Here is a 72089-nt window from a genome sequence, read left to right as displayed (position 1 = left end):
AGATTTCTTAAGCTGACATACAAGGCTGGAGTCTGTTTTTATAAATCCAGGAGGATGTTCCATATACATTTCTTCATGCAAGTCCCCATGCAAAAAGGCGGATTTAACATCCATCTGATGGACTTCCCATTTGAAAGAGACAGCAAGGGAAAGAACAAGGCGGATGGAGTTCATTTTGGAAACAAGGGAGAAGGTTTTAGTATAGTCAATGCCTTCAACCCTTGAAAATCCCTTAGCAACAAGATGAGCTTTATGTTTATCAACTTTTCCATCTGGTCCAAACTTGGTTCTGCAAACCCATTTGCATCTAACAAGTTTTTGTCCCTTTGGAAGAGGAACAAGCTCCCATGTATCATTTGCCAATAATGAACGATATTCTTCATTCATAGTTTTGTCCCAATCTGGATGGATTGAAACTTCTGCAAAGGTGTCAGGATCATAATTCGTTGAAGCTTGAGCCAGTAAAGAAGAGGCTCTATCAAACTGAGAACGTGTACGACGTTGATCTGTAGGATCACCTACAAGAGCACCTGCTACATCCTGAGTAGCGCAGATCGATTTTTGAAGCTGAGGAGCTGAAGGAGGATCTCGAGAAGGTGGAGGAGGATTTTCATCCTCGCTGTCATCATTTGAAGAAGGAATATTTTCAAAAGTAGAAGGGATAGAGAGAGGTGTCACATCCGTTGAACTAGGCTCGTAGACCAATATATTTTCAGCAAACTTTACATCTCTTCTAATGATAACATTTTTGGATTTAGGTTGAAAAAGTCTATATCCTTTGACATCTTCAGAATATCCAACAAAAATACATTTTTCACTCTTAGGTTCTAAGGCTTTATGTTACTCATCTAGGATATGGGCCCATGCTTCACTTCCAAAAACACGAAAATGACTTACGTCTGGTTTAATTGAGCTCCATGCTTCTTTTGGAGTGATATTCTTTAAAACCTTAGTAGGAGTGTGATTTACTATGTAATTGGCACAGTTAATTGCTTTTGCCCAAAAATTAAGACTAAGTCCTTTAGATTGAAGCATACAATTAGTCATTTCCTTTAAGGTGTGATTCTTCCTTTCAGTTACACCATTTTGTTGTGGAGTATATGGAACAGTATGTTGCAATTGAATTCCATGCTCAGTGCAATGATGAATTTGTTGTTAACATATTCTTCACCATTATCAAATCTTAGCTTAAGAATTTGATGTCCAAATTGTTTCTCAACGAAGGCCTTAAAGGCTAAGAACATGTTAAAGACTTCACACTTGATTTTTAAGAAGTATACCCAAGTGCATCTCGAGAAATCATCAATGAAAATTAAGAAATACTTGTAGATAGAGAAAGAAATGATTGGAAGTGGACCACATAAATCACTATGCACAAGCTGTAAAGGGGCTAAGGCATGCCAAGATGCACATTTTTCAAAACTATCCCGATGATTTTTTCGAGTACACATCCAGAAAAAACACCATCTCTGCAAGATACCATAGGAAGACCTGTTGCCATATTTTCTTTACATAGATTTTGAAGGGAGTGATAGTTTAAGTGACCAAATCGTGCATGCCAAAGTTTGTTCACTTCATCATTATGAGCAACAAATAATGAGGGAAGAGTTGATGACCCAAATTTGTTAAACTTATACAACCTTATAGAATCATCAACAATGTCAGTAGCTAAAATCTGTCTAGGATCTCTTAGGTCCTTAATTACAGCATCATGAGGTGAAAATTCAATGGTTTTACCTTCATCTGAATGAGTTATCTGATATAAAGATATAAGGTTGCAGGATAAGGTAGGAATACATAATACATCATTAAATTGACCATTGTCTAGATGAATAGTTCCAATCCCTACAACACTAAGAGATCTATCATCACCAACATATATATTTTTGGTGTTACAATCATTTAAAGAAGAAAACATGACTTTTTTTTTCCATGTGATAAGAAGCTCCAGAATCAATGAGTCACTCATGAGAATGAGAAGAAGAAGATACATTTAGTGCATAACTAGACCAAGATTATTGACAACCACATGCAAAAAGTGTTATTCCTCAAGATGAAGTTGAAGTTGAAGAGTGCTCCAAATGGATGTTATACTTCTTCATTGTTGCTTCCAAGGATTCCATCTTCTTAAAACATTTGGATTCTAAGTGGTCATCACGATTACAAAAGTTGCAATGTCTATCAGTCTTCTTCCCTTTGTTTTTAGTTTCCTTATCATTTTGTTGAGTTGATTTTTCACTGTAAGACTGAAATTACGTAGGACCCTTGTTTGGTTTAATACCATTCTTTTTAGGATGTTGCTTCTTAGGACTCCTTGAACTTGGTTGTTGTTGGGCTACTAAGGTTTTCTTAGAAGAGTTTACAGTATTAAGAAGACCAAGATGTAAGAGTTTGTCTTGCTCTATTATTAAAGAATCACAAAATGCATCAAAAGAGAGGGACTTGTACTCTTTTCCTTGAGAAATAAAGTCTTCTCTGGTAGAATGGAAGGTGGAAACAAACACAGAGTAGGTTGGTCTTAACTTAATAAGAATGGAATAGATAAGACTATTATCTTTTTCTTAACCTTAACACCTTCCAAGAGAAGTCTAAGGGTCTTGATCTTGGACAAAAAATCTTCAATGGAAGAAAAATTATTGGGGTCCAACTTAAGCAACTCATTTTCAAGTTGATGGGCTCTAATTTCATTTTTAATTCCAAAAACTTTATTGAGTTGTTTCATTGTTTCATCGGAGGTATCAATTTCTACAATATGGAATCTAAGATCTGGAGAAATAAACATCCCTATCAACCCATGTGCTTGATCTTGCTTATTTTCCCATTTGGCCTACTTATCTTCATCTTTAGGTTTAGACTCTTGGTCTGAAGCTATTCTATAAAGACCTTTACTTCTGAGTAAATCCACAATGTAGAATAGTCATTGGAAGTAGTTGGTGCTATCAAGAATAACTAGGCATGGACTTTTCATTTTAAAAGAAACTGAAGCTATAGATGTTGAAACTAAGTGCTCCAATGGAAAGATCTCTAAAAATTAGGTTGATTAAAAAAAAGGGCTCTGAAAACGGCTTCTGAATGAAGAAGTTATGATCTTTTGAAGAAAAGTTGTTGAAGACGCAGACAAACCACGTGAATGTTGGGAAGTGAATGATAATATTATATTAAAAAGAAATCCCCCCATTTCCAAACTTAATCTAATTAGCTCACTTTTAAAAAAATATTACTTTATGTGACCCACTTTTATAAATAAGTGAAAGTCACTTTTACAATGGTACTTCATGAACTACCCACTAAATTGTAACTTAAATAAAAGATAAAGTGACTTTAGAATTATAAGTGACTCACTTTTTATAATGGGTAAGAACACTTTAATATAAAGAAACTTTAAAACATAAGGTACATGTGCTTTTTGAAAAAATAACTCAACGAAAAGAAAGACTTGAACCCAAGACCTCTATTCTCATAAAGTAACTTTGGATCAAGTGAGTTAGTTTAAAAGGTTAGTATTTTTTGGAAAAGAGGAGGGGTTTTTCTTTTTCTTTTTCTTTTCTTTTTTCATTGAAGCTTTGGAGTGTGTGCTTACTTGAAAACCCCTTTTTGCCTACAAAACAAAAAAAACCACACAACCCAAAACAAACATGCAAAAATAATCCAAGTCTTGCGACTTAAAGTTAGATTTCGTCAGAAACTAAATATTTTCCTCAATCATACAGATTTTCTGGGATCATAATAAGGCGCAACGAAAAAGAACATACACATGAGAAAAATCTTTTCTTTCTTTTCTCATTAGGGGATTTTTGAGGTCAAAAATGGGCCTCTAAAGAAATTATAAAATAATAATGGAAATGATAAAATAATATTAGATGACATCATCAAATTTTAGAGGGAAAAAAAGAAAAAATTATTTTTTAACTCGTATTTTCAACTTATCTCCCTATGAGTTTACTCAAATTTCGAGCGGAAATACTCATTGGATGCAAAATTTGATTCCTCATCCAAGGAATACCCATGTTGCATACTTTCTATAGACCCTACTAAACGCAAAATGAGAAATACATGAAAAATGTGATTGCAATAACGTGTTTCATGTATTTCTCATTTTTTTGTAGCAGGATCCATCGAAAGTAAGCAACATGGGTACTATTTGGATGAGGAATTAAATTTTGTATCCAATGAGTACTTCCACTTAAAATTTGAGTAAAACCTCAGGAAGATAAGTTGAAAATACAAGTTGAAAAAATAGTTTTATTATTTTATTATTTTCTAATTTTTTACTTTTTTACTCCAACAATGGTGAATCATCCCCCATGGTTGACATCACCATATTGAATCCTATTGGTTCTTTTAAAGTTTAATTTGGTTGTACATTTTTCTTAGGAAACCCATTTTAGACTTCAAAATTCTCCTAATGTGGTTTGTCGAGATCGCACAGAGTCGCGGGGCAAAAAGCATACGCATAAATGAAAGGTATATATCCGGTAATAAATAAAATATAAATGACTATAAACTGAAATAAACATAGAGATAAATAATTATAATTGCAAATAAACATTGTATACCTCTAAATCTTAAAAATGACGTAGTTAGGGTTACCGGGAACCTTTTCGCGTGAAATGAAAGGGTTTCCTCACTGGAACAAATGCTCCTAACACAATAGAGCAGTCCTCTCGTCCCGAAAGCAATCAGAAATAGTAGATATAGGAAACAACAGTCGGATGCACTTGTACCAACTTCAAATTTGGATCACCAATAGATACGACCCTTGAGTAGCTCTAATACCATGTAAGAATTTACAAGGTAAGTTCCTTAGATAGAACATCGAAGGATACAGCTCACAAATAGATTACATATCCATACACCAGTGTTCTTGGCGTGGTTAAAACCCTCAAAGAGAGAAACAGTCCACGGCTTGAGCCAATGCGACCACTTTAGACAAATTATTAATGTAAAAGAAAAAATTTACATAAGCTTCTCTCATGAACAGTCACCTAACAAATGACCCTCCATGCTCTTTAAATAGATATCATAGACCAATTGGGTGTTAAGCCACAGATCAAGTGTCGGTAATACCGAGGAGAGAATGAACTATCGAATCACTTCATGTCTAGAACATATCATGACCATCAAATTGTAAGTTACAAAAAGTACATATTAAAGAAACACACTTTACCTAACAATACACTATACCAAGTTATACTTAATTATTTCCTATGTGTCAGAATATCCTAACAGACACAAAGCTCACAAAGTCCACAGCTTTCCATCCCCAAACTGATGGCCAGACAAAGGTCGTCAACAAGATGATCATATACATTCTGCTCCTGTACAACTCAAAGCATCCACGCACATGGGATGAGAGTCCCCCCTATGTCCAACACAGCTATAACCGGGCTCTCCCAGCTCAACTGGCCACAACCCTTTTCAAGTGGGCTTGTGATTCTAGCCACTATGTCCCATTGATGTGGCCATACCATTTGCAGCTACTCAGGCAGATTCGGCTCATGTCCAATCCAAAGTCGACAAGGAAAACAGCTTCATTGAGCACATATAACACATCCGCCAGCAGGCCCATGACACTCTAGAGAAATCAAATGCCAAGTACAAGCAGCGACATGATCAACATCAGGTGCCACACAAGTTTCAGGTGGGTGACAAAATATGCCTGCATTTGCAGAAGGAACGCCTTACCGGAGCCTATCGGAAACTCTGACCACTCCGATACAGTCCCTACACCATTACTAAGGATGTGGGATACAATGCATTTGAGCTCAACATTCCCCCATTCTTTGGCATGCACTCAGTGTTCAATGTGAACCGCCTTCGACCATACTTCTCACCATTGTTGGACACATCAGACATTGCAAAACGGTTCACACGTATAGAGTTAAATCTAGACTAAATGGAACAAGCCACAATTGATCAGATCATGGACACACAGATCAAGAACACTTGACAACAAAGGATCCAACTAAATTGAGTTGTCAAAGCAAACCAACTCCTTCACCAAGATAAGTGGCTCACCAGGGACCAAGTTCAGCAGAAGTTTCCTCATCTCATGGAGGAACTCAACGCAATGAGGACCATTGCTTCCTAAGGGGGGAGGAATAATCCATGTGGATATTGGTGGCCACCCACCTGTTCCACTTAAACCCCCACCATTGTTTCTTTCAATTTTTCAATTTCCTTATTTGTAGCACAATTTACTATTTTTTGTAGTGTTTCGGGTCTTGAACTTCCGAAGCCATTTTGAGGCCCTTAACGACATTTTTTTGGGAAAATCGGGCCCAACATGGGTTAGCTCATGTGTTGCCACTTGAAAGTTGTAGTCCTCAAATAGATCTTTCTAACGAGATATTGTGTGCATCAAACGGAGATCGTATGCCAAAGTTACAACCCCGAGAAGTTGATGTACCAATTTACCCAAACGGGGCCCATGGTTTTGCGCTTCATCTCCTAGGGTTGGGTTTTTGGATGTTTAGAGTTTTCCATTGTTTCTCAATAATAAATAGGCCTTTGAGCCTCATTGTAACACAATTCATAGGCATGTAGCTGCCACATTTCTTCTCAAAGATAAGCTACCATCGTCCGAGTTAGTCTTATTTCCATTTTGTTTGTAAGCATACTTCAACATTTGATATTAATAAAATGAAGTGCTATTTATGTTGCATCTTTGTGTTTATGGTTATACTTGTAATTTGTTGTGTTCCTATTTAAATTTGGATCAGACCCAACAAATTCTTTTGGAACTTTGACCAACAATTTCTTTTGGAACTTCGATCCAGTGGTTATCCAGCACTTCACTTGCCTAGCAACTGTAGAAACCCTAAGACAAGAGAGAGAGAGAGAGAGAGGGGCACAAAACTTTGATCTTGCTCTTCTTCTTTTTCGTCATTTTCTGGCTTCTATCTTGAAGAGATCAAACTTGCTAAAGAGTATTTCCAAATAAGGTCGAGTTCCTTCTTATATATAGGCTTTTGAGGGGTATGAATTTCTATCTTTAGGCCAACTTGTTGCTAATTGTTTGATAAGGTCTTGGAGGGTCTTTGACTCTATTTTTTACTCTAACAAATTTTCTTTACAATATGTAACATGCCTAAAAGGGTCTTCCATACATGACAATGACTCAATTGACTTGTAGACTCAATAACAAGCCCTAGAAGCACTCAATGGGTGTTTGACCTAAAAACTAATTTCCCTTGAACATGAAACCCATGCCTCAATAATGACTAATAAAATTATTTTTCTCTTTACATCAAATACAAAAATCATGATTACATATGTCATTATGAAGACCGAACCTAGTTACATATTTCAACAACCATGATATTCAATTTTTGGAAGTCCTCAATGTGTTTCGCCATTGAAACCTTTTGTTTGAGATTTATCAATTCACTAAAGAATGTGTTGCTCTTTGTATCCTCATAATGTGTAACTTATCATTTCTTCCATAAGAATTGACCAAGTGAAAAGTGGTTTACAAAAACAAAGTCATCGATACCATACAAATTGGTTGGGTTCTAAATATAAAGATGCAATGTGTACAATTTGTGTGTGTTGCACATCATGGAGATCAAACAATTGCTCCATCTATAGTATCCAAGTTATCGAATCTTTGTCATCAAACTTCCTCATATCGATGTTTAGAATGTTGTGGGTCTTAAACCCACTATTGGAGTCTCTAAAATCATAATTCACATTCCTTTTGTCCTCATCATGATTTTCATATATTACTTTGTCACCACTAGGAAGTCTTTCTTGCAACAACTTTGTCAACCCTTCCTTCAACCCTTCCATCTTGACATTCATCATTGCGTCCTCGTCTACTTTTAAACCATCCTTCAAACCTTTTATTTCTGCTTTTAAACCATCCATGTCCCATTTTAGTTAATATTTGATTTCTCTTTGATATATCATGTTGCAATTCTTCATCTTCATGCATCATAGTAAAGCTTTCTGAGGGTTTACGGTGTAGAATTATTTTGTTTGGAAGGCATTTTAGAACCAAATACTGATATATATGCTTCAATATGCCCTTGGAATCACTTCAATGGATTTTTCAAACAAAAAACATGCAATTTAAAAAAAAAATACACACATTTTTCTTACTTTTAGGAGTTCAATCTTGAAACAGTTGTAACTCTGTAATTTCGACTCTCCAAGGTCTAAATTTTTTTCTTGTGGTATCCCTCTGAGTCTTTTTTCCAGTGCCATAAGTCAAATTGAGATTGGATTCTTCAAAATTATCACTAATCTTCCACAATGACTTGGTTATGGATTGGTTCAGTAGAGCGAAATTGTACGAAATGCCACATGTCATTGTTTCAACATTTGGCCCTGAAAATGATACACAAAAACTACAATTTGTGCATTTTCAGTCGCTCTTTACAAAATTCAAACATGATGTTCATAGAGAAAATTATGACAATTTTCCCTAGGTCACTTGTCTGAGATTAAATTCTGGAGCATGCAAAAAACCCTAACTTCTTTGGCCATATCTCAAAAATATAGCACACAAAAATCTAAAATTTCTACACGAAATTCACCAAGATTTCGGCTCCACATGGTAGAAATTTCAGCGTCTAAATCTTCATAGAAAAAACGTTATAGCAAAAATGTCAAAATGACATGTTTGAAACAACAAAACCCTAGAATTCAAAGCTTTGATACCAAATGTTATGCAACCAGCTCACAAAAGAAAAGAAAAGATAGATTGACAACTTATAAATTATCCTCTTGAGGGGGAAACATCATTTACATTACATAAATGAACAATTCTTGGATGATATAAATTATAAGACCTCCTTGGTATATATAGGAGTCTAAGGGGTCACAATATAATCAGAACCTGCATAATAATAATGATGTAAAGGCACAACAATAACAATAGTGAGCTTCTATGGGGCACAACAATAACAATAGGGGGCTACATTAACAATAACAATAAAGAGGTTAGACTAGTATTATAAAGACTTAACAATCAATTAAACGATTGCATTCTAGTTGAATCAATCCATTTTATGAATGTGAGGTATCCTTAAATAACATAAAAAATATAAAACATAAAAGCATAATATGACAAAGTCATAATGACTATTGATTCTTATCTAATATCTAATTGACCATTATCACTCTTAACATTTACTTCAATGACAAGCAATTGCAACATGTAGGAGGGATGTAATTTTTTTGAGGTGTGACAAAAAGTAATTGGAAGGGGATACCATGCCCTATATGATATATTCACATAAGTGTAAGACAAAAGTCTCCTTGATTTTAGTGGCATAAGGTGGTCAAGCAAAAGATGTCGATATACTAAAAACAAAAGCATCTAAAGGCTATCAAAGTAGCAATAACATATCACACAACTATGTTGCACAAGTACCTTTTTATTGAGCTAAGAAGCATTCCACCAAAAAGATTCATACACCATGAGATTGAACTCATAAGCATCACCAAATATTGAACCTCTTTGGTTGAAAAAAAGGAAATAAAGAGATTGCAACAGCTCCATGAACAAGCAATTCAAGCCAACACCCATTCAAGTAAAGGTGCACTTAACAAGAAGCCAACAACTTGGAAGAGAGGATGTCTATTGTTAGTCAAATTAGGAAATTAGATGTTGTGAAATCATGAAAGCTTGTATAAGTGAAAGACAAACAAAAACAAATGTTCATGAGATATAATGTGGGAAGTTGTGGACCCCACAAGGATCGTGTTGCAAACAACATTGGCATCGTGGAATGGATTTATGAAAGGCCAACAAAACACAACTGCAATAATGCATATTGAAACCCAGAAGGCCCACAAGGGATTAGAATGCAATGTAGAGAATTTTGCAACTTGAAGGATGTTGTGGAGCAAGGGAAGCTTTCATCATCCTTGTGTTTGAATACAAGAGCTAAATAGCGAAGGGATTACAAAGCCAACCATAAAAGCCAAACAATCATTATGGCTGAGGTAAGTGGCATTCTAACTTTTATATCCATTAAGATTTTGATCCAAGAGCAAATATTTTACTTAGTTGGATACCAAGAGTGAAGTTTTAGTGGGGTCTACCTATTCAAGTCTAACTCATATTTCCCTAAAATGCAAAAGTGTAGAAGTGTTGAACTCATTTTTTCACAAACAATAAACTCAAAGAGAAGCTTGACCCAATAACCTAGGCAAAGGCTATCTCAACAATATTCAATATAATCAACAAATCCTGCATATAATAGAAACATGCCACCGAGATTCGAACCTAAGTCCCAACATTCATTCCATGTTGTTGCTAAACCACAGCACAACAAACGGAACAAGTGTAAAAGTTATCTTGCTTTTTTTTATTATATTTGAATTTAATTGGGCGCATCGTTGTCAACTAGAAATAACATATCAATTGTGCAAGAAAAAAACATAGGTCAAAGCACATTGATAAAAACCTAGAGCCACAAGAAAAAGTATTTGTAATAGTAAAGTTACGAGAGGTGCAAAAATATTATGCATGTGAAAAAATAGTCTTATAGCCACTTGGCCACAAGACATGCAATATGGATAAACTAGTGTAACAAAGCCATGGCACACAATTGAAGGCAATGTAGAATGCAAAATATCAAGGTTGCAATGGAAAAGCAACAGGACATACATTATATAATAGATTAGTTTGGTGTTTGAACTGTGGCAAACCCACAGGACTAGACACGTAAGATCATAGAACCAGAATCAAGTGATCAACTGTGCTTTGTGAGGCTACATCCAAATGGTATTAGCTGAGAACATGGTAACAGTAATTGAACATTTAGCAAAGGTTCCTTTACTAGGCATTTAAGATCTTAGAACCAGAATCAAGTGATCAACTGTGGTTTGGAAGGCTACATCCAAATGGGATTAATTGCAAGGCAACCCCTGGGAAAATATAAACAAACAAAATAGAGACATGTTGCATTAAGCATGAGACTTCACATGCTTTTCAATAATAAACTCCCAGAAGCAAGGTGATTCGCAGTGATTCAATATAATGCTGACCCATAAAATAGCATGGCAAGGCAAATCATACTTAATTAAAAATAAGGGTGTGCCAACTATGAAGCATGTGGACTTTGTAACGATTCTTATAAGATTCTTCAGCTCCCATTGGGTCTTTCGTAACCATCTTTAGTTCAAGTCTTTGGGTTTAATCTATTTTTTTTTTATTTTGAGAAGAAAAAAAAAAATACTTGGTTTTTACAGCAAGTTATACTTAGTGTGAATTGCATTATATGGCAGTAGGTCATGTACATTTTTGCGGGCAAGAGATAACTTTTTACTAGTTGATTTCTATCTTAAAATAATAGCACTTTCAATGGGAAAAGGCCCAGTGACCCAATGTGGCAGAGAACACATTAACCACAGTGACTAAGAGTGCTCATTACCAAACTATTTTCAGTAGCCCTCCCGAGAAATGGGCATTCGTTTCAAAAACGCTTGCATAATAATTCAGAATTGAGCAATTATTGTATATTTGACCAATATGCAGATCTATAATTTTCTGTCGCTGGAAAAACTAATACTATAGCTTTTACAAAGACAAAATGCCTTTGTATTCCAAAGTATTCTGTACAAAATGTGTTTGTTCAAGCATATTGCAAAAATAGAAGCATAATAATGTTATATATTCCCTAAGGGCCACTCTGCATTAGTAGAAAGAACAAGACAAGTTTACTGAAAATATGGAATCCACTAATTTGGCCTTCACATAGCACTATGTTGCAGACTTATGTTTAGGGATTCAAAAAAACAATAAATTGAACTAGATCAGCAGCCCTTAATGGATAAGAAGGCATTTTAAGAAAATTGTCAGGATTTACTTTATTTTGGAATCACACAATACTCTTAATTTGCTTGAATGTATTAGAATACAAAATTGCCAACGTCTGTGTGTATGTGTATCTATATCTGTATCTGTATCTAAAAGGCTATGTTTATGTGTATATGTCTAAATGGCACTACATAGGCAAAAAGGCCAAACGTACATGATAACTTTGACTTAAATGAAGCTATAAAGTAGGAAATATTTATATTTGATAACAAAAAGAACTGCAATTGAAATAACACATCATTCTTACTAACTTGAAGCTATTAAGTAACAATTTTTTAACGTTTATTGAAAAAAAGGAACTATAATTGACATAATGCAGTAACAAGGACCCATTATCTGAACAATGTCTATCAATAACAAAACTTCTGGAATCAACCAAAGAATCCTGACTGCCATATGCCTCCAAAAATGAATTGAGGAGAAGCAAAAGAATCACTACAAAAAAAGGTGGGAAGTAAATGTCAATCCTTCTCACATCCACTTCAATACAACAACAAAAGGTAGGATGTAAACATCAATCCTTCTTCCCACATCCACTTGGATATTGCAAAAGAGAGTAGGAAGTAAATGTTAATCCTTCTTCTCACGTCCACTTGAATGGGTTTTTCTTTTTATCCTGCTGAAAGGCCCAACAGTGTGATCCATAATATACATATAAATTACTTGTGACCATGATTTATAATAACTAAATCCTTCATAAAACTCAGGTGCTATCTTCTTCACTTTATGAAGCTTGCTACCAGGAATCCTTGGAAAGTCATGGTGTTCATTGTGGTATCCAACACTCCATGTTAACATGTTCAAAGGCCCGTAGTATGAGTAAGTCTCTTGTCCTTTTTGGAAGACATAATGCTCTGAAATGAAATGCCCAGCCATAGGATGCATTCCCCCACCCAGAAATGTTGCCAAAATAAGGTATGCAAAGGACTTCCAACCACAGAAGTATAAAAGAATTGCATCAAAGGTTAGTTGCACTAAAAAATTGCTTGCCTCCCAAAGGCCAGGAGGCTTGGGATTCAAAACCAATGGCCTAAAGGCATAGAAAAAAAGCTGAAGTAAAACCCACAACATTTTGCAAAATGTATTTGAAACCACGTGCCCCTCTGTGTAACTGGGAATGTCCATGTCAAGCCCATCAACTCCTTGGTACCTGTGGTGCTCTAGATGATACTTTTGAAAAGTAACGGACATGGGAACACCAATTGGAAGGTTAGCAAAAATACCTAACAGACGATTGTAGATAGGTGTTGAAAAAGCTAAATTGTGGCTAAGCTCATGTATTGCTAGAAACAGATTATGATTCAAAAATGACCCAAAGAAATATGCCACAACAGTAATCTGTAACAAGCTTGCGTCATTCAGCAATGTAGCAGCCCATATTTGAATGCCAACAGCTGCGACAATCTGCCAATAGTACAGTACAAGTCAGCTTCCAAAGTCCCAAGCCTCAAACATACCTCACGCAATCCCTTCAACTTACATGCCAAAAAAGAAATATTCTTTTGAAAGCCAATATTATAAATGAAAAAACAACTCTTAACAGTTTCTGCTTTGTGAATCGGATAAATTGTCTTTCTGATTTTACATGTACAAATCACCATACAGAATAATCTGCACTCAGTGAGCACCAGATAAAACCATTTCAATTAGAAATTTGACTTCACAGAGCAATTCAGCATCCATAAATCTAAGGCCAATGGAAATGGGATAGAATTTACATTTCAAAGGACAGAATGCCATATTAACTAGATATAACTTGAGAAAAATAAGACTAGTACTTTCATATAATACGTATGTTCAACTTAAATACTAGACCTATGCACTTCGAGATCTTACTCAATGGTCACAATTTAACTCCCATGGCTAGACTCGTTATGATGCCGTAAAGCATATCTTTGACAATCAATGTGGACAGGAATGAGCACGAGGCATCTGCAAGATGTTGTATCCTAAGTTAAGTTGAAGCTATATGTTATAGAAAAGTGCAATATACACACACTTTTAATATAACAGCAAACCAAGCTCATTTCTCTAGGGTTCATGCTTTTGCAGTTGTGTAGAGATCTCTGTCACTTTCCAATTGAAGGGCACACTAAACATAGATCCATCTTTATACCAGATGCACCTAGAGGAATTAAAAAACTTGAGGTGCAAACTAAAATATTTTTACACCCCAGATTTATTATTTAATGATATTGAAGTTTGTACCTTCCCCTTTTTTATTCCTCCTTATGCCTAATAGACCCAATGCTAATATGGATCTTTACTATTTTAGAGCTGCTGTTTAAATATGGAAAATAGGATAAATAATATGTCAACTTTTTGATGGTATGGTAATAATAAAAAAATAATGCATTGCCTTTTTTTAAATATTTTACTAGGATTACACACACAAACACGGGGCTGTAGAGCACCTCACTTCTCTCAACACAACTAATGAGTACTCACCTGGCCTTCATTTGCATCACCCTACACCTGAAAAATTGGCTTTGTTAAATTATATTTTAATAGCATTACACACACACACATAAACACAGGGCTGTAGAGCACCTCCCTTCTCAACACAATTAATTACTCACCTGGCCTTCAATTGTATCACCCTATACCTGAATACAAATGCCTGAAGACACCTTTTGACATCACGTAGTCACTCATTCTTAGTTCATAGTGTATAGTCCTAACTTGTGACAGTTATTGGTCTATTTAACCAAGTCCTCCTATTATCAAACCAGAATATAGCAGCATTGAGTGGAAGAGGGAGGTGGTGGGAGACATTAGGCCAAACACTTAAAATTCATTCGCTTTAAAGAAATTTAAAAACTAATCCCGCAAAAATCTGCCAGAGGGTTTTCTGAATGAAATGTCCATTAAATTTGAAGCTAACAAAACTAAATTATTTATGCAAACGTTAAGTATGTTTCGGCATTCACAAGAGCAATGCGTAATATCATTGCAAAGTCCAAACAAAATTCACAAATATCTACACCATAGTCATCCACATCATCTGAACATTCAGTTTCTCACTCACTATGCACTTTTTCATCATTGTCTCTTTTATACATCTAACACACTTGTCTAACTGCACCTCTATATGCTTTCCAGCACATTGACAATCGGCATACTCACCTAATGTATTCACTATCTGCACACTACTTGACCATCCTTTCAGTTTTCTCTAGAAATTCTTAAAACAAATTAATAAGTTCTATATAGGCTTCCTGGCCCATGCCAAAATAATAAACCTGCAATCTGTGCTCTCAATCAATGTTATCAAAACCAGACCAGTGATCAAACTGATTGACCAAAAACCAGAAACAAAAACCACTCAACCAAAAAATACAATATTCAAATTTTGATTAAAAAATATATTCATGTACCTTCATGTGAATCCAAACCATTAGACACAAATATGAAAATTTTTCTTATGTATATATCAAGGCCATTAGGTTTTATTTTATTTCTTTTAAGTTATTTTTTTGGGCCCAAGCACCTTAATATGCCAGTCCATACAGAACCTGTCAGTTTAGACCAAAAAAGCCAGTTCCAAATGAAACAGACCAGTTCCGTACAAAACTGACCATTTACAGTTGGAACCACCAATTCTGTATGCAAACCCTCCAAAATGAATCCACCCAGTCATTACCACCAGTTCCATGCCAGTTCTGATAACAATGCTCTCAGTGCATGGTATCTCATTGTCTCAAGTATCAAGACTAACTTCTCCATTAGTGTAGTATCTAAAATGCTCTAACACCATGTACTTCCTATAAACTTTTAGCGTTATGGCTGATTCTGAAATATGATGTGTTAAATCACTTATCAAATTCGGCTCTATGTTATGTCAAATCAGCATGCACAACCAACAATAGAATCTATTCCATCAAGAAGATAACAAAAGCTGAGCATCAACTCTGCAAGTACACAAAATTTGGACAGATCAAACACTATATATATATATATATATATGAGGGATGAAGTACATGGACATACCAACAGCATCACAAGCTAGTATAAGTCAAACTCTCCAAGTCAAAATCCTAGCTCGAGAAACTAGGAATGACTTCTAACCAAAGTTGGTCACTCCACCAAATATCCTCAACAAACTAGCATACACACCAACAAGCCCTCCTTAGCACCTACACTTGCATCCCATAAGTGTACAAGACCATCTCCCCTTCTCCAACATAGGCACACCAAGTAGCACTAGGGTTTCCAAATGCAACAAAAACCCTAGTTTTCTTCTCTCACAAACGCTACAAGATCAAATGCTTCCTTTGCTCCTCCAAGGTTTATCCCAAACCCCAATCTTCTTTGTTTCCCTAGGGAAGAACCCTAACCCTAGTCCTCCCTTGAAATTTTTATGAAAACCCTATTACTCAAGACAAAGAGAGCAAATACAAATGAAGAAGAGCACAAGTAGACAAGTTCACCTTAACTCCCACATTTCTAACAAGTATATAATTGTAAGAGTGAACAAGTGATGAAAGACTCTTTCTTCCCTTTATTTATTTGAAAGGTTAGGGAGACCAACAATACAAAAAGTGGACCTAGTCCACTATAAGCAACCTATCTCTATGTAAGATAGGCCCACAAATGGATTTTCTCCAAACTTACTCTAGAATGCTAACTAAACAAAATTTGGAGACTAAGATCCAAACAACAAACATGATTATTTCAACTAAATAGTGTTTGGAAACATATGCTTGAGCCAAAGAAGTCTTTTGGAGCCTTGTGGTGGGTGTTCTCCTTGTGGAAAAAAAACTTACCTAGGAGTACAGAATCTAGGATGCCCACAATATGAGAGTGCAAAAACTCAAACATCTCTTCTAGTTTTACCCTTTTCAATCTATCTACGTTTGGGTGGGGGTAATATGCCAACAATATTACTGCTTCTTTGAATTGGAGGGTTGCCTTGCTAAGTTCCTATCTACCTACCTATGCTTGAGCCAAAGAAGTCTTTTGGAGCCTTGTGGTGGGTGTTCTCCTTGTGGAAAAAAAACTTACCTAGGAGTACAAAATCTAGGATGCCCACAATATCAGAGTGCAAAAACTCAAACATCTCTTCTAGTTTTACCCTTTTGCTCAATCTATCTAGTTTTAGGTGGGGGTAATATGCCAACAATATTACTGCTTCTTTGAATTGGAGGGTTGCGTTGCTAAGTTCCTATCTACCTTAGGCCATTGAATTTTAAGTTGTTCAAATGTTATTTAGAACGAAAGTGATTTTTTTGACATGGAAATAAAAAAATGTTGCTTTGTTTAATGTTGATGCTTCACTTCATTTCTCTTGGTTTAATGTTGCTCTAATGTGTGCTAGCTTGTTCCTGCAAGTCATTATCCAAACACACAAGGTACAACTAGAGATGGAACATCTCCAATAGATTCTTAAATATTGGCAAGAAAAGTACCTCCAACACTTCCAATCCATTTGGCCTACCTAGATTGCATTGACCTCTGTCCCAACCTGGATCAACTAAAGTCCCACCACAGTACACCTACTAAGCACATTCACAACATGGCACATCATAGGGCTAGCTGACAAGTTCAAGATGATGAGGGCACACATGCAATCTATCTGATGTTCCCCCTTGCCATGACAACAACTTTCTTACAGTTGCACTTGCTATCTTAGAGGGGCCCAAGTCCCCAAAGCCACATATTAATGGGTGAAACTCAATTGACAATGGTCACCTATACCTAGCTATGGCAAGGCCCTCAATGACCATGACTAGCCCCCTCTTGTGGGCGAAGGTGGTCAATCATGTGGTTGGTTAGCTCTCTATTTTTGGTGTTGGCCCTTTGCTATTATGTTTTGTATTGTTAATATTTGACTGCGACTTGAGGATTCATAAGAAGGGATGTTTTGGCTTCAAGCAGCCCAAGTTTTGAGTTTTTCAATTTGCTAGTAGAGGTTATGATGGTGGCCCTCCCTTTCGTATTAAAGGATGTAAATGTGTTTTCCTATTAAAAGAAGCTTTAATAAAAAATAAACAAGAAGAAAAAAATCAAGCATGGGATCAGTATGATGAAGTTCAAAACCCTCCATTTGATAATTCTTACAATTAATGCATTTACAATTTTGAAAGCATAATCAACGCCCTAAAAATTTAAAGCCTGGTCGTGCCCTGTGGATTTTCCATAGTTAGATGGCCACGAACTCGGGAGGTTTTGCGCCCCCACCTCCTCTGCCTGCTCTAGACATTGAAGCATTTGATAATCTGATGACTGATGGGCCAAAATTTCAAAAGGAAAATCCCTCTCACTTTGTCAAGAGGATTAAAGAGATCCCTAAGGTTGAGATATATGCCTCCCAATCGTGTGCTCGCACTTTGTAGTTAGTTGAGTGTAGCTTGGTAGACCAGTTCATTGAGCTCTGGCCATCCCTGCATACAGTAAGGTTGAGGGTAGAGAAACACTGGGAACCCTTGATAAGGGGGTCAGTCTCATCTTCCTTTTGTGGGAAGGGGTTTTTCACCTTCTTTTTTGAGAAAAGGCATATTGGGACTTCATCTTTGAAAACAGGCCTTGTTTTATGGGGGACCAAGAGCTATATTTGGATTGATGGAGTACTAATTTCAACCCTGAAAGTGATGTTCCTTTGGCTATCCCAATATGGGTGAAATTTCGATTCCTTCCCCTTCACTTTTGGAATGAAGTAACCTTCAGAAGTATTGGAAATTCCCTGAGTAAATATATTGATCGGACTGAACCACAAGAGGGTATGCATGCTTGTGCAATAATTTGCATGGAAGTAGATCAGGATAAAGGGCTTGCGATAGTCATCAATATGAATCTGGACAACTAGTCCCATATCCAAGAAGTGGACTACGATAAGGTTCCTTTCAAGTGCAAAATCTGCCATGAAAATGGCCATTTTGCTATAAGTTGTAAGAGGAAACAACAGTAGCAGCAAAAGCAAGAAAAAGTGGGAGAACAATAGTCGCAACCAAAAAGAAGAAGAGGCCCACAAAGACAAGCTAATAATGATCTAAGAGTTCCTGATCTAAATGGGAATAAAGGGAAAGGCCCAACTTTCCCTAAAATATTTAATCCAGCAAAAGGAAAAGGATCCAACTAGACAAATGGGGAAAAAGGCACCCATAATAGATATGATGCATTGAATCAAATTAATGAGAAGGGAGAAATACAACTGAATAATCCTCTTGCATCCCCAGCAAAGGAACCTATCCCAGCGTCAGAGTCGAAGGTTGATCCAACCACTGAGAACATGTCGTTGTTGGAAGATGTTCCCGCCCCTGCATAGCTGGTTGAAGACTCTTCCTCAAAAGAAGAAGAATACCACTCACCTCGGGACATCAGAACAAGGTTGACCTTTGCGAGCTCTGCGAATGAGAAATTGAAAGTCGAGAAGGAAAAGGAATGATAACGACTCCACTACAAAGTTGGTAGGAAAACAAATCGAGAAATAAGAATGTAAAAGACAGAGAAATACAAAGAAATGGGCACTCAATCAATATTGGATACAAGATTCATCCAAGGAGGCCAAACCACAAGAAAAGGATGGAATTCAATCCCTCCTCACAATAAATGATGAATATTATCTCCTAGAATTGCAGGGGGTTAGGGTTCAAGAAAATTATGACAGAGGTAAAATCACTAGTAAAAAGATAAGCACCTTATCCTTTTGTTCCACGAGACAAAGGTGGGGGATAAAAAGATACTTCAGAACCAGTATTAATGTTTACATGGTAGTGGTATTTTATCTATGAAATCAAGAGTGTCAGGCGGCCTTTGTACCCTTTGGAATATGTTCACACAATCTTTTGGATCACCGTGCTTCTACACATTGGCCAGCAACAAAAATTGTTCATTTACCCTCCCAAAAGGTATGTATTTTTGTTAATATATATGTTTGTTCATTTCAAGGAAAAGACTGAGTGCTAGTCATCACTCATGGCTTTAGGAGATTCAAATTTTGGGCACGACAGTGTATTTGGGGGTGATTTCAATACAACCCTTTATGCTTGGGAAAAAAAGGAGATAAAGTTAGAGACTAGTTTCAAGAAAATATGGAGGACCTAATTGGGAAGCTAAATCTGCTAGATATCAAGCCCTCCACTAACAAGTTCACATGGAGAAACCGGACATCGAGCCCTAGCCACATTGTTGCCCGCCTCAATCAGTCTCTCTTTGTTGATTTCTTGGAGCAGGACCCCTAGTTCTCCTCCAAGATCCTCCCTTAGAGTAGTTCGGATCACCGGCCCATCTCATTAGAAATTATGGACAAAAAGGATTACGGCCCTCTCCCGTTCCAATTCTATCCAATTTGGATCTTAAAGGGATTTTATGATCTGGTAAAACATGCTTGGAGGAAATGGGTTACAGGAAGCCCAATTTACATTTGGGAGAAAAAAATCAAAAAGCTTAAAGAGGCCATGACGATTTGGGCAAGAGGACAAAGGGAAATTGCCCAAGCTTCAATCATCCAACTTCAAAATAAATTGGAAGCTACTGAAAGAAAGTTACAACAAGAGCCTATCACTCAAGAAATTTTAATGGCAAAAAAGAAGGAATTTGAAGCCTACCATTCTGCTTTAAAAGAAGAAGAATTACGAAGGCTAAATTATCGCAACCTCTAGCCCGAAGCAAGGGATAGAAATTCTAAATACTTTCATAACCAAGCCCAAAATTGAACTTGAAAGAATAATATCAGAGAGATCACAATTAGAGGGTCTAAAAATTATTTTGGGTTGATCTAAGTGGAAAAAATTCAGCACTTTCGCGAGCCGCATGTACAAACCCAGAGGAGATTATGTTGGAGCATGTACCAAAACTAGTTTCCCAGGAAGACAATAATTCCTTATTGATGGAGATCAAAGACGAAGAGAATAAGAAAATAATATTTCATTCATCCAAAACATAGCTCCAAGTCCGAATGGCTTCTCAACCCATTTTTACCAATATTTCTAGAATGTGATCAAGTTTGATTTTTGTAGAATGGTGGATTACTCCTTTAAGCACAATTGTATAAGAGGAGGTATAAACTCACCAATTTTGGCATTAGTTTCCAAAAAGGCTAATTTGTCGCCATTTTCTTGGTTCAAGCCAATTTCACTCTGCAATGTTTCTTATAAAGTCATTTCTAAGATCTTGATTGCAAGGCTTAAGCTTCTCAAAGGCAAATCTTGACAACATTATTTTGGTTAAAGAAGCTATACATTTCAGCCAAACAAGGGGCGATAAAGGCATGGTTATCAAGTTGGATATGGCGAATGCCTTTGACAGAGTGTGCCACCGATTTCTTTTCAAGGTAATGTCCATTTTTTGTTTTGACAGTGAATTTATCCATTGGATTTCTTTGTGTATTTCAGGCCCTTGGATCTCGCCTCTGGTTAATGGAAGATCCCCTGGCTTCTTCCAAGTGTCGAGGGGCCTCCATGAAGGTTTCTCTCTCTCCCCTTTCTTTATATTTGAATGATAGATACGCTTAGCAGGGGATTGGAGTTTGAGAGAAGAAGCAAAAATCTCTAAGGATCCAATTTGCTGTTGGGAATACTGAGGAGGGGGGGTGAACCAGTATTTCTTATTATTTTTTAATTGTTCTAGTGATTGCCAAAAGCATATATAGATATGTATATGTATACACAAAACACAGAGATCAACAGCTGGAATTAATGCTTTTATTAAAACTCAAGACAGTGCAATGAAATAAATACAATATAAGTATAAATCTGATTGTGATTAGTTGCCAAGCTCCAACTTGGACTTCAGTGAGGCTCCAACCTCCAGAGCACCAACTCTGTTTTGCAGTGGTTCTGCACTTAGGAGCACCTACCCCTAATGACTTCAGTCCTGTTCAGTTCTGAGGCTTCAACCTCTTGGGCTCCAACCCAATCTTGGTATACACTAGTATGTTGTTGCACTCTATTCAGCTGATGTTCACTCACTCCTACTCTCCTGCTTCTGCTGCCTCTACAGCCTCCGCTGCTTTTTCTGCCTCTTTTGCCTCTGCTGCTTCTACTACCTCACCCTCTGGTTCTTCACCACAATAACAGCTACTCTCGTTCTCTGTTTTTACTGTTTTATTTATATCCATACCTCTGTCCATTTGTTTCTTCTTACACTGCCTCTTAGGCTTCCTCCTTAGTCGCTGCGGCTTCCTCTGCGCTGTGCAAGTTCGCTGAGACGTTATGTTCCAATCGCAATCATGACGTTATGCTCCAATCGTAAGTTCACTGAGACGTTATGCTCCAATCGCAAGTTCACTGTGCAAGTTTTCCAGTTTAACGTAGACGTTATGCTCCAATCGCAATCTCCATCGCCCTGATACACCCCATGTAACTGACGCTCAACCTTCTAATTCATTAGAACAGTTATCATAGGCCTTTTGGCCCAAAAACCCTGCGCAACCCAAAAAAAAAACTCGATTACACAGGAAATATGTGTGAAACAGTTGAAAAGACTGAAGGGGCGGACTTCAGGAAATATTACACCCGCATTTAAACCTGTATCGGGTCCGTGCTTAAATTGCAATATGTGATTCGTGACTCCTGGGGTCCTTTATATATCGAACCCATGACTCTGCCGATGGCCGACGGTCGATCCTCCCCTGCTCTGATGAACCGATGCGACGTAGCATTTAACCATGTTATAATGTCACATCGGGTCCGCAACGTTCATCGCTATCGGCGATCGCAAAGGAGCCGCTTACCACCCTCCCGAAGTCCCGATGCGATATTGTGTGCCGGACGGATGCGATAACATATTAACGTATATTGCAATGTTGCGGCGGGTCCGCATACGATTACCTGTCACATCAGTCAAAAACACGTGAAGTTAATCCTGGCCGTCCGATCATTCATCAGGCGATCCGACGACGTTCGCTCCTCCTGATCCCGCGAACTGCCCGCGCGTTAACTCGCGATAAAGCGATTTTTTGACCTGTCCCATCTGCCACGCGTCGCCCGGTGATTGTGATCGCTCGTCTACGTACGATTACCGCGCACCCTCCAAAGGCGGTGCGAACAATACCGTTTACCATCGTTCCCGCTCGTTATCTCCCGTGCATCTTTGTCGCGCGGTAGCTGTCAGATCTTTTCGCTGGAAATCTAACGGTGCATGTTTGTTCGCTGTTAAAACACGTCCACTGCTCCTCCAATAGTGTTAAACACATATATGCATGGTTTTTGCCGCCGATAGTGTTATGGACTCCCGATAGTGTTTTTGCCGCCGATAGTGTTATGGACTCATACACGTGATTTCTGCTCCGATAGCTGTAATGTGCCATAGATGCCCGCCGATAGTATCAAAGCATTCATATATATGTCTGCGCTCCGATAGTTCTGTTAAATGCATGCGTATAAGCTCTCCGATGACTTATTTGCATGCCTCCATTTGCTTTGTCTGCTCTTTGCACTGTTTGCTCCTCTGGTCGCTCTGTCTCCTCCTCTTTGGCTGTGTCTGCTCCTCTCGGCTCCGTCTGCTCCTCTTGGCTCCGTCTGCTCTTCTTGGCTCCTCTTGGCTCCATCTGCTCCTCGAATATTTCCATATTGACATCAATGACAATCTGTGTCCAATAATCTCCCCCTTTGTTATTGATGGCAATATTCTTCTGCTCTCTCCCCCGTTGGCATCAATGGCAAAGGAATGCATACGGATTCCCCCTGTCCTGCTACATCTTTGTGAATGAACTTGAGTGATGATAAAGAAATAACACCCATCTTTTGATGCAGATGTTCGAATGCTTCTCGAGGAAGAGGTTTTGTGAAAATATCAGCTATCTACTCCTTAGTACTTATATATTCCAGGACAATGTTTTGTTCAGCTACTTGCTCATGGAGGAAATGATACTTGATTGGTATGTGTTTGGTTCTTGAGTGCATCACTGGATTTTTGCTGACACTGATAGCACTTGTGTTGTCACAATAAACAGTAATTGGTTGATCTGTACATATGTCGAGATCTTTTAGAGCTTCCTTCATCCATAGTATCTGAGTACAACAGTCTGCTGCAGCAATATACTCGGCTTCGGCTGTGGATAATGATATGGTTCACTGTTTTTTGCTGAGCCAGGATACCAAACAGTCTCTTAGGAAGAATGCATTTCCACTAGTACTTTTCCGATCATCTATACTTCCAGCCCTATCAGCTTCGGTGTATGCAGTTACAGTCAGTGTTGAGTTCTTTGGTTACCAAAGACCGAAATTAGAAGTTCCCTTCAAATATCTAAGAATTTTTTTTACAGCTAATAAATGGGATTGTTTGGGAGCAGATTGAAATCTTCCCACCATTCCTACTACTTGCATTATGTCTGGTCGTGTAGCTATTAAGTATAGAAGGGCTCCAATCATTGACCTGTAATGAGTTGCATCTACTAGAGGGGAGTCATCATCTTTGCTCAGTTTGTAGTTTGTGGTCATAGGTGTGCTCATGGGTGCACAGTCCTCCATTCCATATTTTTTGAGTATGTCTTTTAGATATTTGGTTTGAGATAAACATAATCCTGCTCTGGTTTGAGATATTTGAAGTCCAAGGAAGTGGGACAGCTCTCCTATCATTGACATCTCAAACTCTTTTGACATGTTTTGAGAAAATTCATGGCTCATTTCATCATTATTACTAGCAAAAATCAGATCATCGACATAAACAAGAGCAGCTAGTAACTTACCTTGATCTGTCTTTATGTATAGATTACTTCCAGCCACTCCCTTTTTGAAGCCTTGTTGTTGTAAATAGTGATCCAGTCTTGCATACCAAGCTCTAAGAGCTTGTTTCAACCCATATAAAGCCTTTTTCAACTTACAAACTAAGTCCTTTCCTGCTATTAGATCAAAACCTTCTGGCTACTCCATGTAGACTTCCTCCTTGAGTTCCCCATTTAAAAATGTTGATTTCACGTCCATTTGATAGATTTTGAATCCTTTTGAACAAGCAAATGCCAAGAACATCCTGATAGCTTCCATATGAGCCACTGGTGCAAATTTCGCTTCAAAGTCAATTCCTTCAATTTGTGAATAGCCTTTGCAGACAAGTCTTGCTTTGTTTCTGATAACCTGTCCTTCCTCATTCATTTTATTTTTGAACACCCATTTGGTTCCTATTATGTTTTTGTCGTTTGGACGAGGTACAAGCTCCCATGTCTTGTTCTTCTCAATTTGGGACATTTCTTCTTCCATGGCCTTTACCCAATGAGGATCCTTACTTGCTTCTACAAATGTTTCTGGTTCTATCATAGATAGGAGGGCAATGACTTTCCTCTTGGGTGTGATTGATATCCTTCTTCGGGTCTGCACACCTTCATCTTTATCACCAATGATCTGCTCTTCTGGATGATGTCTTTGGACATACTTCATCTTTGAAGGGGTATTAGGTGGTTCTCTTTCTCTTCTTCTTCTTCTTCCTCTTCTATTTCTTCCTCTTTAGGTTCTTCTTCTTCAATGAGAGAGTCATCTTCATGTTCTTCAATTTCCCTTTCTGGAAGATCTTCATCAACCTTTACATCAATGCTTTCCATTATTTTCTTCAGTCGATAATTGTAGCACTTGTAAGCCTTGCTCCATGTAAAGTGTCCAAGAAATATCCCTTCATCAACCCGAGAATCAAACTTTCCGGGTGAGCCATCATTTATTTTTATGAAGCACTTGCTTCCAAAGATCTTGAAGTACTTCACCGAAGCAGGTCTTCCTTTCCATAGCTCATAAGGAGTTTTTTCACAATTCGGTCTTAATTGAGTTCGATTCAGTGTATAGACAGTTGTTCCTACTGCTTCTCTCCAAAATTTAGGTTGCAAGTCTATTGCTAATAGCATAGTTCTTGCCATTTCTTGGACTGTTCGGTTTCTTCCTTCAACTACCCCATTTTGCTGAGGTGTTCAGGCAACCTAGAATTCCCTTTTAATTCCATGAATATTACAGAACTCACTAAACTTGTTTGATGTGAATTCTCCTCCTCTGTCTATTCTGAGGCACTTAATTTTTGAATCTTTTTCGTTTTCTACAAGGGCTTTTAGATTCTTAAAACACTCAAAAGTTTCAGATTTATACTTTATGAAGTATATCCACATCATTCTAGTATAATCATCAACAAATAACACAAAGTACCTTTCTCCTTGGAGTGCTGGATTTCTAGTTGGCCCACACACATCAGCATGGATGATCTCCAACGGCTTTGATGTATAGAGCTCCTTTGTCTTGTGGCTGGTTCTGGTCTGCCTTCCATGTTGACATGGACCACACACTGCTTGATTTGCTTTGGACAACCTTGGGATGTCTCGTACTGGTCAGATTTTCGAAGCTTGTATGTCCAAGTCGCTTGTGCCAGAGCCAACTCTCATCTGTCTGACTCCAGTAGCATTTATTTTCTTGAATCTTGTTCAGAATGTAAATGTTGTCTAGTGTTCTCACTCCCTTTGCCACAAGTTTCCCTGAGGCAGAGTTCCTTATTTCACAGTCTTTGGTGCTGAAAACGACCTTATGTCCTTGATCACAGATTTGGCTGACACTCAGGAGGTTGTGTTTGAGCCCGTCAACTAGCAGAGCATCTTGAGCTTTTCCTTTTCCATTGATCAGAGTAACTATTCCTTTTCCTGCAATTATGCCTGATCCGCTTCCAAAGGACACATTCCCTTCCTTTTTACTTAGTGAGACAAACTTCCTTCTGTCTCCTGTCATGTGTCTGGAGCACCCACTATCTACAAACCACTGGTTTTCATTATTTTGAGCATATAGAGCCAGGTCGCATTTGTCCATGCTGGAGTTCTTGCTACTCGTCTTTCTTCCTTTGAGTGGGAGTCTTGTTCATAGTGTCCATTATTGTAGCAGAAAGAGAAAATCAGATCAAATTTGGTCAAGGGATCAAATGAATTGAAGGTTTTGATTTGTCCCTGCCTTTTGGGGGCATATGAGTTGATTATTCGGTCCTTTAGCTTTGTCTTTTCACTTCTGCAAACCATACAATGTCTGGCTTGATGACCGAAGTTTTTACAGTGAAAGCAGTGTCCAAGAAAGATGGTTTTGTACTTGTTGAAGCAACCACGGTTTGAGTCGATTTCCTTCCTGGGAATTACTCCTCCCTCGTTCTTTGGATTTGCGGTGGGCCCTTGGTGGAGTACAGGTTTGCATTTGTTGTAGTGTCCATGATTCGATTCCACATTCTTCTTTGGAGTAATTCCCCCTTCATTCTTGGGATCTGGGATGCACTTTTGATAACATACTTTTTCATCTTTTGGATTGCAGGAAAGTGCATCGGCATAGCTTTTCGCATTATTCTTAGTGCTTGAGGATTCTCCTTTGAAACCTATTCCAGACTTGTCATGTTGAGGTTTTTGATTTTTCAGAATAGTCTCAAGTATTTGAGAACTTTTACAACCCTTTTTAATTTGCTCCAACTCCTTTCTCAGGGACACTATTTCGACTTCACGATTTCACAAGTCTCTTCTTTTCCTTTAAGCTTTGCTTCCAAGAGATCTTCTCTCCTTATTTCCTCGTTTTCCACTTTGAGAGAAATGATTTTGTTCCGTAATTTCTCATTTTCTTCAATGGCGCTTATTAACAGTTCATCTACATTTCCTTCCAGCCCTGATTCATCATCATCTGCGAGTGCCATGAATAATGCTTCTTGGCTTTCATCATGATCACTTTCCTCATCTGATTTCTTTTTGATGACCATAAACTCATCCTCATCAGACTCATCTTGCTTGGAGAAGAAGTTTTTCTTATTGAACCCTTTCTTTTTATGTGCCATTCTTTTAGAATTTCCTTCATCATCACTGTCATGTTTATGAGGACATTTTGCTGCATAATGACCTATTTTACCACATTTAAAACAGATAAGAGGATACTTGCCTTTAAGCTTAGATCATCTCTTCAGCTTTCATACAAATTGAGCCAATTCAGATTCCACATCTGACTCATCACTACAGTGATTCCTTTCTTTCCCCTTCTTTGACTTTGAGGCCTTGAATGCTGCATCTTTGGAGCTTGGGCCACCTTTCCACATTTCATAGGCAGTGAGAATTCCATGGATTTCATCCATTTTGAGGGTATCTAGATCCTTTGCTTCTTCTATAGCGCTTATTTTGGAGTCAAATCTGTCTGGAAGAGACCTACCTTTTGAACAATGGTACTTTCTTCCACTTTTTCGTCCAATCCTTTTAGGGAATTTACCACTTCAGCTACTCGGAGGAGGTATGCTGCAATATCTTCTTCATCTTCCATCCTCAAACTTTCAAATTGTCTTCTGTGAGTTTGAAGTTTTGCCTTTTTGACTTTTGAGTCTCCATCGTACAAGCCAACTAGCTTCTCCCACATTTCTTTGGCAGAGGTACAGTGCATGATTTTTGTAAACTCGGAATCAGTGATTCCACTAGTGATGGAGTTCATGGCCTTTGCATTTGCGATGTAGGCTTTCCTCTCATCTTGGTCTGTTGGAAGAGTGGAAGTAGTTTTGTATTCATTTTGAACAAAATGCCAGACTTCAGGTCCAAGGGACATTAAGTAGTAGGTCATTCTTTTCTTCCAGAAACCAAAGTTAGTGCCATTGAACAAAGGAGGTCTTCTTGATGCTTCGTGATTTCTCATCATGGCTACGGATCCTTCTTCAAGCTGTTAGGCTAGTATGAAGAAGCCTGCTCTGATACCAATTGTTGGGAATACTGAGAGGGGGGTGAATCAGTATTTCTTATTATTTTTTAATTGTTCTATTGATTGCCAAAAGCATATATAGATATGTATATGTATACACAGAACACAGAGATCAACAGCTAGAATTAATGCTTTTATTAAAACTCAAGACAGTGCAATGAAATAAATACAATATAAGTATAAATCTGATTGTGAATAGTTTCCAAGCTCCAACTTGGACTTCAGTGAGGCTCCAACCTCCAGAACACCAACTCTGTTTTGCAGTGGTTCTGCACTTAGGAGCACCTACCCCCAATGACTTCAGTCCTGTTCAGTTCTGAGGCTTCAACCTCTTGGGTTCCAACCCAATCTTGGTATACACTAGTATGTTGTTGCACTCTATTCAGCTGATGTTCACTCACTCCTACTTTCCTGCCTCCGCTGCTTCTGCTGCCTCTATAGCCTCCGCTGCTTTTTCTGTCTCTTTTGCCTCTGCTGCTTCTACTATCTCACCCTCTGGTTCTTCACCACAATAACAGCGACTCTCGTTCTCTGTTTTTACTGTTTTATTTATATCCATACCTCTGTCCATTCATTTCCGCTTACACCGCCTCTTAGGCTTCCTCCTCAGTGGCTGCGGCTTCCTCTGCGCTGTGCAAGTTCATGGAGACGTTATGCTCCAATCGCAATCATGACGTTATGCTCCAATCGTAAGTTCACTGAGACGTTATGCTCCAATCGCAAGTTCACTGTGCAAGTTTTCCAGTTTAACAGAGACATTATGCTCCAATCGCAATCTCCATCACCCTGATACACCCCATGTAACTGACGCTCAGCCTTCTAATTCATCAGAACAGTTATCATAGGCTTTTCAGCCCAAAAACCCCACGCAACCCAAAAAAAACTCGATTACACAGGAAATATGTGCGAAACAGTCGAAAAGACTGAAGGGGCGGACTTCAGGAAATATTACACCTGCATTTAAACCTGTATCGGGTCTGTGCTTAAATCGCAATCGGCAATTCATGACTCCCGGGGTCCTTTATATATCGGACCCATGACTCCACCGACGGCCGATCCTCCCCTGCTCCGATGAACCGATGCAACGTAGCATTTAACCATGTTATAATGTCACATCGGGTCCGCAACATTCATCGCTATCGGCGATCGCAAAGGGCCGCTTACCACCCTCCCGAAGTCCCGATGCGATATTGTGTGCCGGACGGATGCGATAACATATTAACGTATATTGCAATGTCACATCAATCAAAAACACGTGAAGTTAATCCTGGTCGTCCGATCATTCATCAGGCGATCCGATGACGTTTGCTCCTCTTGATCCCATGAACTGCCCGCGCATTAACTCATGATAAAGCGGTTTTTTGACCTGTCCCATCTGCCACGCGTCGCCCGGTGATTGTGATTGCTCGCCCACGTACGATTACCGCGCACCCTCCAAAGGCGGTGCGAACAATACCGTTTACTGCCGTTCTCGCTCGCTATCTCCCGTGCATCTTTGTCACGTGGTAGCCACCCGATCTTTTCGCTGGAAATCTGACGGTGCATGTTTGTTCGCTATTAAAACGCGTCCACTGCTCCTCCGATGGTGTTAAACACATATATGCATGGTTTTTTCCACCGATAGTGTTATGGACTCCCAATAGTTTTTTTGTCGCCAATAGTGTTATGGACTCATACACGTGATTTCTGCTCTGATAGCTATAATGTGCCATAGATGCCCGCCGATAGTATCAAAGCATTCATATATATGTCTACGCTCCAATAGTTCTATTAAATGCATGCGTATAAGCTCTCTGATGACTTATTTGCATGCCTCCATTTGCTCTGTCTGCTCTTTGCGTTGTTTGCTCCTCTGGTGGCTCTGTCTCCTCCTCTTTGGCTGTGTCTGCTCCTCTCGGCTCCGTCTACTCCTCTTGGCTCCGTCTGCTCCTCTTGGCTCCTCTTGGCTCCGTCTGCTCCTCTTGGCTCCTCTTGGCTCCGTCTGCTCCTCGAATATTGCCATATTGACATCAATGACAATTTGTGTCCAATAATTGCAAGGTGAATCAAGAGCATAAACCATTCACAATTTGTAGATGATACGTTATGTATGGGTGGACCTTTTACTATCATGGCCAAAAGGTTCAAATCAGTCCTTTACCATTTTCTGGAAGCCTCCAATGGCATAATAAACTTCGGCAAATCTCAGATCTATTCTTGGAATATTAGTGCCAAAAAAGAAAAATGTAGATTGCAAGGATCCTAGGATTTCCATTCGTGGAAACATTGAAGGAATTTAAATGCCTTGGCATCCCCATATGCTTGAAAACTCATCCAGCGCGTGGGCCTAGGTAAGTATTATTTCAAAGTTCAAATCAAAATTTTCACAGAGGGGAGCTTGTTGGCTTAACCATGTCAGGAATATTGTTTTGATCAAAGCGATTCTTACAACACTATCACTCTATCAATTTTCAGCATATTGACCCCTCAAAACACTCCCTCCCTAATCGCTAAGGAAATTCAGAAGTTTTTATGGGAAAGAGGTAAGACCAGCATGAAAACATTTCATCAAGTAAAATGGGCTACTGTTTGGCATCCCAAAGCACATTAGGGGCTTGGTATCATAGACCCAGTGCTCATGAACGAAGCAATTAGAGCAAAGCTAGTATAACTTTTTCTCTCCCCATAAGATGATTGGTAGAAGTTGGTTTTATGTTCATAATACTTCCATATTGGGCGTGATTCTTGTCTACTCGCACTCCCTCCCCCTAGAGGAGGATCCTCAATGTGGAAGTTGTTTGTGGACTCTGTCTCTCTCATCAAATCAAAAATTTCTTGGAAGCTTGGTAATGGACAAAAATCAATATTTGGCCTGACAGGATTATGAACAATCCCCCTTTGGAAAAGGATCGAGATCTATTACCACTTCAAATAGAAAATTCCCCCTTACTGATATCTCCAATTGGAATGGCTTAGGTAGATGAAGTGGCTAGAACTTAGAATTCATCCCCTCCAATCTACTCCATGTTGCCCAAAAATTTCGGAATGCTCTCATGGGATGTGCCCCCATGGAGCTACAATGTGGCAGATGAACGAGTATGGAAAACTTCAGGGTACACAATTCAGGAAGGATATGCTTCTCTCTTATTTCCACAAGGAGCTCCTCCAAAATCTCATTGTTGGGCAAAAATTTGGCTTCCAAATAGCCTTCCCAAGATCAATTCCTTTTATTGGCTTTTAGTGTATAAGAAGATTTTGACTACAAAAAAACTCGAGAAGCGAGGCATCCAAGGTCCCTCACAATGCCAATTATGCAAAAATAACGAAGAAACTATACAGCATATTTTTTTGGAATGCCTTTATATTAAACAAGTACGGATTGCAACACTTGCCGTATTGACAAACTGATTGATATGGCCATGTTTGCTCCAAGACCTCTTTTCTTCTTAGACAATGCAATATTTAGGTAGATTAAATTAAAAACATTTTTTTAAACAAGTTTGGTAAGCCTTGCCAAAGTTCACTTGTTAGAAAGTTTGGTTAGCTAGGAATGAAAGCATTTTCAATAACACTCAAGTACTTCCTCAATCAACAACAAAGAAATCTTTGCACTTGTGCACTGAATTATGGGCCCATCGTCAATGTAAAATAGACTCTCCCCAAATTTTGGATGCCCAAGCGTTTGCTTGGCTCCTAAATCTTTCTCATCCAAAGGCATCCAATATGGGTTCAGGACTGGTGCAAAAAGCCTCGAAGGAAAAATGAAACTTGGCTCTCTTGGGAAGCCTTCAGAGAATGGAGGACTAATCTCTGAAGCTTTGTCATCATCTTTGATGGTGCCTCAAAAAGGGAATCCAAGGGTGGTGGGAAGGGGAGGGGTACTCTATGACCCCGATGGAACTAAAGTAATGAAGTACTCGTGGGGTTTAGGAAAGATGAAAAATAATCATGCAAGAACTTACGGTCTTTTACAAGGCCTTCTTCTAGCTAAAGAGATTAATTTTCTCTCTTGTTGTGATAGGGAAATATCAACTAATCATCTAGCACATGGTTAAAGGATCTTCCCTGAGAGTAATCCAATTTTTGAAATTTCAATGCTCCTTTGAGTTCAAGTTGGTGAATCTTTTCTTTCCTTTGTTTGTTAACAAGATTTCGGAAAAGGTGATAATTTTGTACTGTCCCACAACTCTAGGTTCAATTTTTAATACAATGAGTTATGTGATAAATTTTTTGTCTTTCCATGGGAAGAGAACCTTGTCTTAACTTCTTGGGGTTAATCCATCTCTTGGAATGTTGTGAATGGAGATCGAAGAGCAGTCAACTCTAACTATTTTGTTGGGGCTTTTTACAGTGTTAATCACTCCTCTCGGAAAGGGATTCCATTATTATCTTCATTTTTCAAATGGAGTGCACTACCCCCTGTAGCGACACATTGTGTTGTGGGTATATATGCATATTTAGTCCCTATGGTTATAAGGTCGTCTTGTGTTGGTATTTGGGTCAGTCATTCTTTGTATTGTCCTTGTTCAACAAGGATTGCATGTTTGAGTTATACCATCGTCCAACTCAACAATAAGTTGGATGACATGCAAATTGAAATTATGAAATCGAAACTTCAGCATAAAGCACAATCAATCTCTGCTTCCAATGCAATGGAACTGTGGTCGGGAATTAGAGGCAAAGTGGACAAGCATGAAGATGAAATATGTCACTTACATCAACAGGTTGAGGAGTTGTGATCTTTGGTTAACAGTTTGGTCTTGAGCTTGAAGGACTTTGCTAGTTCAAGTGGTTCAACAACAAATGAATGGCCAAATCGGAATGAACTTGTGGATCTCAGTAGTATGTTGTAATGAAGTATTTTATCCTTAAAAAGGGAAAATGTATTGCATATTTTGCTTAGTTTTGGTGATCTTTTGGAAGGTCTTCACCTCCAAAGATCTGTACTATATTAGTCAGGCTAGTATTCTTCATCAGAGGATAGTTTTGAATCATGTTATGCTTGCTTAGTTTTGGTGATCTTTTGGAAGGTCTTCACCTCCAAAGATCTGTACTATATTAGTCAGGCTAGTATTCTTCATCAGAGGATAGTTTTGAATCATGTTATGCTAGATGTTATGCTAGTTTTGGGTTTCTCAAATGAGTTGTGTTGCAATTACTGAGTAGTTGGAAACATCTATATGGGAGCAATAGAAGAGAGTAGCAAAGTTGCTTGGGAGGCTGTGAAAAGCTTCAAAGAAGCTTTGGCTGGAGTGAATCTCCTTCCTACCCAGGAAGATCTGCTAGCTTTACAACCAGAAGAGGCCAAGAATTCACTAGGCCTGAGTCCTCCAACAGATGCTTGGAGAAAGCCAGTACCAACTATGAAATTTGGGTTGATCTGTGCAGATAGCAAGTTCCATGGAGGCTGGTGGTACTCTGATCCAAGATTCCAATTTGCAAATTCGTGGAGATTTAGCCACCCAAAAGACCCTTAACAGCTGGATCATGGCTAACTGGAAACCCAATGGAGGATTCACAATCCCCCTGCTTGGAAGAGGGTTGTAACCAGAAAGTGAGAGCAAAAGGGTTTTCGATACAGAGTCACAGTTTCTCAAGCAGGCTGAGCTCTTCATGTAATTTTTGTCACCAGGGTTTGATCAGCAACTAGTAATTCCAGCCATGATGCCAGTTCAACATCCAACATCCCCTTCAAATTTGAGATTACATGGCCTTCCCATCTGAATTTCATGCAAAGGATCAGGGAATGGTGGCAGGAACTCAGAAATGAAGGCTCCAAACTGTTAATTTTACATAAGAAACTCCAGTTAACAAAGTTGGAGGAGTTGAAAAGAGAAATATTTAGCAATATCTTCAGAGAAACGGAAAGATTAGAACAGCAAATGCAAGACCAACAAACAGCAATAGAATCTGAAGGCTTAACCGCTAATTTGACTACCAAGAAAGTTGGTTGATTAATGATTTCAAAACTAGAAGAGAACTATAAGAAAGAACTATTCTGGTGACAAAAATCAAGGGTGCAGTGGTTGAAGGAAGGTGACTGAAACTTGAAATTCTCCCCTAAGTCATATCTCAACAGGAGATAAAAGTTAAAACACATGGCAAAAATCATTGCCAGATATAGGAATGTAGTGGAAGAGCATTCTAATGTTTGTAATGAGATGGTTAGCTATTTCAGTAATCTCCTATTGAGCAATAAACAGAGCGCACACGATGAAAAAGAATTAATCCTTAGCTCAATCGCAACGCTAATCTCAAAGGACAAATGTAGATCTGATAAAGCCTATCTCAGAGTAGGGACTGCTATAGGCTATTTCAGTAATGAAAAAAGGGGAGGCCCCTAGACCAGATAGCATTTCCATTGACTTCTTTCGACTCTCATGGGATATCATGAAGAAGGAACTCTTAAGTGCATTAGAGGAGTCCTAACGATCTGGAATTACACTCAAGGCAATGAATTCTGCATTCCTGACTTTAAATCCTAAAAAGAACAATGCCTTATCCTTTGATAGATTTAGGCCTATTTCCTTCTGCAATTGTGTATACAAAACCATTACTAAGATCATTGTGTCAAGATTAAAACCTTTGTTGTAGGACATCATGTTTATAGAACAAGGTGGTTTAATCTCAGGGCAACGAATCTCAATCAGTCTAGTCATTGTTCAATAAGTTACTCACTCTCTCAAATCCAGGAAACGGGACGGGATGCTGCTCAAGCTTGACCATAACAAAGCCTATGACAAAATACAAAGGCATTTCCTCCAAGAGGTTCTCACCAAATTCGGTTGATCTGAGTGCTGGATCAAATGGGTAACCATTGGTTTCTCTACAGTATTATTTGCAGTTCTTATTAATGTGGGACCTTCCTCTTTCTTTAAAGCTTCAAGAGGTCTTAGACAAGGATTCCCACTCTTTCCTTTCGTCTTTATCATCCTCGTGGAATCACTAGGAGATCTGTTGTGAAGGCTAGATTGAAGTGCTCAATCAAAGGAATAAAAAATGCATCGAGGATCCCTTCACTATTCCACAATCAGTTTGTGGATGAGACCTTGCTGATGGATCAAGCTGACATTAAGGAAGCAAGAGCCTTCAAGAAAACTTTGGGGATATTTGAAGCAGCTTCAGGACAGGTGATCGATTCTGAGAAATCTATTGTCTTATTCATTAAACCAAATGCCAGAATCCGCAGAAGGATCATAAATGTTTTAGTCTTCATCAAAATATTTAGGGTGGCCCATCACAGCTTTGGGTTATGGGAGAATCTGTTGGAGAAACACTACAGATAAGATAAAAGGTAAGTGGAATCATGGGTCAATAGATACCTTGAATGAAATTGAGGGCAACCTGAGGAAATTCCGATGCGCTGGAGCAACAAATAGACAGGAAATGGCACTTAATGACATGGCAAGATGCGGCTATTCCTAAATGCGCAAGAGGCTTAAACCTAAAACATATGGGACTCGTGAGTTTGGCTCTAGCTGCCAAGATGGTGTGGAGACTACTAATGTAGCCTAAATCTCTTTGGAGAAAGATTCTCAGGCACAAGTCTCTAGCTGGAGCAGAAGTAGAATCCATATTGGATCACCCCTTGCTACCCAAAGGTTCTACTATTTGGAACAGCATGATTAAGTGTGTTCCACACATCTCAGCTCACTCCAAGGTGTTAACTGAATGTTTCGAAGGGAAAGCCAGGCCCATGCAGGGGGATCTGTTATCCTTAATTCCAGCAGCCCTATCCTTGGAACATCAGATTTACCCACGTAAAGAGCAGAGCTAACCAGGTGCATAACTGAGCTGCCAACGAAGCTATTCAATCTGACTCTCTGAGTCAAGTAAGGTGTTAGAACTAGATAGATTAGACATTTCCGAGGACATGGATTGGAAGGATGTGATTCGTACTGAACTGGATGTGGCCTAACGAGCACCTCAGGTACGCTGCCAGACCAATAAGAACAGGACTGTATCAACATAAATTCATATCCAGATCAACATGGTCAGTTACTAAGCGCAGAATTAGTCTTACCCAAATCAGCTTGCTTCTCCATGGTAACAGATCCTAGCCCAATCTCCTCCTACGAAGCTATATATTAACTATACCTTCATCAATTCAACTGCAATTAGATTTCGGGACACGCTATCAGATTCTCTCCATATCATGGGACTCTGGCAAAGGACCTGGAAAACACTGAGAAGAAGAGCTGCCATGGTCAGTCGTTTTCTCAAGCACGTGAAGTGGAAGATGGAACTAGCAATGGGGGATACGCTGAAGTTTGTCGAACCGAGAGCTGGTCTTACCTTCATCCACAATGGGAGATGATAGAGCAGCATGTAGAGGATACTGCCGACTATTGCAGGCAGCAGATTATGATGTTCAGATCGACTATTCCAGGCAGCAGATTACGCAGAAGCAGGAAGAAATCGATCAGAAGATTTCCCAGCTAGACCGACCAGTGATCGGTTCTGGTACTCCAGTGGTCGAACTTCTGAAAGAAGCCGGATCCAAAGATCTCAGATGCATTTGAGGAGGCTAATCTCTAAGTTTGTCATGGTTCATCCTGCATGTTGTGTTATATATCCAGTTCCCTGGGTTGTTGTTCAGGATGTGGTTTAGTCGTGTTTCCTTTTATGGCTTCATGTACACCTCTGCATATAGTACTGGTATAGTTTTCCTTTTATTTGGTGGCAAAAGCTAGTGGGCATCTAGCAAAAGCTTGATTGGTTTGAACATATTTTCAAAGGCACGGTGCGAATGAGAGGTAGCTCGATCTATTCCATTCCCATTGAGAACTTTCGGGTTACCAGTCGCTCATGCGCTCTGACCATTAATACCGCCCTCTATCCGAGATTGATTCCAGGGAAACAGGGGCTTCAGAGGGCTTCAGAGCATACGCTGTAAGTACTTTTTGTGCTTATTCTCCTTATTCTCCAAGGAAATTTATTTGGGAAATCAAATAAACCTGAAACAGCCCTTCCTCGTACTCTGTTTAATGGGTATATTCAAAAAAAGTGAGATACAATTTGAAGTGAGTAGAGAACAGCTCCTTTACTGTCATGTCATAAGACTACCAAGACCAATGAAGATCAAAATGTCAATTACAATTTCCAAAAACACTCATCCACAATTCAGAACAGAACACAGACCTGAGAACAAAAACAAAACCGGAGCCAGCTAGTCAAGGGCTGAGGAACTCAAAGCACCCCCAAAATTAGCCACAAAATCCATCAATAAAATGGACAAAATGCATCGATATGGATAAATGTATAATGGTGTACCTTTGGAAAAGCCCATGAATCGGGTCCAAACAACTCTTTGATCTCAGGATGGACGGCCAGTATTTCCCTCCTGCGACTCGCGTGGGGTTCATCAGTCTCTACCCAAAAAAAATCATTCCCCATTGCAGCCATTGTCATGCGATTCAGATATCACGAATCAGATCTGAAAATCAGTACCAATCATGCACGAGGATTTCTAACGAGACTGCTCGCTGCATGTTTCATTCTTGTTAGTCCAAGGTAGCTTACTTTGGTGGCACTTGGCGGTTGAAAAGCGAACCAGGCCGCCGTATCTTAAAAAACCAATGTGCTGGCTCTGCTCTGCAACCGTATTGGGCGGTGTCAATGCATTAAAATATACATGAATGCAAAATTCTTCGATTGAATGTAATAGTACTTAACTAATTCAAATATAAATGATAGGGACTGGCATGTGAGAATACCTGTCTGGAATATCTATTCCATTGCACATGCGGGAAGCGGTCCCTGGAACCCAAAAGTAATTCTGTTGTGTTTGGCTCCACCAGAAGTAATTCTGTTGTGTTTGTCTCCACCAGCTCAGGCTCCGTTGGATGTTATTAATGTTTAAACCAGAAAACGAAATTATTCCCCAATTGATGGCTAAATAAAGGACTTAAGGGATGGGGTTGGTCCACATCAACATGCGCATGTCCTTTATTAAAGGAAGTTTGGATTTTGCCTCACCAGTTCGTCATTGATGATAATGATGCGTGGAGCCATGTACACCTTTGACTTGCTGGCAGTAATGGATTGACAAAAAAAAGGTTGGTCCACAAAACACACGTCCACGTCCATTTCATTTAATGAATGCAAGATGGGCTTTTAGGTTTAATAGTTCGTTATGCTGATGTGTGCAGCCATTAGCCTATGTAATTAAATATGCAAAGCTATGTAATTAAATAATGTGATTGGAAATAAATAGGCATGAATGTAATTATATGACATTTTGTGTATTTCACTCTTGAGTAGATTAAGAAGTTGGTGTGGATTTTAGTTTTTATTATGTTTTAAATTCAAATTTTATGTGAAGACTCGAGGGTGGGTGTTATTTATAGAAGAAATAAAATTATTTCAAGGCATATTTAAGTTTGATTAAGTCTTGTATAATCCTAGTGATAACATTTCATTAGTGGGTAAATTGCTTTTTCATTAGGATTAGTTGCCTCTTTATAATATATCAATTTCTCTTTTCCCTTTAACTCTTTATCACACTACAAATTCTTCTTAGATTTTGATGCAATGATAATTTTAATATTATCACTATTCTGCAATATGTTTTTTTCCTTTCATCTTCGCTGGTTTAGTCATCCTTATGCCATCCATGCTTGAGCTAAATGTGATTTTGGTTGGAGCTTAAAGAAATTTTAGGAAGCCTATTATCATCCATGTTGTTTAACTTGTTCTTATATAATAGGCACATCATCATAGCCATGTTCCCAATGGGGTAAAGGAACACTTATATGAGGAGGACAAGATAGGGTGTATTTTCTTTAATTTTGAGATTATAGGTTATAAAATGAATTTTGGGTCTACTTCATCTTTCTCCATGTCTCTATAAATATATTGCATCCTTAAACCTCACATTCATATAAAATAATAAGATTATAAGAGTCTTAAAGACAAGCTTTTTTTTAATCCCATATCTAAAGATGCATTGATTTACAATTGTTTTCAAACCCATAATAAGATTTTCACCCTCCATTTATCCTTTTCTTAATGCTATAATTATAATTGAGCTTGTGATTAATGTAACACCTTCCTCCCACATCTACCCAAGTAAGCGGCCAACCGGGGTAAACATGTGACGAGAAGTTACTATGATATGATTCGACTCTTTATTTGTCAGTTAAGGAAGTGGAACCAGCATAACACATCACACAGACCTTCCACATCAGCCACAGGACTCCCAGGAGCCATCCCAACCACTCAGGTAATCAACCCCTAAGACCCACTAAAGTTTTAGTACATCATACCCCTGGACGCTCCCTTAATATGGACCAACATGCGTCCAGGAGGCTCCAAACGCCCCCACAACAAGGGCAAGCGAGCGTCTGGGGACTTTTCTCCCCAGTCCTGTGCCTGTGACTCCAGGATTTATGCCACTTTTCTAGGCCCAAATCCCATGTCATTGCCCAGAACTCAATGACACCTTTAGAAATGAAATTTCACAGCGGACCAAAGATACGTTTACAAAAACATTGACAAGTACTAGACTGGACCCCTACTAGCCATGACAAGTATTTCATCAAACATGTCACAAACATGAAAGCTACAAGTCTTAACAGCATAACTGAGCATAGGGGTTTCATACTTATATGAGAATTGCTAAGAAGCATTGATGCCTCAACACATTAGCTGTAATTTCCTCTATTAAGCCATAGATACATTGTTCATTCATTTACAAGTAAAAACATGATGAGATCCATACATAGCCACTGTCATAATACATGTTCATAACTAGCATAATAACAACCTAAATACCAAGGAAACAACAACCATATCATCCACAAATAAACTAGTATAATACTCATGAAGTAACAAGGAGAAATAACCTCATGTTAATGATGCAAAGGCCAACTAGTTGTGGGACTTCCATATTCCAAGCATGAATGTGGGATCTCATGGAATAATCCATCAAAACCAAACCAGGGCTTCCAGAGACCAAACCAGCTCAACCCATCAAACAATGATTCCACCTCACGGTCGAACATCACAAACCATCACCAAATTTCTCTCTACCCAAGCCTTCTAGGGCTCTAGAGCATTTGTTCCAACCAAGGCTTCCAGGACTAGTAATTCAACCCAGCTAGGGTTTCAAAGCGTTTTTCCAACCAGGCTTCCATGACTAGTAACTCAACCCACCAAGGGCTTCAAGAGTGTTTCTCCAGCCAAGGATTCCAGGACTAGTAACTCAACCCAAGTTGTTATAGGGCTTCCCGAGCGTTTGTCCAACCAGGGCTTTTAGGAACTAGTAACTCAAACCAAACTAAAGGAAACCTAAGAACCAGCCAGAAAAACAAAGAAATTAACCCACAACACCATGGCTATCCAGGAAATGGAAAGGCTAGGAAAATCCACTATAAATCCAGGCAATCATCCATGCCAGTGACAGATCATGACCAATAATCCACATGCATATGACATGCATGACAGAAACTAATGAGGAAAACATACATGTAACTCCGTACCTGCAAGAAAAACTCGTTGTAGTTGTTGATCTCGAAGTCCTCTTGCGCTTTCCTGCTCTTTCTTTACCTTCTTCCTCCAAAACTCCAAGTATGCCACACTCCTCCATGAGTGCTCCAAGAAAACTCTAAGTGTCCAAGAGTATGAGAGAGAGAATAGATTGAGAGCTCCAAAACAAAACTGAAAAAAGTCTGTGAACAGATCCTCAGAAGCCTTTTTATTAATGAGGCCTCTATTTTCTTCATTTTCCATTATTTTCCTTCATTCTGCTCCTCACATGTAACTTGTGACCTTTCACCTCCCTTTTCTCCTAATTTCCATTATTTTCATAAATATATGTGCCAACATGCCACTTTACCTTTCCAAAGCCTTTGCGAATTTCCTTGGCCATAATAAACCATTGAACACCCACACTAGGATGTCTTGCCCAACATTCAGCTTGGAATATGTGTCCCATGACCTTGGTAAATATTTTTCCTTTATTGACTTTTACATGGATTTTGACCAAGCCTGTTACAATTTATATCGATACTAAGATATTTATATGAAGGTACTTCCTCCAAGTTCTTGTTGTCATATACAAAAGTATCATAGATGATATTTTGGATTTAATTAACATGACTTTTGTTTTGTTAGTATTTACAATCATACCCACAGAAATCTTGGAGGATTCTTAGTTGTTTACCAAAATCATAAAGACTCCTCATCATAAGAATAATAACATTAGCATACAAAAGAGGAGTGATGATGATACCATTGAAATTTGTATCCAAATCTATGTTGGGATTGGTAGATGTTGCAATACCCTTGGTATCTTCGTCGTCTCTCCCTCATTTCTTTGGCAAGAATCATATGATGCTACTCAATCTTGGTTTTCATGCCTTTTGGAAAGAATGAAATGTTGGGTATGTGTTATATTTTTTGCACAACTACCTCCATGCATTGTATATTGTTTCATGTGCTAGTGCAGGGGGGGGGGGGGGGGGGGGGGGGGCGTGGAAGCGTTAGGGGTTGTAAAGGGGGTGAATCCTCCCTGCTAGGGGATTTGGGGTAGTGTCCCTGAAAAAGTTTTTTTGGTGGTTTTTCACATCTATTTTTTGCAATTTTTGGCATGTGATTTTTGTTTTTAGCGATTTTGTGGTGCATGGTGGTTTTTCCAATGGTTTTGTAGTTTTTGTTAAGGGAGTATTGTTGTATTCTAATATAGGTTAAATGCATACTAAAAAAATATTTTTGTTTTTCCCAATTTAGGTTTCCAGGGTCAAATCTTTGTGTTAATGTGTGCATTCTATGTTATGTATTTTCTATTTTATTAAGAATTTGTTGGTGGAAATCAAATGTATAGAATTAAAACCTACATTTGGTATTAGAGCAATTTTGACTTCATGGGGATGCTTTTGTGGCTAAGGTGTTTGGCCTAGGCCTGTGGTGGATCATGTCACAGTGGGAGATTTGTGAAATCAATTCTTGTTGTGAAAGAAAATGGCAAGTAGTTCAAAGGTAGAGATTGAGAAATTCAATGGGAATAATTTTGAATTGTGGAAGCTCAAAATGGAATATCTATTGGTGGACAAAGATTAGTAGATCGTTGTGGATCTAGAGACATGTGATAGCCCTGGTCATTTCCCATTGTGAAATGCACCGTAAATATTTTATGTAAATAATTTACAAAAAAAATGGGTTGAATCAAGGGACATGAATTCCAGGGGTTGGGGAGGTTGCTTGCCTGGGATGGGTTAATTTGATTTAAAGAAAAGAGTGGTATAATAACACCCAACAATGAGAATGATGATTCCCTTACATCAGAGTCGATCCTAACACTCACATCATATTTACATGTCCTAATTCAAATGTCAATGTGTAACATGGTCATGCTTGCCATGAAGATTTCTCTTATTCTTAAGCTATTATTTTTTTAACACCTATGTCATAGTTTTATATGATTTAGAGAGGACAAGAAAATTAAAGAGAAAATGACAGGCTGCCAACTCGTGAGGTGTGTTGGCCACCCACTGCAGTAAGCTAACTAACAGAAACAAACCTAGGGAACAATTGGACAAGTGGAACCCTCCTTATTGGCTAGAAAGACTGTGGCAAGTAGATGTCACTGTAAGGAGGGAGGAAAAATTCAACCTATTGGAAAAGCATAACAAAGGAAGAAAAGGGGTATTCGAACTGTTAGACATGGCATTGTTTTTCAAACCATGAGGAAAAAACACAGAGGAAAAGAAAGAGACAACGTAAGGTAGAGAAAAAGAGAGAGGCTATTGAGGCAACGCAGAGGAGAAGAATCAAGCTATTGGAATAGTGCAACAGATAAAATGAACTGCACAATAGCAGGAGGACCGGAGTTGTTAGGACAACGCGACAGACGAGGAAAGTTTGAACTGCTAGGAAGAGAGATTTCAAACAGAGTTGGAAAAAAAAGTACGTAGGAAGCCACAAAGGAATGTTGTTTCGTTGGCAAGGGAGTAGGAAGAAATCACTTCCAAGTGAGGAACTAATTCCTCTTGAGTCCCCAATTGACCAAGGGTGGAGATGGTGTTTCTCAGAAAATCCATGAGGGATAAGTTGAAGGAATATTCCTGGAAAATTCGTAGAGGATTTATGGTTGCTCCTTGTTGTATGTTTGATTTTGTTGTGGTTTTGGAGTCCCCAAGTTGGGTGGAACCACAATGTTTAATTCTTAAGGGTGGAGACAGCTAGTCTCTAGACTAGATATCATTTTTTAGGATTCATCTGCGTTAAGTAAGTCATTCATCTATGACCATTTCCATGAGCGGTAGTTGTAACTGACTAATTTCTCATGATTTTTGAATAGTCCACTTAGCACTCATTGCATCAGGTGATGCTCACAGGAGTGAAGAAGTGGGATTGAAACTAGTGAAATAAATCACATAACGTCAATCATCACTTCCGGGGCTTGCACTCGGTAACTAGGACTTCCCGAGAGGTCACCCATCCCATATCGCCTCTGGCTCAAGCGCGCTTAACTATGGAGTTTTCCCCACAATCAAGCCCACTTAGCTTGCTACCCCATTTGCAAAACCTTAGCAAGTATTGTGCCTCATGTACCATTCAAGTAGAGCTCCCTTCACTCTTTTGAATTAAGTATTGGGGGTTTTCGCAGTGCATTATATTAGATATCATTTTTTGGATTCATCTGCGTTAAGTAAGTCATTCATCTACGACCATTTCCAAGAGAGATAGTCGTAACTGACTAATTTCTCATGATTTTTGAATAGTCCACTTAGCACTCATTACATCGGGTGATGCTCACAGGGGTGAAGAAGTGGGATTGAAACTAGTGAAATAAATCACATAGCCTCAATCATCACTTCCAGGGCTTGCACCCCGATAACCAAGACTTCCTGGGAGGTCACCCATCCTAGATCACCTCTGGCTCAAGCGTGCTTAACTGTGGAGTTTTCCCCACAATCAAGCCCACTTAGCTTGCTACCCCATTTGCGAAACCTTAGCAAGTATTGTGCCTCATGAACCATTCAAGTAGAGCTCCCTTCACTGTTTTGAATTAAGTATTGGGGGTTTTCGCAGTGCATTATATTAGATATCATTTTTTGGGATTCATCTGCATTAAGTAAGTCATTCATCTATGACCATTTCCATGAGAGGTAGTTGTAACTGACTAATTTCTCATGATTTTTGAATAGTCCACTTAGCACTCATTGCATCGAGTGATGCTCACAAGGGTGAAGAAGTGGGATTGAAACTAGTGAAATAAATCACATAGCATCAATCATCACTTCCGGGGCTTGCACCCGGCAACCAGCACTTCTCGGGAGGTCACCCATCCCATATCGCCTCTGGTTCAAGCGTGCTTAACTGTGGAGTTTTCCCCACAATCAAGCCCACTTAGCTTGCTACCCCATTCACAAAACCTTAGCAAGTATTGTGCCTCATGAACCATTCAAGTGGACTGCAACTTAGTTGGTGGGTGGAGGTGGAAGAAATTTCTAGCGTCACTAGTTCAACTAGTGGTTGTGTTTAATCTCTGAGCAAAATATCCCTCTGCCTATGGAATCTAGATCGCGGGTGACAGTTGTAAGTGATATCTTGGTTGCACTTGTTTATGGTTGGGTGTAAAGTCCTTGTCCCAGACTCAATTGCTAAAAAAAAATTCAAGAGAAGTGTCTCGTGTTCTCAATAATAATGTGTTTACATTTTGGGTCCCAAATGGTGTTATTAATGTATGAGACATGATTGTGATATTATTATCTACATGATTGACTAGTATGTTGTGTCATTGTTTTAAAGGCACTGGAACAATGATTGATGGTATTGGTTATGTTCCAGTAGCACTTAGTATGGAAATCCTTTCTCATTACACTGATGTGATTATGTTGATTGCAAGATCTTACTAACATTGCTTACATTGATGTGTGGTAATACTGGGGATTTCTTCATCATTGGTCCTTACAGACATGTTTATTTTATATGGTGGCTTTTTCCAAGTCTTCAGTAATGTATACCCTTTTTCTGGGTCTGCATTTCCATTTTATCAAAAACTCGGGTCAAAAAAAACCTTACATTTATGTGTTGTGGATGGCACTTCCTTAAAAGCTTAAATAACTTGGTTTTATGTTTCTTGTACTTAACATAATGTTGCATCTTTTTTATGCACATGATGAGGTCAAATTTCTCAATGATGGGTGCTATATTCTACATGCTTTCTTGGTGCCGGAATGATTATAAAACCTAGGTTTTAATCCCTAAAAGATCCATTGCATAAAGGAGGTTAGACTAGAACATAGATTCTTGTTCTAAGTGAGATAATTGTGTTTGTTTGTAATTTGTTAATGGCAATAATAGGCAAAGATATGAGAGGAGGGCGGTCACTGCACTAAAGCCCAAATTATGGCAGTGAATCTACAACTACATGTGTTATGTTTAGTGACAGGCCTGGTATAAGCAACTTGTAGTGATTTTCATCATATTAATTGTCTTGAAGGAGAGTTTTCCCTCATATTTTAATCCCTATTGTTCACAATACAAAGGGAGGGATGAGTTTTCTACACACATATCTATGAGGATAAATGAGTGTAAGCTTGATTTATAAGCTTTAGTAGAGTTATTATTCTTGTGGATAAAACAATTTAGACCTTTGGGCATGTCTCGTTTTCAAAGGACCTGGGTCAACCTACAAGTACACATGTAACCAATAGGTTTAACTTATTACAACTAATGTAATACCAAGCTATTATAACAGGAACAAGGCTTACACTGCTTGTTCAATGAAGCTACGTGAGTATAATAGTACTATTGTACATGCATACAAGTTTATGCCTACTAACACTTTGGGAAATTAAGTAACCAATAGTCATAATGCACATACCATGCCATAGTCAAGCAATCTCATTGTTTGGTAAATGTAAACTCTTAGGCGAATGTGATACCTTATGGTTAGATTACACGATATATAGTTCGTTGAGCTGCTTGGCAAATCGTTTGTGGTATTGAATGTGAGCCATGGCAATATGCCATATAATACACAACACACTGTAATGTTGAATTCATGCATATCAATGCATATAATTCTAATGCTTCAACGTCGGGGGTCGAGAGTCGGACCCCATCGCTGCACCGTGAAGGCAAGATGGGTTGGCCTGAGTCGGGGTCAGATGGTCGAGGTCAGAACTGACCTTACAAGTATGATGAAGAGTCGGAAGGTCAAGGTCAATATATATATTATACATTGGCACAATGCAGGAATTGGTATATGGTAGGGTTAGGGGCCATATAATCTAGGTGGCTCACCGAAATGGAATTAATCACTCATATATATTTGTACATACATATATATATGTATATGTTTAACCAGCGTGAATGTCGTAAGCAGAAATCAAATACGATGGACGACGGTTGAATAAACAAATAAAATCGACGGTGGGTAAGCATGGCGAGACCTCCCTCCCTGTGATGTCAGCGGGGAGGGGGTGATCCCCTGCAAACCGTCATATGAAACCATTGGCTCTCGATTGTCGATGCGTGGGATGGAACCTTACGTGGAACTGCAACAGTGGAAGCCTCCCTCCTCCGTGACGTCATTGGGGTGGGGTGGGGTAGCGCTTTTAACCATAAGTGTGGGTCACCCCTTCTCACGAGAGCTATTGGATCATATGAGAGGGTCCCCATAATTATATGATCATCATGACATGGTGTGTGGATCGTTCTATACGTGTGTCGCGCAAACCCCATAGGTGGATGTGTCTATATTACAGAGGGACTATAGGAGTACCAAGACTATCGCGCAACCATAAGTGCATGGGTGTATGATATACATATACCATATATGTATGCAATTAGGTACGTTATAAAAAAAAACATAACACGTGTTCATATATATATATAAAAGTTATAAAATATTCAACAATGCATAAGGTGGGATCATATGGCGGGACGTGGCCACATGAAATGTTTGGATCACCGTCATGGGTTTTAAAATGGATAAATGTATAGTTGTGTGTACATACACAGACATATATATGGATTTGTAGCCATTGATTATTTGACAAAATGGGAAGAGGCTATGCCAACCTTCGACAACAAGGAAAATATAGTGGCTCACATCTTAGTTATATTATTTAGGAAATCAACCAATTTAGATATATTATTTAGGAGTCGGTGGTTGGTTCAATTGCTCCTAGTGCGATCGATCACCCTGTTGTTAGGGTTTAGTTATCAATCAGATTGAATCAATCAGTTTAGATCTATCATTTGACATATTTAAGAGTTGGTGGTTGGTTATGTGACAATTGCCAGCTCCCGAATCACCCCACTGTTAGGATGTATTGTTTCTCTAGTGTGTAAATCAGGAAAGAAAGTAAGTCATAAGGAAAGTGGATGCAATCACCGAACCCATTGTTAGAGTGTGTGCGTGTAGATCAGGACAAAAATAAAGTCATAAGGATGGAAAGTGGTATCACTCGCTTGCTGCTCCAGGACATATTCTTTCTGGCTAGATCGATTGACTTACCTATTAAAATCGCCATCCATATTAGATTATTCATGATCTCATGATGCTCCCATGTTAGGATGATCCTTTTTTCCATGGAATATTCACGAGAACACACCAACTTGTTATGTGTATTTATGGGATAACGCTTTTTGTATCCATTATTAACGAGCACATGCTTTCTGTTGTTTTTCCTGGAAGAGACTGTCTCATTCATTACTAGATCAATTATACAGGATGATCAAGTTTCATTACCGAAGAAACCAATTTGGTCAACCCTTCATATAGATAGGAAGGCATTGGTCCTTCAAGGTCAATAGGTCCATCAACCTTACTTAAGGAAGGGAGAAATACTATATTTTTCTTATCTTCCCCTAATAGTGAGTTTGGGGATATATGCTCCAACAGAACGTCTCGTGGGCACAGTCAACTATGAGGTGTCGTTGTATCACTTGGAAAACACTTTTTTTTATCACTAATTCATGTGGTTTCCACTTCTCCAAGGGAACCAAATACAATCCAGTTCCCAAGGGGGTGCCCAACACTCGACACATTGAGCTTTCATTTCTCTTTACAACCCCATGAGGCAATCCCATAAAAAGGAAAACTTACTCATCAAACAAATCACGGGCCACTCACTACGCTCAACAAACTACCACATGACATAAATGCTTATTCCTCATTCAACCTTTCCATGTGTTATACCCGGTAAAGACATGAGTTATCCTAATTGTATATATTACCCATATCTATTATGTATTCTCCTTGAAAGGCACATCCCATCACGTTTCAGAAACCCAATGAGGAATCCATCGTCTCAGAACCATATCTTGCATTTCCTTTTACAAATCATAGCCAATCACACATGTCAGGCCATTCCACCAATGCACTAGTCAAGAGCTTAACAATTTTTGAAAGGGAAGTTTTAGTGCTTCCTGACTGAGCTCTGGTGGACCCTAAGTTATGTTCCTCATCCCTTACATTCCTTAGGAAACCTAAATGAAAGGTGAAAAAGCTTAGGCAACCTTAATAGTCTTTATAATCGGGGTCAGGCTCAGTACATCAAGGGTTAAGTCCCTTATTGTGCCCAGGAAGGAGATTAACGAACTATAGACTTGACCATTGCCTCATAAAACAATCCCATAAGGAAAGGATATGAATGAGACATTCTCATAGGATGCTTATTCATAGGTCTCCATAGTGTTGAGGTCTGCACATTACCACTGCCTCATCAACCATTGTGTTAAAGCTCTAAAACTGAGGAAACACTCAGAGAGATACATTGCCATGGACATGTTAATTATCTCAGGGGATCTTACATTCCTCAGGGGTGCACTATATTCCCACTACCTCATCAACCAATTGCATAAGGAGAAGGATATTTCTTATCCATGTGAAATTGGTTTCTATTCATTAGTTTCCCACTGTGGTTTGCATATTATGAAGTAAGGTATGACTTACCTAGCTAGTCTTTTATGTATTCCCTCTTAGTAACCCAATTAAAAATGACTCATTAACCCTTGCCATATGAAAATTATTCATTCATATTCAACAGACTTACGAGCCATAGATAGATCTGTTATGAAACCAGCTCAAGAAAAGATAGAAAAGAAAGATCCACGCCTTAGAATTCAGCCTCTTCGAGGGGGCAACCTCCTTTACATTACATAAATGAACAATTCTTGGATGATACAAATGAAAAGACCTCCTTTCTATATAAAGGAGTCTAAGGGGTTATAACATAATCAGAGCCGACATAACAATAATAATGTAAGGGCACAATAATAATAATAGTGGGCTTCTATGGGGCACAATAGTAACAGTATGGGCACTACATGGGTACATCAATATAATAAGTGGGTTATACTAATAACAATAAGGGGTTACACTAGTAGTATAGGGGCCTAACATGCCCCTCTCCTTCAAAAAGCGTTGTCCTCAACGCTTGAGTAGTTCTTGATGCTTCTGTATAAAATTCTTGTCCTCCCATGTGGAATATTCAGTGGGTAAGTTCTTCCACTTGATGAGATACTTTGAAATTGATCGATTTCGTAGCTGTCGAGTTCTTGTTTCTGTGACTGCTCCAGGTTCCAATATGATTTTTCCTTCCTCTTCAATTTCTGGCAATATTGCTTGAATTGGGATCTTTTGCAACTTTTGAATAAGTGGCCATACTTCTTCGTCCTTCTTCCATTCATCCCTTGCTTCGTTTATCCAATCTGGTTGGATAATATAAATAGCACAAAACAATGCTTCCACATCCTCATCCTTGAAGAGTCTTCCCATTCGGTAAGGTCGCCATTTTTTAAGTGCATGTAGTATTGCCAACATTTCCTTCTCATAAATAGCTTGCTTGAGATGTAGCAGTAAAAATGCCCATTCACCTACATCAAAACATTTTTCACTATGATGTTGATCTACCTGTTGTTTCGTTTGATTTTGCATCGAAGTGGAATTATCCTTTAAAAGTTGGAGAACTTGCTGTTGATGCTTGATGTGATCTTTCTCTGCTTGAACCTTTTTCTTCTTGATATGTCCTTCTATCATTTGAGGAGTGGTAATTTCTTCCAGTCCTTTACAAGATATGGTCGGATTCATTTCTTGATGCTCGATGTGATCTTTCACTTCTTGAACATTTTTCTTCTTGATGTGTCCTTCTATCTTGATAGTTTGAGGAGTGGTAATTTCATCCATTGAATTACAAGATATGGTTGGATTCATTTCTTCTTTCTCGATGTGATCTTTCACTTCTTGCACCTTTTTCTTCTTGATATGTCCTTCTATCTTGAGAGTTTGAGGAGTGGTAATTCTTGCCAATGCTTTACAAGATATGGTCTGATTCATTTCTTCTTTCTCTGGGGTGGTGTCCTGGCGTATATCCTCTTCTTTTGATGTTTCTTGATCCTTTTCTTCCTCCTCTTCATATTCTATGTAAAATAATTTCTTCTCAGCACACTTATGACCTTTAGTGCATTTGCTATCACAATTGTAACAAAGCCCTTTTTCTCTTTTTTCTTCCAATTGTTGTGGTGTAACCCTTGTAGGTTGTGGAAGGCTGGGAGAAACAACACTTCCATCTTTATAGTTGTGAGGGGTATGCTTCCTGGTTTCCATAATTTTGCTTTCCACTATGTCACAAAGCCCTTTTACTCTTTCCAATTGTTGTGGTGTTGCTCTAAAGAAGGTGTTGCTCTTTGTATCCTCATAATGTGCTATCATTTCCTCCGTGAAAATTGACCACGTAACAAGTTGTTTACGAGAACAAAGCCCTTTGTACCATAAAAATTGATCTGGTTCTAAATATGAAGATGCAATACATACCTTTTGTAACAGTTGTACACCATGTAGATCAAAATATTGCTCCATCTGAAGTATCCAATTTACCGGATCCTTGCCATCAAACTTCCTCATCTTGCTTTTTCTTGATTTTAGGAGCTCGACCTTGAAACGTTTGTAACTCTGTACTTTTGGATCTTTAAGTTCTGAAATTCCAACCTGTAGTAGCCTTCTGTGTCCTCTTTCCAATGCCACTAGTCTGATCCAAATTAGATTCTCCAAGAAAGAGTTATACACAATCTCCCACAGTGACCTTATTGTAGACTAGTTCAGTAGAGCGAACTTGTATGAAGTGCCACGTGTCACTATTTCAACCTTTGACTCTGAAAAATATATAAACGAAAACTACAGTCCGTCCTCTTTCTATACCTTCTTACGAAATTTCAATCCGATGCTCAGAAAGAAAGTTATGACGATTTTCCCCAGGTCACCTGTTTTGAGTGTAATTCAGGAGTCTGCAGAAAGGCCAACTTCCTCAGATCATATCTCCGACAATATCACGCAAAACGCTCTGAAATTCGGCCCCAAGGTTCAGCGCCAATTCTTCTCAAATGGGTTTTTTTTGCGACTTCTGAAACGTCACAGAAAAAAAGTTATAGCGAAAATGCCACTATGACCTGTTTGGAGCAGCGAAACCCTAGAATCCAAAGCTCTGATACCAAATGTTATGAAACCAGCTCAAGAAAAGATAGAAAAGAAAGATCCACGCCTTAAAATTCAGTCTCTTCGAGGGGGCAACCTCCTTTACATTACATAAATGAACAATTCTTGGATGATACAAATGAAAAGACCTCCTTTCTATATATAGGAGTCTAAGGGGTTATAACATAATCAGAGCCGACATAACAATAATAATGTAAGGGCACAATAATAATAATAGTGGGCTTCTATGGGGCACAATAGTAACAGTATGGGCACTACATGGGTACATCAATATAATAAGTGGGTTATACTAATAACAATAAGGGGTTACACTAGTAGTATAGGGGCCTAACAAGATCACTGACGAAGGAAACACTCAGAGACATAGACAAACAGATTCAGTAAGGCCCATCACTCTCTTTCAACCCCTAGTTAAGTGGTCAATCCTAAGGGAAGGGAGGGGATTTTACTTTGCGAGGGGATTTTACTTACCCAAGGAGAGGATATAGATCTCCATTACTATCTATAAGGTCACTCGCATTAGCCTAGATATAAGGTAAGGTAACCAGATTCAACTCACATAATCCCAGCTATAAGCAAGCAAAGAGAAACAAACTCATAAGAGAGACTAATACAGTCACCACTTTTGATTTTGGTACTTTAGAAGTGATATAATCCTTCTTCACTAAGGTGGATAATCCTCTTGGGGAGAGGAAAATATTCTCTGGATTCACTGGAGAGAACTGCCCCACTCTATTAGGTTAATTACTCTAATAGGTTATGCAGAAACTCCTTTTCACACTGCCTTAACTAAGGTAGAGAAGCCTTCCATGTGTTGCACTCTATGGACTAGGAAAGCACTTACAACCTCTAGAGATCCTAACCACTAACTACACTTTGTTAGGTTAGTTGTACGCCTCCATATAAACTAGATTAGGCTACCTTTATTACTTTCTTAAAGGTACTAGAAACAAAGAAGAGGAATACATACACAGTTAACCCAACGGGGGAACACTCAAAAGATAAGATAGCCGAAAATCTCTTGAACCCTTCTTGAAAGCTAATTATCCTTCAAGAAACATAGATCTTAACTCCTTGTCACTAATGATGTGATCCTACCTAATCCGATGTACCACTGTCATAACAGGAAGTATATTAATTAACTATAGACTTTCTCTACCAAACACATCTTTCATTTATCTTTATAAAGAATAAAAATTCACAAAGGTCAAGTGATTCAACCAATCAACGAGTACAGACTTTCCACATCAAAATGTGCTTCTATTTATATAAAGTAACCATCCTAATCGTATCTATAAGGTCCAAAAATATATTGTGAAGGAAGGATGGCTTGTTCTCTCGTCTAACACCCAGAACACAAACATGCCTGCCCTCTGGCCCTCTGGTAGCATCTCTCAAGATCTGTTGATAACAGCATGTGAAAGGCAATGGCATAGAGCTTGGATAATGCATGTCCTACCATCATCGTCCTATAATTGTTCAAATCAATCTTGGATCTCAATTTTTGTATCGAGTGAATGGTGTGGTGGGACCAGGCCTATGGAAATCCCAAGCAAACAACATGGTTAAACAAATCAGCAATGTAACCTATAAGAGGATGTATCCCATTTTTTCAGAATTCTACCTTGAATCCCACCTCATCGGCCGCTCTGCTGGTGCTTATCTCCCACACTGCTTGCCGAGTATTTCAGTCTATTTCAACATTAATTAGTTGTTTCCTAATGCTAAAAACCAATGCCTCTACATATCTAAATGAAGGAGCAGGATGTCCATTGTAAAGGTCCATTATTGCCACCGTGCCTTCATCAACAATGGTGTATTCATTCTTTCCAAATATAAAAGTGAACATAGATATAGGCTCTTGGACCTATTTGGCAAAGTTATTGATCCTCCAAGGGGTGTGAGGAACTTATGTTTCCCCCTAGTTTTACACTAGCCTCTTGAAAATAACACCTTTATGAGTCTAATTCAAGCCTCTGAATCTGTTGGTCTGAGCTTCATGTGAGAGCACAATTGTACCTAAGGAGGTGGCCAACATGGTGGATATGGTTTGGGAATTTATGACAAATAGTTTAGTGCATCCATCTGTAGACATGACAGCTGAGGTGACTGGGTTAAAGTGTTTAGTGCACATCTCGACAAACTTTAGGAAGGGGTAGATATCATGGACAAAGTGCTGAGCCAATCCGGATGTTCAGTGGGGATGGTTATTTATTCCTTTCAAGGAATGACCATATGCAGCTCCAATTAGTTAGCATGAGGTGGATGTGGTAGTTTGTGGGGTGGCCACTTGGGCAAATTCATAAATGAATGAAGGGGGTTTATGTTAAGAAATCAATGCTAATAGATATTAGGGTTTGTTCCTTTTTCTTGATAATTACTTGTGAATTATGTTGGCCTCTTTTACCTTTTTATTAGATTATCTTTCATCAACCAATTACCAAATTATGTATGTGTGAAGATCACAAGAACAAGAGACACAAGATGTAGGTGCACAACCAAGGAAAAATTCCTATAAGGGGAAAACCCAGTCAATAACTCTTCCTTCAGTCATTCAATTCAAGATGAGACACTTCTAGACTTCTTAGACCTAGACAAAGACCTCCTCCAACCACCAAGTCAGCCCTTCCTCCTTGTAGATGTCCTTTTCTCAGCCTTCCAAATGTCAACACTCGAAGGTGTGGCTGCAGATTAGAACTCTGGCCCCAACAACAGATTTCCGACCCCCATTTTCAAAACTTCGACCCTGCAATAGAGAAAAAAATTCAGCCCCAACTTCAACTCAATATCTTCGCACACGTGAGAGAAAGGTAGCCCAAAAACTCAATTTTCCTCTTCCCAACTTCTCTCCTTCTTCTCTTGCAACTTCACACTCTTTTCCAGCTATTGCTTCTTAGAGATCGAACTTGTTGATGATGCTCTCCAAATGAAGTCGAACTGCTCAATATATAGGCTTCTTGTGAGGTCGAATTTCCCTAATCCAGGCCGACTTGTTGAGGGCAGGGCCAACTTGGTGTGGAGGTGACAAATTACCTTTTTGACTTAAAAATAATTCTTTTTACATGATACAAAAGCCCAAGAAGGGTCTAATAATAATGACAATGACTCTAATGACTCAAGACAAAACCTAGAAGTCCTCAATGGGGACTTTGACCTAGAAAACATTGACCCAAGCATGAAACCCATGCTTTAATAAGTCATTTTCTTTAATAATAAAATTTTCTTTTGACAAGTACAATTATGAAGACCAAAGCTAGTTACATTCTTCAACACTCCCTCTTAACTAGGGAGGTATTCATAATTACATTTTACACATAGATACAAGTACATGGAAGGTTTCAAAATGACATGAACTATGAAGAGTTCTATCACGCTCAGTGTTATGGACTAGATTCTTGACCAAGGTAATCTATCTGGGTGGGACTAATATGGACTAAATATTTCAACTAGTCTAGGTACCATTAGTCTTACTAACTAACCATCAACCCAGGGATCTAGGTGTGTGTCCAAGGTCAGAGCTCCAAGATCAACACCACCCTCTCTCTTCGAGATCTATACATTAACACACAGGTCGGCCAAATGTCCTCCCAAACATCTACCATTAGATGCTTCATCTCCCCTGTTATCACAAAACCAGTACTAGGGGGCTGCAACTAAGCATGGTCTCATGTAACTATTTCAACCTATCTTTAGACCAAAGATTAGCCTCTTTGATCAGAGAGGGCTCTCTCAAAACTCTTGATAAAATCCTTCACACACTAGATGGCTAACTCTTTATTTACTTATGAAAACATGACTGGTTGGAAACACACCAAAAGATATCTCATTGGGCTATGGAGTCTATAATATCAAGTAGACAAGAAAAACACAGTGATCTCATAGAAATCAAGGCTCTTAGCATTACAAGTCAAACATATTCCACCACACATAGCTTGCTGTATACACAGGAAGTCAGAGCATATAATTATGAATTCTGAGTGATTGCATACAACAAAACCATAAAATAACATAAGGTATAACACATCATCACTTCATTTGACCATGACAATCCTTCGAGAATCTTGAGAATAGAATAACTCTGTTTTACTATTACTGTCAAAAAAGGTCTTACAGTGGCCCAAAACAACACACTTTTTCTATTAAGTATCCAACCTTTTTTACATCTAAGTTATTCCTATATATAGCCTATCAAAACACTGCTGTACGAGACTCCTCATCAAGCATGAAGGGAGCTCGGGCTTTTGACATAAATGACCTTAACAATAACATAAACAAACTAATTGATTACAAGAGATATGATGCTACGAAAACAGAGGATTCCATCATATTGGCACTTTAAGTCTTCTTCCTTGTATACCCTGCTGTGTCCTTGGAGCTTGCCACCTGTAGCATTGCAATAATAACCATATCCAAACTTAAAACAGATTCAATGTATATACAGCTCCGGATACTTGATGCATAGATGATTCAACAACCGAAAAGAAAATGAAGCCTATATTCTTGGTTGCTGCCTCCCCTCGGTGTCCATATATTAATGATCCATCTTTAAGCCATTTAAACCTTGGATAGTCCCGTGTGACTGAAGAGAACTCATAACCTAGCCATCCCACAACTGGACAAGTGTATCATTTAACACCTCAGCAGCTCTATCTAAACCCTAAAATTTCGGAGATAAAGTGACTTTTAGGCAAAAGACAAAACTTCGGCTTTTTCTTTGAATATTTACACCTGGCCTCCTTTTCAAAATATCTGACTGATCTTCTATAATCTCCATGCTGATATTAAACCATCTCTTTAAATATATGCTGACCTCAGCATTCCAACTCAAGCTTTAAACCTAACCAGCCATCTACAGCAGTTTCGTAGCGCGCTACGAAACTGCTGTAGGTCATCAAAATTGAATATATGAACCTCAAAACAGCAATATTTCAAATCTATGATTCCTTTAGTCTTTCCATACAGGTGTGAAGACACAAAAAAGTCTCAAAAACTTTTAAAAAGACAATGGCCCAAAATATATCAAAATTTGAGAAAACACATTTCTCCTTGAATCATTTAGCTAGCTTGTCTAGCTTTTCTTTCAGGCTGATGACTTCCTCCTTCAACTTCTTGTTCTCTGCTCTTAGACTTGCATTCATTTGTTTCATAGTTTTTGCCTGTTTTAGAGCTGGTACTGTCCATACATAGGCATCAGATACCGAACTAGCTTGACTGATCAAACTTGTTTTACCTTTCATCACAGCTTTCTTGTAACTAGTATATCTCACTGCCTTCTCTTTAAAAATATTATGAACCTGAGGTATCTCCTTACTTGCTCCAGCTTGCTTTTTAATGGCAATCACATTTCCACTTTGACTAATAACCACCTTATTGTCCTTATTCTTGTTTTTAACTGCTTGGACTATTTCAGAGAAGATTTCAAGTGCCTCTGTCCTAGGCATGTCTGAAGGGACTTTCTCTTTTTGAGCCTTTTCTGCTTCCTTCATTTGCCTCCTAGTCATTGGTCTGCGAGGTTTAAAGGCATACTCTTCACCTGGTTCTTCAAACTTTAACCTTTTGGAAGCCTTTGACTTCTTAGAACTCTCAGGTGAAGATTGTGTTAGATCAATATGCATAGGTGATACCAATTGATCTAGTTCTATTTCAAGTGGTTCAACTTGAATTGGATGTTCTTGTTCTAATTCAATGGCTTCCAACAAATCATTTAGACTACCCTTAGAAACAGGACTCTCTTCCACATGAGCTGATTTTCCTTTTTCTTTGTTCAGCTGGCCTCTAGTTCTTACTCTTGAAACTCTTTCAACTTCACTAGACTTAATTTCATCTTTTCTTTTGTGAGTCTTCTGTTTAGATGATTCTGGTGTTTCTTTAAGAGGCAACTTAGAAGCTTCTTTTTCAGATACTTTAGATGATTTTGAAGTTTTGACTACTGATGCTTCAGGAGTTTCTTTAACTGCTAACTTAGGAGTCTTCTTTGTTGATGCTTCAGGTGTTTCTTTGACTGTTACAGACCTCTCTGGCTTCTTTGTTTTAGCTTTGGGCTTCTTATGGTCTGTTATTTCTTTCCTAATCTCAGCCAAAGTAGTATCCTCACTCCTATCTTCTCTTTCTCTTACAGGTAATGGAGTGAGGCCCGTTTTACTAGGGAAACCGGCCATGAATACAAACGAATCCCAGTCCTTACCAATTTTATGTAGGCTATCCAACACCAATAATTTAACCAGACCATGATGGAAAAGAGATGTTTCATAAGCTTCCTTCTTCAACTGAATCTTGTCACACATCTTAGTAATACTCCTGAATAAGTAAAAAGGGATGTCTATTGAGCTCTTACCAGTGAAGTGTAGTAGCAGCTTGAAATGATATGAGTAGACTTTGTTGTACCGACCTTCACATGTCAAGTACTTCTGGATGCATGTCAATAATGTAGCATAATTCTCCTTAAGATAGCTCCTTGGGACAGCTTTAGTAAGATCTTCGTCTACATATGGTGCCTTTAAGAACTCCTTACACGGACCCATATCAAACTTGAAATTCTTGAACCATTCTTGGCCACCTCTTGGGATTTCTGTGACTGTAGAAATGACTTCAGGGGAAACCGGAAACTCCAGCATGGCCACCTTTGAATTTAATCCCGTGAAGTTCACTGCAAATGCCTTGGTCACTTCTGCATGTCCACCTTTGAGTTTTTCACAGAACCGCCAACAACCAGCACCTCTGAACGCCTTTGCTACTTCCTCATTCCTGAGGGTTACATCTAATCCCTCCGGCTCTGTTCTCACACATCTACCCGAACGGTGCTCCTTTCTTTCCATGTTTCTTTGCACAATTCTACACAAGGAAATGACGGTGGTTTGCAGCACGAAAACACTCTTTGGCTGTAGAAATCAGGCTCGCTTGCAGTAGTCTGTTTAGAATAAAGCTCACGCTTTTCATAGAGCAGAAGACATTCATATGTTATGAAAGACACATTATGGAATGACCACTTCCTATAACGTCCTCCAAACTGACACCTAGCTCAATGAAATCAGACCTGATGGCAAAGTAATGGCTAATCATGACACATAAATGGTGTGAGGAAACAATCATAACCGGACTCGTGACTCACTATTTCTCGGATTAGACATTCAAGGAAAAATGCTGCACAACAGCTCGAAACCCCGATTTCGTAGCGCGGGCAGTTCAAATTTAAAGGAATGCGCTACGAAATCGCTGACAAACGGGCCGCTACGAAAACACGCAAACATTATTTAGCAGCAGAACTGACCAATCACACTCGCGCTACGAAACTGCGCAAGTACCTAAGAAATCATACCCGCGCTGCGAAACTGCGCAAGTACCAATGACATGACATGACATAACTAACCATGATGGAAGATGACTAATGCCCTTGCCTTTACACGAATTTCATTCATAACTCTTGAATTTCAAAATTTGAAATTGACATAAGTTAACAAACCTATTTACAAGACCTCAAGACTTTATAAAAACTTATGGACAATTAACATATACATGAACTATAGATTCTAGTGATAACATCCCCCTATCAACTAAATCTGTAATATCGACCAACCCAAGCATGCTTCTAAAATATTCAAACTTCTTATTTGGAAGAGACTTCATTAGTACATCAACTACTTGTTCATCTTTTGGAATATATTGTAGCTTTACGACCCCATCTTGTACCATGCTCCTAATGTAGTTGTATTTGTTGTTGATATGCTTGTCCTTGCAAGGAATACGAGATCTCCAGACATGTTGATGTTGCTTTGATTATCACAATTTATCATAGTATGATCCAGAGCCTTCCCAAACAAATATGACAAAAGTTTTCTTAACCACACAACTTCCTTTTCTGCTTCACATGCAACAATGTATTCTGCTTTAGCACTACTTAATGCAACAATATCTTGTTTTCTACTCATCCATGAAATCATAGCAGATCCCAAGATAAAAAAAAATCCACCTATAGTGCATCTTCCATCAATCTCACTGCCACCCTAATCGAAATCGGTAAAACCTGTTAACTTGACTTTCATTTCATCATACTTCAGGCAGTGATATATAGTGCCACGTAGATATCTCAAAATATGCTTGGCAACTATCCAATGGTCATGACGAGGCTCCAACTGAAATTGACTAAGAACATTCATGGAAAAACATATACTAGGTCTTGTATTTACTAGGTACATCAGAGAACCCACCAACTTACGATAGCTAGTAGGATCAACGAGACTAGAGTTAGAGCTTCTCAACTTCTTGATATTAGTGATCATGGGAGTAGTCATAGGTTTGGAATCCATCATACTAAATCTCTGCAATATCTCAATTATGTATTTCCCTTGACCTAGATATATTTCTCCAGGTTTCTACCAAACTTCCAAACCCAAGTAATAATGCATGAGTCCCAAATATTTCATTTCAAATTCGGCTACCAACATCTTCTTACATTCTTATATTCTATGCTCCACACCTGTAATAAACAAATCATCCACATATAGTAGAATAATGACTAGTTCATTTTTCACCACCTTGATGCAGAGGTTTGAATGTGCAAAACTTTTGACAAACCCAATTCTTAAGATATATGCATCCATTCTTGCATACCATGCCCTAGGAGCTTACTTCAAGCCATATAAGGCTTTCTTGAGTTTGCAAACATGTGTGTCCTTACTATTTATCTCAAAGCCTTCCGGTTTTTCAATGTGTACTTCTTCATCGATGGTTCCATTTAGAAATGTTGTCTTTACGTCCATTTTATGAATATTCCATCCCATTGTAGCAACCAAGGAAACCAAAGATGTTATAGTATTATATCTTGCAGTAGCTGCAAAGGTTTTTTCATAGTCTATACCTTCCTTTTGAGAAAAAACCTTTGTAAGGAATCTAGCTTTGTATTTGTCAATACTTCCATCATAGCATGTTTGATTTTGTAAATCCATTTTGAAGTGACAACCGATTTATCACTAGGTCTAGGAATGATTTCTCAAACCCCATTCTTCATGATGGATTGATATTCTTATTGCATCACCTTCTTCCATTCTTCTTGATAAGTAGCTTCTTCAAATGTAGTTGGTTTAACTTCTATTAATTTTGTCATATATGATGCATATTCTAAATATCTATTTGGTATTTTTCTCTCTCTAAAAGTTCCTTTAGTAGCTCCATGTCCTTTGACATCTTCAAGAGTAGCTTTTAACCAATTTGGCCTCTTCCTTGTTTCAGGTATGATCATGGGTTGAATACGCTCACTTGGTCCTTCTACTTCTTGGTTTGTAGTTGTCTTATCACAATGTTCTTATTCTTCAAATAGTGGTGTATCTTCGTCATCAGAATCTATTGGAATATCCTTGGATCTTTTGTAGGCATGATTCTCATCAAATATAACATCCCTGCTTACTTCAATTTGTCTTCCTTCTTTGATGTAGATTCTATATGCTTTTGAAGAGAGACTGTAGCCAACAAAGATTCCTTTAATGCTTGTAGAATCTAATTTATTTCGCTTGTCTTTTGGAACATGGATGTATGCAAGACACCCAAAGATGCAGAGATGGTCCACACATGGCTTCTTTCCTGTGAAGGCTTCTTCAGGTGTCATATTCTCTAGGATTCTATGAGGACTCGTATTTTGTATATATATTGTTTTCATTGATACTTCACCCCATAGGAACTTTGGAAGATCTTGATCAAATATCATAGTTCTTATATATTCTTCAATTGTTCTACTTTTCCTTTCTGCAACTCCATTCTTCTTGGGATTGTAGGGAACAATGAGATCCCTCTTAAGACCCACTTCTTTACAATATGAAACTATTTCTTTTGAAGTGTATTCCCCACCATTGTCAGATCTCAAAGTTTTTATCTTTCTTTTGGTTAAGGTTTCCACTTCAGATCTAAACTCCTTGAACTTTTCAAATACTTCGTCCTTTGTCTTGAGAAGCTAGAGGCATGTATTTCTAGAGTGATCATCAATGAAGGTCACATAATAAAGATTGCCTCCAAGAGATTTGCTAGACATAGGCTCACACACATCATAATGAATGAGTTCTAATATTTCCTTAGAGCTTGTATCACTACTTATAAAAGGCTTCCTTGTATTCTTTCCCAAAGCACATCCCTTACATACTCCTTCATGATCTTCCTTGATGTTGGGGATGCCATTTACCATTTGATTAAGAGAGGGAATGCCATTATAATGTATATGCCTATATCTTCTATGCCATAGTTCAATAGGATTGATCTCCATGTGAACTAGGGCTTGAGGAGATAGAGTTATGACTCTATATAACCTTCCTTCATGTACTCCAATGACTTTTGCCTTATCAATGCTTGAATCCTTTCCCCAAACCAGAACTTTTCCATATACAAAGGAAACCCTCTCTCCTTTATCTTATACACAAGAAATTGAAAGTAAATTCTTTTTGAAACTTGGAACATAAAGTATGTTGTTGAGATGTATATTTTCTCTATTTTTCATCTTTAATGATGTAGATCCCATGCCCTTGACTGCATAATTATTGTTGTCTCCTAGCTCCACTGCATGAGATGATGGTTCCTTTGATAGAGTATGAATTTTTACACTTTCTCTCGTCATGTGTCTTGATGCACCATTATAAATGATCCATGCATTGTCATCATCGAGAGTACCTGTGAGAGAAGCCAAGAACCCTTTGCTTTTGACTTTATTAGATAAGTTGTAGAAGATTCTTCCAACCTAGTTTCTTGGAATTCTTATAATATTGAATCCCATCTTCAAGAAACTTGTCATAAAGGGGGTAACCTTTCATTTCAAGCCAACAAAATGATATCCAACCTTCTTCGACCTTGGCTCTGATACCATGTTGAGAAATCAATGCTAGTAGATATCAGGGTTTGATTCCTTTTTCTTGATAATTAGTTGTGAATTATGTTTTTTTCTTTTACTTATTTATTAGATTATATTTCATTGAGCAATTACCAAATTATGTATGTGTGAAGATCACAAGAACAAGAGACACAAGATATAGGCACAAAACCAGGGAAAAACCCCTATAAGGGGAAAACCCAGTCAAGAACTCTTCCTTCAGTAATTCAATTCAAGATGAGACGCTTATAGACTTCTTATACCTAGACAAATAACTCCTCCAACCACAAATTCAACCCTTCCTCCTTGTAGATGTCCTTCTCTTAGCTTTCCAAGTGTCAACACTCCAAGGTGCATCTTCAGATCAGAATTTCGGCCCTAGCAGCAGATTTTTGGCCCCCAGCTTCAAAACTTTGACGTTGTAACAGAGACAAAATTTTGGCCCCAGCTTCAACTCAATATCTTAGCATGTGTGAGAGAAAGGTAGCCCAAAAACTCGATTTTCCTCTTCCCGGCTTCTCTCCTTCTTCTCCTACAACTTTACACTCTTTTCCAGATACTCCTTAGAGATCAAACTTCTTGATGATGCTCTCTAAATGAAGTCGAACTGCTCAATATATAGGCTTCTTTTTGATAAATTCTTTTAGACTAATCACATTACGATTTTTTGGTCGACGTTTAGAACCATCTAATGTGGTTCACCCTCAAGACAAAGGTGAAAAATCAGTCAATCAAAATGTTTAAATAGCAAGGATGCATCAGTTTCCAGAGTTGGCCGTTAGGAAATAGCTGTTAGGAATTAGCCGTTAAAAATTAGTTGAATAAATTTATTATTATTTTGTTATGTTTTATTTTAATTTATTAATATTTTTAATTATATTAATTTAATAATAATATAATAAGAATTGAATATTTGTAAATCTATCATTAAAAATACGATTAATATGGTTATTATTAAAAAATGAATAATATTCAACAAATATATTTAAATATTATTATATTAAAATATTGGATAATATTTTAATAGGGAGGTCAAAGTGGATATATATTGAAATATAAAAGAAAAAATAATAAAATAATAAATTATTAATTAATATATATATATATATATATATATGATTTTTTTTTTACGAAAAAGGGTCATCAATTACAATTTTAGTTTTGTGAACCTCAATTACCAAGCATGGAAAGCCACACAGGTGTATAGAGAATTCAACAGGTAGAATTTACTTGTGGTACTCCTTGTGTTTGCAGGTGAGAATTCAACAAGTAGAATTTCGCTGTGGTACTCCTTGAGTTGGCAGGTGGAATGAGATTTAATTCTTAGCATGAAAAAACACTCAGAATTCTATTGGTAACAAATGGGTGTTAAGAAGAAGAACTTGAATGCATAAGGTGGAATGGAGAAATACAAATCTCGTTTAGAAGCAAAAGGGTATTCCCATGTAGAGCGAATTGTGACAACCTCGGGTTAAATTTCCATGTAAATAAATAATGTATGGAAATTATAAAAGAAAAAATCAAACGAAGGTCATGGGACACATATTCCAAGCTAAATGAAGGGAAAAAAATTACATTGGGATCCACTTGTGATTAATTATTTATTGGCTATAGAATTGGCATTCAAAAGAGGCAAAAGGAAATAAATGAAAAATTCATTCTTACAGACCAACAAGGACATGAGGCAAAAATGAAAAAGAAATAAAGGAAAATGAAAGAAATTTCACTTCAACAAGTGGGGAAGAGGAAGAGACAAGGAAAGGATAAATATAGTAAAATAATATGCATGCAAGGAAAAATGAAGCAAAAGAAAAGAAAAGAAAATTGGAGAGAGAACATTTGAGCACTATTTTGGGAAGAGAGAAAAAAAAAAGAGATAGAAGCTACAACACTTGGGAATAAGCAAGATAAGGAAAATAAGTTGCTCGAGAGAAATTCAAAAGGAAGCCAAGAAAAAGGCTTGAACAATAGTCTTTAGAGGCAATTTACAACTAGAAGAAGGCTTTGACAACAACAATAAGAAGGTGTTAACAATAGCAAGCAAGGGAAAAAAATAGTTGAGAATGTTTGCAGGTAACAATGTGAATATTTTTTTTATCTCGCTGGGATTCGAATGCATGGTTCATGCATTAGTTTTTGGTCATTTTTGTTGTCAATGGCATGGATATTTTCCTGGATTGACAGTCATGTACACCAATGGCTCATGTCATTTCATGGATAGCCATGATGTAATGGGTTCCCTAAAACTTGTTTGGTTGAGCTTTGGATACCAATAGGTTTTGGATCCTAGGTGAGATTGTCTTAGGAAAATCCTCTCAGTATGGTGAAGAAATTATGAGGCATCTAAGCTTGTATTGGTTTTGGTGATTTTTGGACCTTGCCTTAGGTGAAATCACCGTGGGTTGAGGGTGGAGGTGGTTTTACTCTAGATTCCCTATATGGCTATGTTTTGGTTTATCCAATGTAATCCCAAATTCAGGATTGGAATATGGCATGGGGGTGATTGGGTGGGAAGAAAGGATTGGTTTAGCCCAATATATGGTCATATGGAATGTGGAAGTCCTTGACTTGGTTGGCATTATGCATATGTTAATATGTGCTATTATTTAATGAAGATCAATGTGTTGATTATGTGACTCGTTTGTCATGGATCCATTACTATTTAAGTACATGTTACATGTATGGTGTATTTTTTGTTGTATGAAGTGCTTTTGTTATTGATCTTTCTCATGGTTTTAAGAAGTTCATGAATATTTTAAATTGATGCATGAGCTAATTTGTGTTTTATTGCAACTAGTATGAGAGGGCAACAAGCCTTCTTGATGAATTATCTGATAAATCTAATTAAAACAATGGACACACATCCATGACTTATAGGTACCATGATAACAAAATGTTGTACAAATGAATAACAAGTGTTGGGAAAGCATGAACAATAACAAAGCCTAAAACAAAGCATGAAAACTCATAAATTTTGTTAGCAAACTTCTAGAAAGATATGAGCAATAGGTTGAATGTTGGACCTAAATTTATAGAACAAGGTTTGTGGCTGCATGTACAAAGCTAGGAAAACTCAGCTATAGCCGCATTGAAGGAGGGTTATCCGTGCGGTTGGTGGCCTCGGGACACAATGACAAACTTGCCTCTATGTGACTAAGGAGTGAACTAGGTCAAAGATTGCTCCAAGCTTAGAGAAAATGGTCACCAGGGATAATAGGCTGATAATAGTGCGACCATGAGTCCTTGGTTGTTTGAAACCAATTCTGGGCAAGTTAGACCCCATTTCCCTAACTACATCTTAGAAGTTGGGTCATGCGTAGTAAATCTCAACTCATGTTTACCTTGGTAAGCATGTTAAAGTGGGTAAATGTGGGGTAGGGTGTTACAAAGTGGTATCAGAGCAGGTTCATAGCACTAGAACTCGGGGTAAATGTAGATTATTATGTAAATCTATATGTTTATCATGCATGCATGCTCGTTATTTTATTGTTATTTTTGTTATATCCATGTACATGATGTTGTTATAGTTTTGGTGTTAGTATCTTAATTCATGCATGAATTGATACACTCTTGATATTATTATGTATCATGCTAGACTGGATTGACCTGTGCAGATGCAATAAACTAACTAGGAACAAATCGAGGTAATTATTTTGGTTATGCCTTTTATTTAGTCTATCTAATAGTGGTATGTTGCAGGAAAATAGAAGGCCAATAGATGAAGAGCATAGTGGTTAAGTACAGTTCATATGACTCCTCGCACTAGCCAGAAGAGAAATCAATGGAATGGGAGAAATTAGTTGAGTAGCAGGGAGAGGGAGATTCTCGTGATCTAGTGGACAAATTAAGAATTCTGAGGGAAAAGATCAGAAGATGAAAAGTTGATAATAAGTAATTGATTGAAGCCCAGGAAATGCTTGCAAAATATCAAGAAAAGTAAGCCAAGGTTAATGTGGTTATTCTTCAAAGACTTTCATATTTACAAAAACATGGACAACTGGGGACCAGTCATGGAGACAGGCAAGAAGAAAAGACTAATGGGGAAGATTGAAGCCAGTCTCATAAAAAGTATATGATGTATAGTGATGATACAATAAAGAGTAGTAGACCCTTTAATGCACCTGAGAAGAGGGATAGTACGCATGTATTTTATACTAGCTCTACTTCTAGGAGACATCATCGCCATCACCACTAACATCATCATAGGAGGAGCGAGAAGGAGTATTTTCCAGAGAAATTCGAGAAATCCAAGCCTCTTACTTTTAATGGTGAAATGTCCAAATAAGAAGATGTAGAAGCATGGTACTTGGAATGAGAAAATTTTTCAGACTTCATGATTACTTAGAGAATATAAAAGCCAAGATAGCTACTTTCAACCTCAAAGGCAAAGAAAATATCTAGTGGGAAGATGTCAAGCATGTCAAAGGCATCCAGGTTGAGAAGCTGACTTGGGAAGAGTTTGATGGACTCTTCAAAAATAGGTACCTATTTGAGAGGTATTACGATGGAAAGGTAAAGGAATTATGACTTGGGAAGAGTTTGAAGGAATCTTCAAAAATAGGTACCTCTCTGAGAGGTATTATGATGGAATGGCCAAGGAATTCTATGAGCTCAGGATGGGTTCCATGTCAGATGAAGAATATACAACTAGATTTCTATAGCTACTGAGATATGTGCCATATCTCAAGGATGAGAAAAAAAATATCCAAAGGTTCATCAGTGGATTTTCATTATCATTCAAAGACCAGATTGAGTTTGATAAGCCTCAGTCATTAGAGGAAACTTGAGTTCAAGCATGATTGGAACGGTAGTGAGAAGACTAAAGGAATATTGTTCGAGAAGTGAGGAGGATCTTAGGATGTAGGTGAGAAGGAAAATATGGCTCCTCACAAGAAGTTCAATGCAGTTGAGAAAGGACGTGGATCTCAGCTTGTGGAGCAGTAGAATAAAGGTAGTGACAAAGAACCATTAAGGTGTTAGACTTATGGTGGAGATCATCGCAAGAAGGATTTTCCATTGCATAAGGGTGTCAAGCCTCAGATCTATAGTGTGTAGGAGGCACAAACAATTGGGGATGTAGCTTAGAGCATTCGCAGGATCGATGCAACATGATAAACATGAATAATGTTGACTGGATTCCTTAAAGCAACCCAACAGGGATTTTAAAAGTTCATGATTGAATGATGCAGTCAAAATTATGAGGGGGAATCTCTCAACTTAACTCCTGCCAGTTTATAATTTTATTTGATGTTTTGAGAAGTTGTCATAAGTTGATGAATAATAACATATGCATAATAAAATTCCATATATGAATTAGTTTAGAGATGCATATCCATCAAATAAATATTAAATAATGATATGCTAGATGCATGAAGGTATGCTAAGTGCATACAGTAATGGATGTGCATGCATAAATACTCAGTCTATTGTCATAACATGATTCAAATGACTAAGAGTGGTTAATGATGAGTAGGTAACCATGAGTAGGTTGACAACATGATTTGGAAACCACTAAGAGTTTTGTATGTAGCCTTGAGGAACCAAGGCTATGGAAAATAAGGTGTTAATGAGAGAATGACACAAGTGACACCTATGCTTGTTGATATGAATATTGTGACAAAGTTATGAATGCATAGCTACTAGTTAGTGGTTTTTTCCATATATGTGTTCTAAGAACTATTGATTGTGACCCTTGAACTTATGCACCCATAAATTATTGTTTGAATGTTTGATTAAATGCATGATATGTGCTTATGATATTGCATGATAAATGATCATGTTTTAAGACAATTATACTAACACAATGTGTGTTGAGACAACTGATATGCATGTGAGTGCAAATGGGTGCTAGTTGTAACACTATGGCTAATGACTATGAGCTAATTGCATACTATGTCATGGTTGCTAGTCTTGGTAAAATGATAATTTCAAATTAATAGACATGATGACTTGGTCCTTGGAACATGTGACTGACATGTGTGAACAGTTGCAAAGAAACATGCTTGGTATTAGCATGGCAGGGTAATAGTTGATTTGTTTATGTTAATATAACTAACAACTGGGTGAGTATGATAGCACATAAGAAGACTCAATTGCATCAAGTTAAAAAAGGTAAAAGAAAGGAATTGGATGAGAAATCCTTTAGCTAAACTATTGTTCCAAATGAATGTGTTCTTTGGATGGATACAAGAGGTTCTCTTAACCTTGATTTTGTCTGACATTATGTGAATATATGTTATATTCATTAACATGTTATATTCATTAACATGTTGATGATTAAATGAGTATATGCAATTCCATTATATTTGACAGGTTGTTGGCAGGGATCATTCTTGTGGAAGGATGTTTGATTATGCTTGTAAAAAAATTGATAAATATAAGAATGACATGTTTGGTATAACACAACGAAGATTATCCAATGAAATTCCCCGTTTTGTGAGAAATCCAATAAGCAAGTGGGAATCCTTGGTGTTAATTATTTCTATTATCATGCGATTACACTAGTACAAATGGGGAAAAATAAGACATATATTTGTTGACTATTTGACTCATTCTCGTCGACTATCCAACACACTAGAGTCATAATTTTCATTGGTGGGATTGTGTTGAATAGTCAACCCTTTACTAAGCATTAGATATTCGATGGGATTGAATTTGAATATCTGATGCCCAAGATGGCCAAGAATGTGTTTAATCATCCGACACTTTGCAGGCAGATATTCGACACCAATAGGCATAACATATGTGCCGAGCCTAACATCTAATATCTGCCACCCAATATTCCAAGAATGTGTTTCATCATCCGACGCTTTGAGGCCGGATATTCAATTCCAACATCTTCGTTGCGTAGGATATTTGGCATCGGATAATCGACGTCATAATAATCTAGTGCGACGGGAGCGTTATGGATCTTATGGTTTGTTCTGTCGATATGGAGTCAGATATCCGATGGTTTGTTCCATCAGTATGGAGTCAGATATTCAATGGTTATGATTTAAATTTGAATATCTGATTGGTACATGAGCATTAAAAAAATCAATTTGTGGCACTGACAAATGCTTAAATAATAATTAGATGAGGGTAGTTTTTGATAAATTTTAACAAGGAGTGCAAGAATTTGCAAAACCAACATATATTTTATAAGTCAAATAAGACTGCCTCTTCCAATCTTAAGAAATATCTGGAGTATTCAACAATGCTTGTAAAATTTTGTGTCCTAAATTCCTAATTATGAATAGTAAAGTACCATGCAAATGATTATAGATTAGTGAAAAACACTAGAAGGTTTAGTAGTCAACTAAGAAAACATATAATTTCCTCATAGATGCACAACGTTGTTAGATATATTTACCTCATGTTGATACTCCTACTAAAAAATCCATGAGAAACATTAATGCAATATGAAAGCATTCCAAGAACATTATCACTTTTTAAGGTCACCTCTTCTAACTTATCAAGTCTTCAACACTCCAACAAAATTCCCAAATCCTGTTGGAACTTGCCATCTAGTATGAACCTGCATATGTTTTTAACTTTTATAAAAATATAAGAGGAATCATTTCCATGTTCCACTAACAAGCATTATCCATATTAAAACACCAAACAAATGTCAACATTTTTACTACGTACTTTCCAAGCATTCTTTCTACTATTTCCTCTAGTCTAGGATCTATCTCCACTAAAGCTTTTATAGATTCTGCAAATTTTATTTGAAGAGCAGAGTACTCATCTATGGATTTAGTTGAAAGAGTAACATGACAACAAAATTATTAAAACTTGACAAATGTGCATTTGATAAGCAACTTTGAGTCACCTTTCTATGTTGATGCATAACAGACTTGAAAAGTAAAAAATTACAAATTCTTAACATCTAATGGCCAGAAATATTCCTACCAAGAAAATCATGCATGTAATATGAATCCTTTGACACATTAAACAAAGGTCCAACACCTAGTGCATATGACAAGAAGTCGTTGATCTCACCAAGGTAATAAAAAACCTATCAAGAAAACAACAAAAGCAACATATAAGCCCCATAGTAAGAGTGGGGCTAGGAAATTAAGTTACTACACCAACAATTACAAACATTTTGAATAAGAAAATTGACCTTTGATGCCACCAGTCCAGCAAGATTTCGTTGACCAAAAGTTTCATCCTCATATAAGATTTCTCTGCAACAAGAGATAGAAGTGTAGGTGAACACAAAGTTTAATATTCACTGAAGATCAATATTATAAGTTTCAAAAAAATAACACCCAATGAAATTTCACAACATTTTTGTGACGTGTTGGCAAGAATCTAAATGCTCCATTTCATAGAAAAAGTGAAATTTTAACTTTGACCTAACTTGGCATAGACAATGGAAGTTATTCACTTTGGAAGTAAAATGTGGGAATTCAAAATCACCAAAATCATTTTCAAAATTTAACTCTGCATGCCAGACAACCAAGATTGACCTCCTCCCAATCAACTTCAGCCTTTAATACAGGGAAGCATTTTCATAGCCAAATTTTTATATTAGAAAACATTGGATCAACGATAGATGATAAAATGCATTAACTAACATGCACTACAAAGAAAAACCTGATGAATTATGACTGCATGCATTTACCCCCAACAAATATAAGAATTCATATCAAATGCATGTACCTAAATGAGCATAAAAAGTATTTGACAATGCCTATAACATATTGAGACATATATTATTCAATTTCAAAAGATCATTGTAGGTTTGGAAGGCATCATAATAGATCTAAGCACAGTTCTTCCCTAAGTTTCATGAAATAGTCTTCTATTATTTTGGACCAAGTATATAATTGTTGGTGAGATAGCTAGTACAATGGACAAGTGACATATGAAAAGTGTGGGATTAATTATTTTTTTTAATTGATACTTCCCTACATGAAATTTTGAAGTGTGGTTGTGGATGATGGAGTGGCCAGTTGACAATGGCCTAAATATTTGATGGATCTAGGCAAATGTCTTCCTAAGATACCACAAAACCCAAATAGGGTGCTATTGTCTATCCAAAAAATGATTTTTTTCCTTGACTTGAATATGATGCATCCTCAAAAGGCCAAATGTAGTGTTGACATGAGGCATATGTTCATCCCATGTCTTTCTAAAAATTAAAATGTCATCCAAAGATATAATAATAAAAGACCCCAAGTGTGGAAAAAAATGTCATCAATAAATCTCATGAAGGTGGTTGGGGCATTAGTGAGCCAAAATGGCACCCCTAACCATTTATACAACTCAAAAGTCTTGAATGTTATATTCTAGGTGTCCCATGCTAACATATGGACTTGATGATAGCCTACTATGAGGTCCAATTTGGTGAAATATTTAAGTTCCTGAAGGTGGTATAGTAGATCATCAATC

General features: G+C 38.0%; 1 protein-coding gene across 1 annotated transcript; it reads right to left on the bottom strand.

The window, feature by feature from the left end:
- Nucleotides 1–12113: 12113 nt before the first annotated feature.
- DES-1-LIKE (fatty acid desaturase family protein) lies at nt 12114–38285 on the bottom strand. Its single transcript, XM_089399576.1, has 3 exons — nt 38130–38285; nt 37687–38007; nt 12114–13237 (listed from the first exon to the last, which is right to left on the bottom strand). Exons 2-3 carry the CDS (start codon nt 37822–37824, stop codon nt 12404–12406), a joined length of 972 nt encoding a protein of 323 aa, XP_089255702.1. The 5' UTR covers nt 37825–38007; nt 38130–38285; the 3' UTR covers nt 12114–12403.
- Between the last annotated feature and the right edge of the window lie 33804 nt (nt 38286–72089).

The sequence above is a fragment of the Pinus tabuliformis genome, chromosome 2_1 (genome assembly GCF_031772625.1).
Source record: "Pinus tabuliformis cultivar Carrire ecotype Pingquan chromosome 2_1, CPIR1, whole genome shotgun sequence".
Classification (NCBI taxonomy): domain Eukaryota; kingdom Viridiplantae; phylum Streptophyta; class Pinopsida; order Pinales; family Pinaceae; genus Pinus; species Pinus tabuliformis.
This window is presented reverse-complemented; position numbering and strand designations above follow the sequence as displayed.

What these genes read in the sequence shown, in the direction of transcription:
- DES-1-LIKE (XM_089399576.1), bottom strand. Translation starts at nt 37,824, where the DNA reads ATGACAATGGCTGCAATGGGGAATGATTTTTTTTGGGTAGAGACTGAT. An exon ending in ATTCATGGGCTTTTCCAAAG is followed by an intron (nt 13,238 to 37,686) that starts GTACACCATTAT and finishes TACTATTGGCAG; the next exon opens with ATTGTCGCAGCTGTTGGCAT.